At 35.4% G+C, this 60,948-nt stretch overlaps 1 protein-coding gene and 1 long non-coding RNA gene across 3 annotated transcripts in view; one reads left to right on the top strand and one right to left on the bottom strand.

The window, feature by feature from the left end:
- The window catches only part of LOC125268366 (NACHT, LRR and PYD domains-containing protein 3-like), a 21,881-nt gene extending 14,767 nt beyond the window's left edge, over positions 1 to 7,114 (bottom strand). Inside the window, exons 1-3 of one of the 2 annotated variants that reach the window (XM_048190505.1) lie at positions 5,185 to 7,114; positions 4,147 to 4,320; positions 1,514 to 1,687 (exon numbers count right to left, since the gene is read on the bottom strand). In XM_048190505.1, the coding sequence (XP_048046462.1) occupies positions 1,514 to 1,687; positions 4,147 to 4,320; positions 5,185 to 7,091 (2,255 nt within the window). In that variant the 5' untranslated portion in view covers positions 7,092 to 7,114. The remainder of the gene's footprint in view (positions 1 to 1,513; positions 1,688 to 4,146; positions 4,321 to 5,184) is intronic. The other variant, XM_048190503.1, reaches the window with a different exon arrangement.
- A 26,897-nt stretch (positions 7,115 to 34,011) lies between these two features.
- On the top strand, positions 34,012 to 45,088 carry LOC125268193. Its single transcript, XR_007184823.1, has 3 exons — positions 34,012 to 34,123; positions 41,534 to 41,636; positions 44,223 to 45,088. It is a non-coding gene; the product is annotated as an uncharacterized LOC125268193 (long non-coding RNA).
- The last annotated feature ends 15,860 nt before the right edge of the window (positions 45,089 to 60,948 follow it).

Here is a 60,948-nt window from a genome sequence, read left to right on the forward strand (position 1 = left end):
CACTATTTTCACTTAATACTATTATAGTTTTTGTTAATATTTTGAATCCGATTAGATTTTTACATTTTCTGCTTTCATTTTTTAAGTTTTAATTTTTGTTTGTCTTGTTTTTAGTTTTATTTTTTGTTGTTTTTAAACATGTTTTTTTTTTTAGTTTGTCTAGATTTTCATTTTAGTATTAACATTTATTTCAAGCAATAATTTTTTTTAATGGTTTTAGTTGACTATGATATCCCTGATGCTAGTAAAATCTTTATATATGAATATGTGTCAAATAATGTTCTTAGTCCTTCCTCCTTTAAGCTACAACAGTTTACTTTGAATCAAATGATAATAAATATAAATATATGGAAATAAATATATGAATATATTAAATTTGGTTTGTGTAACCAAATAACAAACAGAGGCAATTCATATACAAACTGCTTGACTTTGATTACTTTGAAATACAGCGGGACACTTATTTTGAAATGTCTGTGCTTTACTTTTGCTGCTCATTCAAGTTCAGATAAGGATTAAAAATGTATGTTGCTGCAACCGTTTACAACACAATATAATATAAATAATATAAAGTAAACTTTGTGATAATCGATCAGCATTAGTTCATAAGCAATTGGTTGACAAATGTGCACTAATCATTGAATGCAAGCTGCTCTGAAGAACGTGCAACAGCATCATCTTTTGACTTTAAAACATGCAGCGCTCACATTTATGAAATTAATAATAATCACATTAGGGAGTATCGCGATTTGTTTTTTCATCCACAAAATATAAGACACCTTAAAATGATTGTTTATAATCTTGTTATACTGTTTAAGGCACTGAAGACTTTTAATGACCTTAAATTTATCTGTTGAGCATGAGCGGAGTGGAATGATGAAAGTGATCAGTATGATTTATATTCAAATGGTAAGCATGTGCTGCATTGTGTGTGTATCTGCAGTCTGTAGAGCCCCTTTTGAATGATGAATATAGACTAATTTATATAAAGAAATAGGCAGTTGTCTCCTTTATGCAAGAGCAGAACGGTGTGTTCAAATGTAGCTGTTTTGCACCGATGCAGACAACAAGAGACAACAACACAGTTGGCTTTCATCAGCTCTGGTTCTTTGGCGTCTGTTTGGTGTGTGAAATTTTTTCCTACCTTTCGGCGCTCTAACTCAGTGAAACATTCACACGCAGCATCTCATTTAATTACATCAACACAGCAAATGATGCGATAGGCTACTGGTCACGGAACACGCAAATAACGTGAATTTGTATGGTCGCCAGTGGCGACCTCAGCAAAAATATCACTCGCAAATTATATATATATATATATATATATATATATATATATATATATATTTTAGTCGCAAATGCAAACGTTTTAGGCGTAGTCTGGAGCCCTGATAAGTCTCCTTTAAAAAACACTGGGGTCTGCTGATACATTGTAAAGACCCAAGAGATTGGGAGCAGAGCAGAGGGCATCTTTAGGTTCATAACCAAGCGAATCTTTGTCTGTTTTTCTTACTTCAATATGTTGAGTTGACAGTGTGGACTCTTTATTCCAAGAGAGAGCAGCTTAACTCCTGAATCCCACAGGTCATTGTGACTCAGGTCCAGTTCTCTCAGTGAGGAGTTTGATGATTGTAGACATGAAGACAAACTTTCACAGCACTGATCAGTGAGATTACAGTCAGCAAGTCTATAACACAGGATGAAATATGGTTCAATAAAATCGGGTTACAATATTTCTATCATGATCACAACTTAATTACCTTTAATTTAAACACGTTCATGTGAATATATAGTTCTATTGTGTTTGTTTCATGTTTGAGAATAGACATAACTTTATTTTACTCTCTGGAATTGTTCCTCAACTTGAAATATTTTAAAACAACATTCAGAGGCAATAAAAATTACATTAAGGCAATTCTAAGATAGCTTTCTATGCATGTTTCGTGTGTTGTCAAAAAAAATTAGAGCACCACCCTCAGGCTAAATAATGCAACTCTGCCAAAAGTGTTCTGTGTTCAACAATTACAATATAAAGCTTACAAAATGTTTATCATAAAGACCCAGAATATGTCCTACTTAAATTTACACTCAGTAGATGTTACTGTCTACTACAGGGGTGCCCAATAGGTCGATCGCGATCTACCAGTCGATTGCAAAGACAATGCTGGTAGATCACACACAATTTTAATAAATGCTTTTGTTAAATTTTTTAATAAAAAGAAATATAACAATGTCCTTCTCCTTTTAGTTTCTGTCTGACTTGCATTTGACTAATAAATTTTGATCAGGCGAGATTTTTGTTTATTCAGTTGCCATGACAACTAGACTGCTTTGCGCGAGTTGCGCCTTCCAAGAGCTTCGGAACAAAGAATATACACTAACAAGAAGCGACACTTAATAGAAAGTTCTATTGCAACACCGGCACCCAGCAGCATCCCTGCGTTTCCACCATTTTGGGGTGAAAGCGAGTCGGCAGTCCACTAGTTTCTATAGCAATATAAGCTGCTTTGTTCAAAAAAACATACATTAAAGCTGAAATCCAATCTGAATGATGACAACACAGAATAAAATACTATCACTAGTGATCATCAAATCCTTTTTACAGTTTATTTTACACACTTCCACTTTTTTCACAAAACTTTTAAAGAGTTTTAAAATTCTTTAAAAGGATAATAAACACTGAATTATTACCAACATACGAAATTAAATTAAGGACATGCATCAGAAAAATTGGGAATGTTGGACAATGAAAATATGAATAACAGTTTGATTTTGCAGTGTTGTCTAATGTCCATTGAAGCAAAAGTGTCCAAAAGTGGGAATTATGGAATAACGAACACAGCAATGCATCATGTATTTTAACATCATTTTGTTTGTAGCGTGATCCATTAAAACGTACAATATAGCCTATTTCACTTCAGACCTAGTGATATATTATTACTATTACTCCACTAGGTCTAAATTGTATTGTTTGCTGCAAACATTATGATCTTAAATTTATTAATTATTCATTTACTATTAATGAATGTGTAAAGTTGCATAAAATGGAAATACTCAATAAAGTAGGCTAACTACGTTACCTCAGATGGTTGAATGGTTGGATTCCACAACTGGTAAAATAAAACATATATAAGACAATCCAACATTTACTGTGGGAGCCATACAATTTACTGGTGACTTAATTTAAAAAACTGTTCTATTGCGCTTCTGATTTGTGAAATTTGCCGATTTTGGGTCTGTAATATGTGAAGAATTCTATGGTCCATTTAGTATTTTCAGCCCATAATGGTGTCCGCGCTACTGGAGCACCATCTAGTGGCTGTTACCCAAAAAATATCGCCTCTTGGGTTCTAAGCTCTTTGTTCAGAGTTCGGAGAACAGAGCGTGAAGTCAGCTTTCTCCAATTACGCACGAAACAGCCATCCCTGAAGTGAGCGTGCACGTATTGAGCAGATGATTTTCATGGACACATCCATGATCTTTTTCATGTTCAGCATTTTCGCCCATAGAGCTTGTTGGTGTGTATAATACAATGATAATTAAGGAAGTCGGGGAAAAGCATCCTCCTACTTGTGAATCTGTTTGAATGGCCGACTATCGCAGGTGCTCCATCAGCTGTGATTGACACCAGTTTAGACATTGGCAGCTGTGTTTTGTCGACAAATATTATGCAAACTGTTTGATTCTATTCAGTCATCAAAAAAAGTTAAATGCCCTGGCTATTGTAATCTGTTGTGCTGTATGTTTTTGAGTTTAGTTTTAAAATTGAATATCAACAATGAACATTTTTCTCCTGAATTCCATGTAAAGATACATGCAGCAGTAGCAACAAGCATTTAAAATGTATTTATTTATTTTTATTAAACTGTTTTTTTTTTTTTTTTTTTTTGGTTGGTAGATCTCATTGAGTTAATAATTTTAAAAGTAGATCATCACGCAAAAAAGTATGGGCACCCCTGGTCTACTACATTAATGTATTTTTATAGAATGTTTGATAAAAGTGGTAGAAACTTCATTATTATTTTCTTAATTGTGAACCAAAGCATGATCATACAGTGTAAATGTATATTTTACTGTCTGTACTATATTTTTACTGTATTATATTCCACTTAAAGAACTGTTCAACATGAAAAAGTAACCGCAAACCTCAGAATGTTGAGTTGACAGTGTGAACTCTTCAGTCCATCAAACAGAAGCTTCACACCTGGATCCTCCAGGTCATTGTGACTCAGGTCGAGCTCTCTCAGTGAGGAATTTGAAGATTTTAGACATGAAGACAAACTTTCACAGCACTGATCAGTGAGATTACAGTCAGCAAGTCTATAACACAGGATGAAATATGGTTCAATAAAATCAGGTTACAATATTTCTATCATGATCACAACTTAATTATCTTGTCATCTTGATATAGCAATACTTGTTTGTCTCAAAAATCCCAACTCAAGGTAACAAAAGCCTTATAAGTGCAAGATAGCTTAGAAATATGCAAGCAAAAACAATGCTTGTCCACAAAACATTGCTTGCATATAGACAGCTGGCCAACTCACACTCAACCCTGCAGGTCCATGCTGGTGAACCAGCTAGACCAGCACTATACCAGCATAAACCAGCCTGGACCAGCATGGAATCCATGCTGGTTTATGCTGTATTTTTCAGCAGGAATTGCTGAAATCACATGACAAACACCCTATGATTTATATTGCAAATTCTGATTCTACAAAATAGTGCAGTAAATTGTATAAATGAAATAACAGATCAGCACATATAATTTTAATTTAGTCATTGTTCTTGAACATAATGCAATACATTACTAGCCCTGATCATTCATCTTCCCAGTTTAACATAGGTTCTGTCTTTTGCTGCCATCACACTATTCAAGTTTTCTGGATTACAGACATGGATTTTAATTATTATTATTTTTAAAATCTTTTTTGGGAAGTTGTTGCTGTTTTTTTTCTGCCTGATTACATGATTACTAAATAACATTATTGGATAAGCATTTCTTTTAACATAAAAGAGATTGATGTACTATGAAACAAACTGACTTGCACAACTCAAACTTAATCAGTCCAAAAGGGTGCAAAATAAGCTTGATCTAATGTTGTTGGTTTTGTGAAGGATGCCATTAATAAGGATGAATATATTAACAAATGACTGCACACAGTCACATAAATGAATACTCACAGAGCTTTTCTGCAGTTCAGCACAGCTGGTATCAGTCTCTTTCTACCCTCATCTGATGTGTTGTATTTCTTCAGATCAAACTCATCCAGTACCTCTGATATCTGAAGCATGTAGGCTAATGTTGAGCAGTGAGAAGGAGAAAGTTTGTGATTCTCTGATTTCACAAACTCCTGAATCTCTCTGTACAGAGTCTGATCCTTCATTTCCAGTAGAAAGAGTAACAAACTGATGCATCTGTCAGCTGAGAGATCACCATTGATTTTGTCTTTAATGTGTTGTGTGACTATTTTGATGGTCTTTGAGCTGTTCACTGTGTGTGTCAGTAGATCCTGTAAGAGTCTCTGATTGGACTCCAATGAGATGCCTAGTATGAACCGCAGGAAAAGATTCAGATGTTCATTTCTACTCTGTAAGGATTTATTAACTGCCGCTTTTAGTAGCTCTTGCAGAAGATTGCTTTCCAAGATGTTCCAGTTATATCCATCCAAGAACGAATTCAGTGATGTTGTTGTCTTGACTACATTCAAGTAAAATACAAAGAAAGCAGCTAGAAACTCTTGAAAGCTCAGATGTATGAAGCAGTAGATTTTCCTCTGATGAATCCCAGATTCCTCCTTAAACATCCCAGAATACACTGAGGCATCATTGACGTCTATGCCGCTCTCTCTCAGGTCCTCCTCATAGAATATCACATTTCCCTTCATCAGTTGTTTGAAAGCTAGTTCAGCAAGTTTCACAATCACATCTCTGGAATTTAGGAGTTTCTCTGGATCTCTCTCATCATACTTCTGATTCCTCATGTTGATCTGTGTAAGCAGGAAGTGGATGTACATTTCAGTCAGAGTTTCTGCAGGGATTTCTGCACTGTCATCTTGTTTCAGGAGGTTTTGTAGCACAGTGGCTGAGATCGAGCAGAAGACGGGTATGTGACACATGATGTGGAGACTTTTTGATCTTCTAATGTGTGAGATGATTCTGCTAGCTTGATGCTCATCACTGATTTTCTTTCTGAAATATTCCTCCTTCTGAGGCTCATTGAATCCCTGAATTTCTGTCACACGGTTGATGTATTTTGAGGGTATCTGATTTTCTACTGCTGGTCTGGAGGTGATCCAGATGAGAGCAGAGGGAAGCAGCTCTCCTTTGATGAGGTTTGATATCAACACACCTACGGATGCAGACTCATTCATATCACAAACTTGTCGGTCTGAAATTGAAAACAGTGTAATTCTGCTTTCATCTAGACCATCAAGGATTAACACAATTTTACAATCCTCATAAATCTTTGAGTCCAGATCTTGAAGTTGAGGATGAAAGTCCAGCAGAAGTCTGTGAAGACTGTAGTGGTGATCTTTAATCAAGTTCAGCTCTCGAAATGAAAGCACAAACATGAAATCTATATCCTGATTGGCTTTTCCCTCGGTCCAGTCCAGAATGAATTTTTGCACAGAGACAGTTTTTCCAATTCCAGCGATGCCTTTAGTAAGAACAGTCTTGATTTTGTCTTTCTCCTCAGATCCTGGTTCATGTAAGGGTTTAAAGATGTCATTGCAGTAGATTGGAGTGTCTTGTGTTCTGGCTGTTTTCTCTATCTGTGAATCATGTTCTTTATTTACTACTTTACTCTCTCCCTCTATGATGTAGAGCTGTGTGTAGATACTGTCCAGGAGGGTTTGATTCTCTTCTAGTTTTATTTCTTCAGATAAGCTTTTATACTTGTTCTTCATGCTAGTTTTGTGTTGGTCTTTGACTCTATGCAGGACATCATCTACTGGTTGGTAAGAATCATGCTGCAGGTCTGCAGTCTCCTCCAGCAGTGTGAGTGTAGGGGAGTGTAGGGCTGCTTCTGTGTTGTGCCACCCCATGAGGGTCCAGACGTAGGAGACAAAGTGAGTCAGGTAGTACATCACGAAACTGATCTTGTCATCTCTATTCACTCTGAAGTAACAGTGATATGAACAGAAAAACATTAAAAAACTTTAAAATAGAGAAAATCATTTAAATGTTCCAGCACACCAAACTCTAAACTCTAATGTGAAATGACACAATAATTGCACAGAAGTGTCAGTTCAGGCAGCATCATACTAGCTGTCTAGAAACAATCCTCTATTTTGGTAGAGGATGTCACACATATGACTGTTTTTTATGTACAATGACACCTTTAGATTCTTGAATAACTTTCTATATTATAAATAAATTCAACTGAAAAACCGGCTAGTATGAACTCTGCCAACTTTATATTTTGTATAAAGCATGTCTGTAGTCAAAATCCTTGTGTATTACATTCCGTCTTGTTTATACTGATTCATTGTCAGGGTTCACTGCTCTTTCACTGAGAGCGGGGGAACTGGCAAAGATCTGTCACTTTTCACAGACACACTGGGTTGTGGAGATGCTGCTTTATGTGTGTGAACATCCTCCTTTCTCTTCTCATAGAGACTCATGTTAGTGTCAGTGCTGTAGAAACCAAGGAAGAGTAGAGGAGGACTGTAGACTTGCCACGATATCATAATCTTCACAACAGTGTGGTATCCACATTCAAACCGACTATACCAATAATACTGCTGGGTGGACGCTAGGTGGTGCTATGGGGTAATGTTCCTTGCACAACAGTACACATCACTTCTCAAATCTGGCCGACGTTCCACTTAAATTATTTACACCCTTCCCTTGCTAACATGGACTCAGATGTACATCATTGCTTGGAAGTGCCCACTACTAGCAGAACCTGTTTAAAAGGAATACCTTAGCCCTGGTGTAGACACAGTGATATTAGATGGCACCACAAGATGAAGATGTATTTCATAACCAGCCGCTATCAAAATAATCTATTGCCGACCACTGACTTAAGGGATCCTTAGGAACACCCAAAAATGAAAATTATCCCATGATTTACTCACCCTCAAGCCATCCTAGGTGTATATGACTATCTTCTACACAATCGGTGATATATTTTAAAATATCCTTAGTCCTCCAGGTTTATAATGGTTGTGAATGGGGTGCCACATTTTAAAACAAACAAACAAAAAATAATGCACCCATCCATAATCAAAGTAATCCATATGGCTCCAAAGGGTAAGTAAAGGCCTTTTATAGCAAAGGAATGATTTTTTAAAGAAAACTGTGCATATTTAAAACTTTATAAATTAAAATAACTTCAATTTGCGCCAAATGAGTAATCTGTGATGCAATGTATGACGTGGGATGTAGGAGTAGCATAAGTTTAGACATATCTCATGGTTCAAACAAATAGGGCTGTGCAACAAACTCAAGCTCCTCCTATCTTATATTTAAATCCTCTGATATTTCTCTTTAAAATTTCTCATTTTAGACTTCTAATTCATGACTGGTGTTTTGTTTTGCTCTCTCCTCTGCGCCTCCACATTCGTCATTATGTGTGGTCAAAGGTTGCTCTTCCGCCCAAATCAACTTGCGCAGTATGTGTACAGTCGTCCCCCAGAAGCTAGTAATTTGAATTTATAAAGTTTTAAATATGGATATCTTTCTTACAAAAACACATCCCTACACTCTAAAAGGCCTTTATTAACCCTCTGGAGCCATATGGATGACTTTGATTATGGATGGATGCATTTTTTTTTTGTTTGTTTGTTTTAAAACATGGCCCCCCATTCACAACCATTATAAACCTTAGAGGACTAAGGACATTTTTAAATATATCACCAATTGTGTAGGTCTAAAAGAGGATAGTCATATACGATGGCTTGAGGGTGAGTAAATCATGGGATCATTTTCATTTTTGTGTGAACTATCCCTTTAAACAATTACACAAACAAAACTGATGTTAATACAATTAAATATTAAAAAACAGTTATCTTAATGTAGCTACAATTACTACATGATTAAATCTCAAAATAACTAATATGTCATACACTAGAGTTGTGTTGGTGAGAGTAAATTAAGCAAGATCTTCTGTGACTTCACAATTGTGTTGCATTGTGGTCTATGGAGCTGCCTGAAGTGTACATATGAGTACATGTGAGATTTGCTCCCTGGGTCAAAATCAAGTGGGGTCGAGGGTCTTACCGGTTACTGGTATCACTGTATACTCTAGAAATACTTAAGGAATAATTAAAAAAGAAACATCAAGAAATTGTTCGCTTTGACATCATGTGGTCAACATCCTTGTTTATCATGTTGCTCATACTCACTCAGGGTCAGAGGTCAGTGCTCCATCACTGAGATCAGGAGAGTTCTTCATGGATCTGTCACTCTTCATAGACACACAGCTGGGTTCTGAAGATGCTGCTTTATGTGTGCAAACATCCTCATCCTCCTCTCTTTTCTTACAGAGCATTGTGTTACATGCAGTTCTGTAGAAAATCAAGAAAGAGTAGTACTTATATTATAAGAGTATATATAATAATATATGGTTTACTAACATTTTATGATAACATAATTTTAATTTTTGGGTGAACTATTCCTCCAATGCATGACTTTCTGTAAAGCAATTGATCTCTGTTCTTTTGTCTCTAGTTTCTGCTTATTCCAAATATTCATATATAATGTTCTCTTCTAATATTGTACAATATGAATTTTGCTAAATTCATTTGACTTCTGTCAATAACTGGCTGTACCAATTAATATTATATCTCCATCTAGAAAGGAGCCCCTATAAAATTTTACTGACATTTAACAAGACACTGCATCCCCTGGAGAGCGCTATTGAGAATGCCTCTGGCATGTCTGAAGCATGAGTCTAGGGGAGAGATTCAATTTGTTGAATAAAGTCGTTATTTTGTTTTTGCTTTTGCACACAAAAAGTATTCTCGTCGTGTCATAACATTAAGGTTGAACCACTGTAGTCACGTTAACTGTTTTAACATTTTTTTTAATTTAACCTTTACCGCATAGTGTTGCCATATGGCAACATACACTTTGTGTTCATTTCCTTGCCACTGTCTCTTTAAGACAACATTTTCATTTTTTTTGATGGTAGGAGAAGACCTTAGTTTAGCCAATGCCAATGCAATTTTTTTCTGTGGTGCGATTTCTGACAGACTGCCTTCTCTTGTCGGTAGTTGCTGAATGCAAACTAAAACGTCAGTAACAAACAAGGACCCACCCATGTCACATTCACAAAAAAGTTGTTAACATTGTCTCAGGTAAGTTGTGGCATATTCACCACTCAAAAAAGTTTTTATGAAATTAGTTTTTGGTAAATCGATAAAATATCTGTGTTGCCATATGGCAACACTGTGCAATAATGGAATGACATTATTATAATAGGTTAGCTAGCTAGCAAAGGCCAGCTGCAGTCTGTTAAGCTATAACAATAAAAACATTAATGCTAGTGATATAATGTTGATTAGTCGTATGTTACGGACTACCATGGCACTTGTATTATGGATTAAATCAACATCAGAGACCTGTTACCACAGCCAGTACTACTGGCCCAGACCTACCACTGTCCTACCATGGTGTCTTAAAAAGGCAGGTGCAAGTGGATGTAAGTGTATTGTTAGGGTGAAGTGCACCGAATGTGATGTGTACCTGTGTCTCAGCTCTGAAAAAAAAAATGCTTTTTGAAGTTTCGTACAGAAAAAAGGTGAAGTTTCAAGGATTATGGGGGGTTCATGTTCATAACCTTCCTCTCATAAGACTGCGTAATGTTGAATTTTCATGAACTGCAATGTTTTTGGTTTTATGTCAATGTTTTATGATACATGATGAACAGTATTAGATTTGTTTTTAACTGTCTACATTTGCAATTTAAATAATATTCACGAAAAACGTAATGAAATTGAAAGAATATAAAGCATTATTCAGCAAAAGAGAATGAAATAAATAAAAGCACAAGATGTTGGAAAATAAGTATAAGGTGTTGTTTATATTTACTGCTAAAGCTTATAATAGCACCAATTGATTCAATACAAACAACATTTCTGAGGAAAAATATTAACTATATACACTTACACTTATTCTAAGTTATTTCCACTATTGTACGTTGTTGCCATATGGCAACATATCATAAAGTACCTTAAAATAATATTTTTTTCCATTATTTTTTTTACAGCACTTCAAGTTAAGCCATTCTAAGAAAAGAAAAAGAGTCAAATATTTTTTTCTATAGATTTATCATAATGCGTGCAGTAGAGGGTTAAATGAAATCACTTATCACACTCAGATCAATTATTATATATAGTCCTGGAATATGAAACCAATTTAATATATTTTACAGGATAGTTAAGCCTCTTTTAGTCATTTTTCTGTGTGACTCCAAAAGGCAGATTGTTATCAGTTTTCTCCTTTGATGTAGTCCATGTGCTTCCTTTTACAAACTGAAACAGTTTCACTTGTGTTATAACCTTGATTTTCTCAAGAAAGAGGGGAGCAGAAAAAAACATTGTTGGTCATTTATCAACAATGCACAGTTAAATAAGTTTTCTTCCTTTCCGCATGTCACGCACACAAAGACAAACATCATAGTTCAGGATCACACAAACATTCAGACTATATCTCACAATCTAACACTATTTCTCATTATTACACCTTTATATCTCACCATTTTTGTGCATATGTGCGACCATATATCATAAATATTTATATAAGTAGCATCTTTTTTAATGTTTGGCTTGCCATATTTTTGGTTGCATCCATGGATATAAAATCACAAATAAGTATGAAGTTACAATTTCCTTTTTAAGGAATTTCCATAGTTTAGTGGTAGTTAGAAAATCAAGATTTAGGAACAACACTACACTATCTCTAAAAAGAGATACACTACACTATACTACACTATCACTAAAAAGAGATCTTTGTACGAACATTAGATCTTGAGATTGTGATGTTTACAAGTTCTTAATTTCAAAAAAAAAAAAAAAAAAATCAGTCAGTCTGCTGAAATAGTTTTACTTATGTCATAAACTGGCTGAATTAGTTTTGTTTTCTTAAGAAATAGGTAGGCCAAATTCATGAAAATCATCTTAAGAAAAAAGATAAAGTTCTTAAGATACATTCCAAGAACATAAGAATGTTCCTAAGTGCACTTCTTGAAAAATTCTTAATAAGTTGTCTTCTTTTTTTCCTTAGGAAAACACTGACAGGCTTTGGTGTTATCTCAATGAGACTGTGACAAAATCTGTATTTTATAAGAAATAAATGGCTAGTAAAAGTCATTGTAAAAAAAGTTTAAATTGTTGTCGGTAACGCTTTATGATACAGCTGGCAATGTGTCAAACACTGGTGACTGGTTTAGCTTGGTGTAAAACAAACCCAATAGTAATAAATCAATACCATAGGGTACAAATAACCAGCCTCAAAAGATTACTGAATTTTTTTTTTTAAGAACACTGCATGAAATTCTGCTTTTACAAATGTGTTGTTCAAACTAATTTGTATATCAAATTGCAAACTGGCTCAATAGAATGATAACGTAACAACAACAACAAAAATCCTATGCAAATTAAATCTGCTACAACCATGTTTTTTTTCACTTGGAGTTGTGTTCATGTTTCATATTTCGTTCAATGCATCAAGTAATGTTAACATGCTAAGCTAAATGTATCAATATATTTAATTATATTTATATTTAATTAATAATTATTATTGAACAAGATTAATAAATGATATAATATTGTTAGGTCAGGTTTCCTAATGAATGTTGACAAATTGTAAAGTTATTGTAAAGTGACATTCATATTAGTAATATCCATATTATTATTTTTAATACTAAAATTAATACTAATCTCTTTATACATTTAAAGGGTTAGTTCACCCAAAAATGAAAATGCTGTCATTAATTACTGACCCTCATGTTCTTCCAAACCCGAAAGACTTTTGTTAATCTTCGGAGCACAAGAGAAAATCTTTTTGATGAAATCTTTTGTCCCTCCATAGACAGCTACACAACTACCATTTTGATGCTTCAAAAAGTTCATAAAGAAATTGTAAAACTAATCCATATGAATTGAGTGGATTAGTCCAAATTTTCTGAAGAGAATCAATCACTTTATATGATGAACAGACTGAATTTAGCCTTTTATTCACATATAAACATTGAACAGCGAACATAAACAAAAGCTCAACCGAACCTGATTCACGCACGAGAACAAACCTCTTCCAGAAGCTGAAACGTGCTGCATAACACACAAGAATTCACACAAAGCATTCAGGATTTACCACAGTTTAAGTTGGAAAATGGTACAATCCAAGATGGCGGCATGTCTTTTTGCTGTGTTTGTTGAGCATGTGGTTGTTTAACTTTTGTTTTGTTTTGTTTGTTTCTATTTTTAGATATAAAAAAAGAAAAAAGATTTTTGTCAGGTTTTGGGTTTTCTTGAGCACATCTTCCTCAATTGGATTTATGGATGTGAGGTCTTTTGGTCTTGGCCTACCACACCTTATTGGATTGTCGTTTCAACAGTCTTCAACTCTGGCAATTCATGAGATACAAATTGCCAGTGTTAATGTGATAATTGTGATTAAATCAAAGACGGTCTTTGGATCTTCTAGAGCGTATCTTCCTCAACTGGATCCACGATGTGCAGTATTTTGGCTTTGATGAGTACCACACCTTACTGGATAAAGGAAACTGCTTTTTACTATCATCTCTGCATTAAATAAGTTGACGACATTTGCTTTGGTTGGTTTTCTGAAACTGGTTTATCTGTCTTGCAGTATCAACAGTCTTCAACCCTGGCAATTTCATGACTTACAATTACATTATCATCATTTGAAATTGTTCGGGAGAGTTTTTCTGGGATTATACTAGACTTTTTCACTAATATTTATTTAAAGACATTTAAAATTTCTAAAACAAACAAAAAACACTTTCAGGGATTTAAATTGAATTTTTTTTTTTTTTTTTTTTTTTTTCAGACAGGTATTTTTAGATTGTATATTGTGTTCAGATTAGGAATGTTAAAAATGGCACTATCCTTTTTTTTTTCTTTCTTTCTTTCTTTATGATGAGTTGTGGTGGAACAACACAATGGAACAAAACAATTCCGTGTAAGTTCTACGCGCTCTGTTGATATATGCCCGAAAAAGGGCACACTAGAAAATATAACGAGTGTTACCCCACTATTTTCTTTGTTATTTAGTTGTTTAGATTTTGTGCATTTGACAAGGTTTGCCAGAATTATGGTTGTGCAAGAAAATTTTGTTACTCCAGGTAGTTCTCCTATTTTTTTGAGGGACTTAAAAAATGAGGGAAAATATCCAGGAAATCTAACCTGCAGAGTGCGTTAATTGCAGTACTGTTGCTTTTGATTTCTGGAAATGTTCAACTGAATCCAGGTCCTGATGTTGTCACAAGTTTTAACACACCAGCTGATTTTAAATCTTGGACTGGTCTTAGGATTGTTCATCTAAATGTTCGCAGTACACTTACAAAGTTGGATATGTTACATATCTGGGCAGATACAACTGATGCAGATATTATGGTTTTATCAGAAACATGTTTAAAGAATTCTATTCCAAATAAGGACATAAGCATTGTTGGATATAATGTTTATAGGGCTGACCAATCTCTAATAGAGGAGGAGGAGTTGCAATTTTTATTAAAATGATGATTTAAAAGCATACTGTAATTCGATGAATCTTTTTCAGATAGTAAATAGTCCTACTAGACCAAATTTAAAATGTCCTGAAGATTTATCATTAATTGATTTAATCATAAATAATGTCCCCAATAAATATTCCATGCAGTGTCAGCGCTGTGGTGGGGCATTCGAGGGCCGTGCCCCCCCTAGCGGTCATTGATGCCCCTCCTACCACAGGCCATGGCGTGGCCCAAAAAAAAAAAAAAAGAAAAAAGAAAAACTTTTAGTTATTCTTTTAATATTAAATGTACAAACTGTAACTTAAATGAAATAAAATGAAATCATCGGGGAAAACATTAATTTTGGTTGTTCATGACATGTTACTAGGCTTGGTCATCATAGGTCAGTGCTTATTGGTCGCTGAGTAAACTTGTTACATTTGATTTTCAGCGTGCTGCGCGCATAATCCATTTCAGTTTGTCCATCTTTATCATAGACATTTAACGCTAACTGTTAGCCTAATTATAAAAAAAAAAAATAAATAAAAAAAAGATTTACGAACAACACTCGTCACCTGCAACTCTTCTGAGGGTAAGTCGTTTGATCATTTCACTTATTAAAGCCAGCCCTGGCTTTGATGATAAGGCCTAAGCAGTGGAATTGTTGATGAATGTTTGCTGGGTCTATGTGTTTTATACTTGGCTGCCTGTAAGATAAGCTTATGTCATTTCTGCCTGGTGCGTGGCTTGTCCAATTGGCTACTTGCTGCCCGAATGTGTGCCTCAGTTATGTCAGCGGTCCTGTCCTGTTACTTATATGTTGTCCAGGGGTGTTTTTGATGATGGTGGAGGCTGGTGTTGTCTAATGTTTATAACCAGTGGTAGGCCTACTTAATGGTTTTCTGGAAGTGCATTAAACTGTTGAGAGGTGGATGAACTATTTCTGATATGTCAGAGATGGGTAAACTGCATTTATTTGCGTATAGCCTCCACGACAGCCCTACGCTGTGTGTGACTGAGCTGGATCTCGATTAGAGAGAGGGCATAACTTTACCCCACCCCTTTCTGCCTTTTAATGTGACTCCACTCCAAATGCTGTATTCATTTTGTTTATTAAACGCAACGTTTTTAATTTCAAAAGCATTTCTAAATTCAGTTAATATTTCCAACAAACAAAATTTCAAGCCGAAATAACGAAATGGTTAAAAAAAATCGCAAACGTTTTGTGCAAATCTGTAATGGAAACGCAGCTACATGATATAGAAATTAACAACAAGAATAAACGAAACTCGCAAATAATAATTAATAATAATAATAATAGTAATAATAATAAAACGAGAAATTTCATTTTTGGGTGAACTAACCTTTTAACTGTAAAATATATGAGACATGATTTCACTGTTCATTACTATGATTATTTCTTGTTGTCAGATGTTGTTTTTCATCACTGAAACCACTTAACTTAACTTGCTGACTGTCATGCTTGATTTTCAGTGTCAATTTGTTCAACAAACAATGGCCTTTGGCTGTACCAGTATTTTTCATAAAAAATATAATTATTTACAGAAAAAAAATGAATGTGGAATAAAATGTAATCATCTAGTTTAGTGTAATAACATGATTTTAAACAATTTTAACATAATTTGTCAAAGATTATTTAGAAAACAGATGTGTTTTCAGCATGTGTCCCACCAAATATTGCAAAAACACATTAAAATTTACATTTAGAGATAGCTCTAATAAAATTATTTTTCTTTTGATATTTTAAATTCAAGTATATATTTCTATAAATGAGCTTACATGCCATCTAGGTGGATAAAATATTTAATATTTCTCATTCTTTGGCGGTTACACCATTTGACATTTTTAGGTACATTCATTCTTAACTTTAGTAAAAAATTGTGCAAATGTCATTTTTATCAACATAAAATAAACTTAGACACACTATATACATTTTAACGTAGGCCTACCTGATGCATGCTTTTAAAATAGGTTTTTAAAAGATTTTTTAATTTCTCATCTTGCCGCACCATATTTGTCACTGACCCATTTGCAAATTATATAAGTGACCACTGTGTAGTTGCTACGGTTAGAAATATAAAAATTCCCAAATCTAAACCATGTATTATTACTAAATGTGATAATGAAACATTTCATGGAACAAGCCTTTTTACACAAATTATCTTATTCTGATTGGGGAAAAATTTATCTTATTCCAGAAGTTAAGTCATGTCTTTCTTTTGAAGCAAGAGATTGGTAGCAGCTACTTTTTTGTCAGTGTTGGATTATTGTGATATTATTTATATGTGGGCAACTAAGCATTGTTGACAAGCGTTGGATTTGGTTTATCATGGTGCATTAAGGTTTATCACTAACCTCATTGGTTCTTGCACACATCAAGCAAACCGTTTAACACAACTGATGTGTGAGTTGATGAATGTATTTATGTGAATAAAAGGCTAAATTCAAACTGTTCATCATAGAAAGCGATTGTGTCTCTTCAGAAACTTTGGACTAAACCGCTCAATTCATATGGATTAATTTTACAATCTCTTTATGAACATTTTGAAGCATAAAAAGTGGCAGTTGCATAGCTGTCTATGGAGGGACAGAAAGCTCTCAGATTTCATTAAAAGGATCTTCATTTGTGTTCCAAAGATGAATGCAAGTCTTACAGGTTTGGAACAACATGAGGGTGAGTAATTTTCATTTTTTAATTTTTGGGTGAACTAACCCTTTAAGCAAATAATAAACTGCTTTTGTGAGGAAATAGCTTATCATTTAATGAATACATGTTTCCCCTAAACTTTAGTTTTGGATTGATCTATTTTTAGAGTTTACACTGAAAAAAAATGCAGTTTTATAAGAAAAGTCATGGGCAATTGCATGACAGGTATGTTTCAGTTTACGGCACTTCTCATTCATTTCTATGGAATCTGCAAACAGTGATTGACTGTCACGCAGCGACATTCAATGCTGTCAAGGCTGTAATGTGATTGGTTATCAAAGCACACATGATTCAAGTTAGCCGTTACACTTTCTCCAATGGTAGAGCTATGAACCCTTTTATCTCCCAATAATAAGACCATCTCTGCTATAGGTGTGTTCGACTTTATGTGGCGCTAAGCAGACCGATTGGCGTCTGACTTGAAGCATGTGCATGCCAGTTTGAAATTTTGTCTGATTTGAAAAAGTGCCGACACCACGTCACTGTTATGTATGGCTTCAGAATACAGCGAGAACAATTCAAGAGCAGATGGCTGACTTAGCCGGTGCAGCTTCTCCAGAGTGGCTGCACAAGCTCTGATGACAACAATGACATGTTTTGTGTTTTTTCTGACAGACCTTAAGTTCCGCTAATGCTCATAAATATGTAAAAACAGTAAAAACTCTTTTCATGTAACCATAATGATATATCGTAATGTTTATCAAAATAACACTGATATATATATATATATATATATATATATATATATATATATATATATATATATATATATATATATATATATATATATTAGACCCACTTTATTGGTATAGGCTTATGTTGAACTTTATTTTTGTCCAAATGTCAATGTATTAAGCAGTACATGAAAAGTCTTTCTGTTGCTTCATGAAAACATCTGAAATGTTTGTGTATTTGAGAAATATTGCATCTTATCCACTTCGCCTGTGATAAAGTACGCAAACACCATGCAAGCATCACTATGGGAAACAGAAAGTGCCCAACTTGATGACTCAGTTTTCAATTCCAGTCCCAATTGCAAGCAGAAACCCTCGCTAATTGTCTGTGCAGTGCCACATGACACACTTATTCTAATCTCACAAGCTATTTAGGATGGATAGTATGCACATTTGGATGCAGGGACGGCTAGTCACTTGCTTCGTTCATGGATGAATCATTCCTTGAATGATTGAATGATTCAGTGACTAAGAGAGCACCTACTGGTGGTTTATTTCATTTATTTCAACATCAGGAAAATCAGGCCCTTTCTAACAGAACATGCAACACAACTTCTGGTCCAGGCCCTGGTCATTTCTAGGCTTGATTACTGCAATGCTCTTCTGGCTGGACTGCCATCATGCACAATCAAGCCTCTACAAATGATTCAGAACGCAGCAGCACGTCTCATCTTAAACGAGCCCAAAAGAGCCCACGTCACGCCTCTCTTTATCTCTCTTCACTGGCTACCACTTGCTGCTCGCATCAAATTCAAGGCGTTGACGCTTGCTTACAGATCTGCCACAGGCTCAGCACCCTCCTACTTCTACTCACTCTTACGAGTCTACACTCCTACCAGAAACCTGCGCTCATTAAAGGAGCGAAGGCTTGTGGTACCATCACAGAGAGGCACAAAATCACTTTCCAGAACGTTCTCGTTCACTGTTCCTTGCTGGTGGAACGATCTCCCTGCCTCCATCCGGAATGCGGAATCCCTGGCAATATTCAAAAGACAGCTGAAAACCCATCTCTTTCGTGAGCACTTAACCTCATCTTAAAAAAAAAAAAAAAAAAAAAAAAAAAAAAAAAACTTCTTATTCCTATCCTTTCACTTCCTCTAATCCCTCTCTATTGTATCTTAGGATAATCTGAGCACTGCCTATAACTTGTATTATGAGCACTTCTTGTCTATTTGCCTCGTCATGACGACTCGCTTGTTGTATTCCTCACTTGTAAGTCGCTTTGGATAAAAGCATCTGCCAAATGAATAAATGTAAATGTAAATGTAAATGTATTTCATATTAAGAAACATCATTGCATTTCTTCCATTTCATATTTCTATATTCAAAATTTGATAACATTATTAATGCAGTTGTAATTGCATTGTAAATTGACATCTGAACTGCATTAAACAGTCTGTGTAAACACACAATTCTGTGCCACCTCTGCATTGCAAGAATGGATTTTGTTGATACTGATTTCATTTGATTGGTAACAGCCCTATAGTGTCTTATTATTCTAATTAAATGTTGAAATATTGATATTTTAAATATTAAATATTGGTTAAATTTAAGAATTTGACATAAAAAATGGCACATGCATTTAATAGGGTTAGAAAAAAAAGTCCTTATAAAGCTTAAAAATGGCCCTGTAAATCAATTTAAGGGGGCAAATATTGCCGATAAATAGACATTTTCATTTCATTTAATTGCATCAAGTTTATGTTATTACATGGATCCTATGTGGAGAAATGTGTTTGGACCAAGAGAGGCTTTTTGGTTTTTTGTGCTGAAATCGTTAACCCCTACTGGATTGATTGAAGTGATGGATCTTGCATGTTTCTTGTAATATCTTCTTTTCTTTTTTCTTTATCCTTTTATTTTTCCTTCTTTTTTTATATTAATTTTGGTAATCACTTACCACCTATTGATTAAGCTCAGCTGGTAACAATTTGTAATTGTGCCTATATATAGAAGAGTGTTGTTGCTGTTTGTTCCATGAGCATTGAAGAAAGCATGAGCGTCTGCCATCAATAGCTTTGACAAAATTTAAACACTGTGTTTAGAGAAGCTTTATTCAGTCTCACTTGTCTCACACATTTTCTCTGCTTCATGTGTAGGCCTATGCCACACACCCACAGAGAGAGTAGAGTAGGAAAAGAGATGTGCACACAGAGGTAAGATTCTATGTCCTTCTGCATTTGATAACACTTCAGTATAGGGAACACATATTACCTATTAACTACAACTTATGTCTGTAATTAGACACGCACACACATTATTTTTTCCAGCACTTCAAATGTTATTTTTAATGCGATGACCAAGAACATTACATGTTCATCCTTCTGAGATTGTCCCCATTGTAAAACAGAACGTTTCAAAATGTAGGAAATTCACATTTGATAGAAAACACTTATTAAAAAAAATAAAAAAGACAATAATTACCACTATAACTAGCAGGTGGTGGCAAAGTAGCATTTATTTGCACATATAGCCCATCAGCCATTTCCTCTAACACTTTTGTTTTGTTTTTGACTAAATATTAAACATTATAAAATATGTAGGTTTAAAAATACATTTTGTCAATGTGAAGTATGAAGTACTCACAAAAAAATCTCATGAAAAACAGTAACTTTTCTTGAATTACAGAAAGCGAGCACCACACTTTCCCTTTGAAATCACAGTAACTTTCAGTGCAGAGCAAGTTCAATTATTTTGGCACACTTGTGAAAACTCACATTTTATTCAATTAATCTAACTGAAGTGCACAATAAATATTTAATTTATTTAGTTTTTTACACGAAAGTGTGAACTGATTGTTGAATTGAATTTAGCCGAGGAGGAACACTGGGGTACGTCTTTATTTATTTATTTTTTATGCCGTCTTGCGTTTGAATAACTAAACTAATGCTATGCCTGACTATTTAAGTGACTATATTCTGATCATAAATTAAGTATTACACTACTGATGCTTAAGACATCAGTAAGTGACATCTCACCGGAAGTTTTCGAGCTGGCTTATATTATTGCAGAAGTTTTTTCCAATACTGTAGATAAGCAAATTGCAACCCTACTCTCAACCTGGTCGCTGGTTGAGAGTAGGGTTGCAATTTGCTATCTATGGTAAAATAAATACAGAAAATAATAATGGAAAAAGTAATAATAAAAGGTAAAAAAAAAAAAATAATTAGGACTAAATTGAATTAAAGCAGAATTAATTAAATAAAAAAATGACCTGTATTTATTTTATCGTCATTTATTCCTTTATATATTTTCCTATTATTACATTTATTATGTTTATTATATTACACTTCTCTATTTTTTATTTCTGCAGCAAATATAAAATTAAAAACATCATTCCAATTTGACTTGTTTTTAATCACATCCAATCTATTTTTCACTTCAGATTACATGTGCACATCACTAGTAGTATTAATATGTATTAAATAGTGTTACGTTGTAATGCTTAACATTTGAAACAACCCAAAGAATTCACAAAAAAAATTAAGACAAGTTGGAGGTCCAATTCGCCTATATTGCATGTCTTTGGATTTTGGGGGAACGCGAAGCAACCAGTGGAAACCCACGTTGACACGGGGAGAACATGCAAATTCCACACAGAAAGGCCTCCTGGCTCAGCCAGGATACCCTCTTGCTGTGAGGCAACAGCGCTACATACTGAGCCACAAATTATATTTTATCAGCAGGTATTTGGTATGGAAAGCTATTAAGAAAAACTAACTCGGAGAATAAAGCATCTCAAAATAGACTAACATTACAGTATATATACACATGCTATTTAATAATCAATGATGCATGAGAATGATCCCAGAAATGTGTTTGTTCAAACCTACCTCTGTCTCAACAATAAAGAACATCAAACACAAACTTCATCCAGTTTATAAATCCTGTCTCTTCAAACAGATTTTCTCTTCTGAGGTTGTTCACCTTCTTGCTTTTACAAAATAGTCTGATTAAATAGTTTCACTTATTTAATAAACTGGCTGAACTGGTTTCCATTTTCATAAGAAAAACGGGAGCAAAAAAAAAAAAAAAATGTTGTTTTCTTTTTCTGCATATGTCCATCTGTAATTCAGGCTTGTGACATCATTATATGTTGACTATAGTTAAAGCATATAGGCCTACTAATATAATTAGTGTGTCAACAATGCCCTGTCTAACTGCAGAAGGCATAAGCACCCACTTATACATATTTTTCCAATTTTTCCAAATTTACCACAAAATTCCTTTCAAAATAAGCCGGTGCCAAAGTAGCATGGTACTGTACTTAGATATATTGACCAATTGCACTATATTAGTATTACTATATTAATTTACTTCAAGGTACTTCATAGTATTACCATGGCATTGGCATATGTAATGTCACACCATGGTAGCACGCTACTTTTTTAACTTGTATGGTTAGTCTTTTGATGGTACCTGCAGTGCAGAGTCAGTCACAAGCATGCAGGTGTTAAATCTGATACTTCTGACACTCTCAGTTCAATTCATGGAGCTCTATCCTAACAAACCGATGATCTGAATCAGGATTGAGAACTGCATTACTGGTTTAGTGAGAAACTGCTTCCTAACAACACTTCAGCTGTTTGAATAATTGAATCGCAAACCGATTCAGACAGTTTTTCTTGTTTGACCAATTTCATACAAAGAACCGATTCAAAGAGTGATTCATTTAAGAAACAAATTTACTAATTCTGATTCTTAACAAATCCTGAACACATAATAGAATTTTAGATTATTTTTTTATGCTTAAATTCTGTCAAGCATCTATTACATGAACATTATGTTTTCTTGAGCTCTGACACCTCCAGCATAGGCAAAAATAGTGTGTGTGTGTGTGTGTGTGTGTGTGTGTGTGTGTGTGTGTGTGTGTGTGTGTGTGTGTGTGTGTGTTTTAATTTCTATAATTTTGCCTGCCATCTATGAGTTATGTTTATGGTTGCTGACCATCTGGTCCTGGAGCCAAGCTTTACTGGGACTTGGAATGAATTTCAAACAGTGTTTTGCACCCTGTGGGAAGGGGACACTAATTGTGCCATTCCAAACTGAAGTGAAAATTGTACCTCACGAGGCTGCCATCTGAGAGAACAGTTCCTTTTCGATACTACACTCATACTTGAGTGGGGAAAACTCCTTTTTCTCAGATTTCTGAAGTCTTTTTTAATCACGCAGTGAAACTGCACGGCCATTGGTTTGTGGAGTTGTATGTAAAAGAACCAATGACGGCGTAGTGGAGCCGTGCGAGCCAATGGTGAGCGAGCCCGCTCAAGGCCACCAAAATGGGCGGGGTTTCGGGCTATATAAGCGGCTGTCTCACCTTGGCAGACTGATTCATTCTCCTTCAGCGACACAGATCACATCTCTTCGCTTGATCCCGAGACTTGAAGCCGCCTTCATCTGCAAGCAGCTGGAATTCGCCGCTGATCAACTTGCCGCTCTGCAGCAAGTCAGATCAGCTTGCCTCTCCTCTGCTCGCCGCTCTCAATTCAGCTCGCCGCTCTCTAAGCAGCCCACCGCTCACGAGCAACTCTGATAAGCTCGCCGCTTTGCAGCTCGCTGCTCAGTCCACCGCTCTTGTGCAAGCTCTGATCAACGCGCCGCTTCATCAGCAACCAGATCAGTTCGCCGCTCTCAAGCAGCTCTGTTCTCCACACCACTCTCAAGCAGCCTGGTCAGCGCTGCGCTCCCGAGCCGCCTGCAGCACCTGTTTCAGCTCATCCAACCTGCCGTCTTCGGTCAGGTGAGCATATAGAGTTTATTATGCTCTATATGCTCACCTGATGGATAGTCGATGCTATAGCACTCGCTTACTCCTCTTAAGGCCTACAATGCCCTATAGGTGTTAGAGCACATACCACGAGAGGCATGACCTCTTCTTGGGCATGGTCTAGTGGCGTGTCCATTGCCGAGATCTGTGTGGCAGCTGGCTGGGCCTCGCCGTCCACATTTGTCAGGTTTTATAATCTGGACGTTCCTGCATTACAGACACAGGTCCTTTCTGATTCTGTTTTAAACTGCTCATGTTTGATGATGACATTGCTAACAACTGGCTGAAATACAAAAGGGAATGGGACATTTATACCAAAGCAGCTGCAGCCGCCATCTAGTGGAACTGCTGAAAAAACTACACAGAGTAAATGAAAGTGAGGTCCTCCAAGATTATTTTCATTGTGAAAGTGTGGACCTGCTTTCAAACAAAGGAGAAATATTCACCACTCTCTCAACAAACTGTAACAAGCAGGTCAAGCTGAAAATAGACACTGGAGCTAAATGCAATGCTATGTCTTTATCCACATTGCAGTATGTTGTTAAACCCAATGCCCAAATTGATCAGTCAAACAGAGTAAATCTTATCAAACAATTCAGACACTGGGCACTGCCACCCAAGTTCTTTCAGGGGGAAAACTGCTATTCCACATAGTGGATAGAAATGTTAAGAGCCTGTTAGGCCTTCCAGACAGCATGAGGTTAAATCTCATATAACTTAGCCCAGAAGTACATGCTGTACAACAACAGGCTCCCCAGATGAGTAATTATGGGGACTTGTTTCATACTGACACTGGTAAGCTTCCAGTCATATATCGCATGAGCCTGGATGAATCCTGTACATCATCATAAGGCTCTCCTGGGGCATCATCACCCGTTAAAGACTGTAGATCCAACAGTCTGGCAGAGCGTGGTTTCAGGTTGCAGAGCATCTCCTAGAAAAGGTGATGGTTCTGACATTTAGACATTTATGCAGCCTTGCTCAACCTGCGCAATAAACCCAGGGATGGCATGCCTTCTCCAGCGCAATGTTTACTGTACCATCCCAGCTCTCACTGAGAGTTGAGACTAATGTTCAGGTGGCTTTGTTCGCACTCAGACAAAAAAGAAAGATAAGCCATGACAAATCTGCCAGACACCTTTCGCCTCTGGAACCTGGGCAGACGGTACGGATGGAGACAACCTGTGGGCTTGACAAACTGGCCACAATTTCTGAAAAGGCCCTCCAACCTGACAGTTATATTGTCCAGTCTCATGGTAAGACCTATGTAAGGAACCTCCACCACCTTCTACAAGTAACTGAATCATACTGTCCTACCACTACCACGTCCGTGCCCATGATCTCTCCAGTACCCCAAGCAAGGCCGCGTGCTGCGGTGCCACGTGATACTTCAAAAAATGGATGTGACATGCCGTCACCACAAAAAAAAATAAATAAACACTAACAGTTCCAGGCAAGAGGATCCAGCTCCACTGGTTGTCACTCTGTCAGGAATGGCAGAGCCTAATTCAAGGTTCAAAGACTTTGTCACATACTGGTTGCTTACATGGCACGCCATGTTTAAAATAGATTGAAGCACATGTTATGTGTTATGTGTGTGTTATGTGTGTGTGTGTATTGCACCTATTCATATATGTATGGAAGCTGGATGTTTGGAAATGGACGTGGAGAGAGGGTGGAGACCAGAGAAGGTAGAGCGGGTGTTCTGATTCTGTTGAGGTCACACATTAAATAGGTTCATCATAAACTTGTCACACTCCTCTGTTTTGTGCACATCTACAGACATCATTCTACTACAGATTTATAATAGTGATTGAGAATAATTTATATTACATCTATAGCTCTCCTAGCAACACACTGATGTGAGAATCACCCAAATACATTTTTCTACATACATTTACTATACTCCCTCCATTACTGATTTACATTCATTGGCAAACTTGGTATATGCGCCGATTAATGTTTCTGCCGGTAGGTGCTTCTGGCAACATTAAATCCTGGAGAGAAGACAATTCTAGATTCATGAGTGCACATGCAGGTGGACAAAGTTTGAGTGAGAGAGAGTGCACGTCCAGTTTTGTGCAAGACGGGAATCCGCCAGTGGAGAGATTCCTGCTCGTGCATTTGATAATGTGCTCTCGACATTTGTCATTATATTAATGCCATAGAAACCACCTTAAATTAACTATTAATGTGAGAAGAAAGTCATGTCTGAATGTTGCAATGAATTTTTTTTTTATTGGTTAAAATGAATGGAGAATATCTCGTGTTTTTCTGTAGGTGCTCAACCATTATCGTGGGTTGTGCTTGAGCATCAACGGGATTGTTGAAAATATATTGTGTTCATTGAAAATATTTGCCATTAGGGTGGATGATTACATGCTTTAAATCATCAATTTGGGCAGCTTTGAGCAGCTCTTGAAGTTCTTATCCAGCATGTGAGATGAAATCCTTCCTGGTGTAGTTGTGTTTATTGACTTTGATGAGGTCCGCACTTATTCCTTTGCGCTGTCCACTCAGTTGTCATCAGTGGGAAAACCTCTCTCTGCGATTGCGTTGGTTGGTTATTTTCATAGCTATATATATATATATATATATATATATATATATATATATATATATATATATATATATACACAGTACAGTCCAAAAGTTTGGAACCACTAAGATTTTTAATGTTTTCGTCTGATCACCAAGGCTACATTTATTTAATTAAAAATACAGTAAAAAACAGTAATATTGTGAAATATTATTACAATTTAAAAATACTGTGTACTATTTAAATATATTTGACAAAGTAATTTATTCCTGTGATGCAAAGCTGAATTTTCAGCATCGTTACTCCAGTCTTCAGTGTCACATGATCCTTCAGAAATCATTCTAATATGCTGATTTGCTGCTCAATAAACATTTATGATTATTTTCAATGTTGAAAACAGTTGTGTACTTTTTTTTTCAGGATTCCTTGATGAATAGAAAGTTCAAAAGAACAACATTTATCTGAAATACAAAGCTTCTGTAACATTATACACTACCGTTCAAAAGTTTGGGGTCAGTAAGAATTTTTATTTTTATTTTTTTGAAAAGAAATTAAAGAAATGAATACTTTTATTCAGCAAGGATGCATTAAATCAATCAAAAGTGGCAGTGAAGACATTTATAATGTTACAAAAGATTAGATTTCAGATAAACACTGTTCTTTTGAACTTTCTATTCATCAAATAATCCTGAAAAAAAATATTGTACATAAATATTTTGTACAATTGTACACATTAAATGTTTCTTGAGCAGCAGATCAGCATATTAGAATGATTTCTGAAGGATCATGTGACACTGAAGACTGGAGTAATGATAATTACTGTTTTTACTGTATACACAATATTACTGTTTTTACTGTATTTTTAATTAAATAAATGTAGCCTTGGTGAGCAGACGAAACTTCTTTTAAAAACATTAAAAATCTTAGTGGTTCCAAACTTTTGGACTGTACTGTATATATATATATATATATATATATATATATATATATATATATATATATATATATATATATATATATATATATATATATATATATATATTTCTTACTGTGGTATTGTAATTCCAGGGATGAAAAAAATATTAATAATACAGACATAACTGAAATGCAGGACACTTTACTTCTTGCGGGAGGTGGGACAAGCTCCCAATTGCAGGACTGTCCCACAAAATGAGGGTGGGTGGTCACCTTAGTCCAAAATCAAAATAATCCATTGTGTCGGCTACCTTGGTTCCAGATACTGTAATTTTTGATTACTTTATGCTATCACAACAATTTGATCCAGATGCAGCTCACATGTAGCTAGAGGAACTTCACCAAAAAAGAATTTTCTTCCTACCTTATTTCCTTCCTGAGTTATTGCAAGTCAAATAAGATATGTAAAATTATAATGAATTATTATTATATTATTGTTATAATAATAAATATAATAATAATAATAATAATATATATATATATATATATATATATATATATATATATATATATATATATATATATATATATATATATTGTTTTTTTTATTTTTTTTTATTTTTTTTATTTACTTTACTTTTTCAATTAAAAATGTAAAAAGGTTTTCTATCAGACGATACCTACCTTTTGACTCTCCTTGCTATAGTTTTGGAGTTTAGTCAAATTATGGCTTAATTTTGTGTAAGTGAACGGAGCTCAAGTCTAGCATCAGGCCTTGATCATGTCTTTCCTGCTGAAACACAGTTAAGATTCAGTTATTGTTGTCTTCTCGTGTTTCAAATGCTCCTTCTAATTCAAAGTATATTTAATGTCATTAAAGAGCATGCAGTTCTGTTTATCAGTTTCATAGCTCCAGTAAAAAATGAGGTCATAAGGGGGCTTAGATTCCATGATTAGTGTGAATTTATATTTAGTTTCTGTTTTGCACTCAGCATTCATTTCATGAATCTCTAATAAATGATTCTTTCTCTGTGATTATATTTACACATTATATGATGACACTGGTATCTGCACACCAACGATTGATTGTGTTGTTTTACCAGCATTCTGAGGTGCTCATGTTATTTTGTTGAGAGTTTATTCAATGTCAATCTTATTTTATTAATTATTGTTTTTCCTTCATATTGCGATGATTTACTTCTTGGTGTTTCTGGGAATTATTATATTTTAGTTCACTAATTGACTTTTATCAGTATTTTAATTACACTCTTATTTGTTCAGGCTAGGGGTGTTGCGATATACCAGTATTGATGATAATCATGTAGTGAAAAATCTTATATCGTGACAGCCCTGGTTCTGGTTAACCACACACCAATTCCCCACTTCAGTGGCAGCTACACATTTTGAGGCAATGCTCATGCAAGAGTGGTCTGTCTGCACAAGCATTACAAGGTAAGTTGATTTAACATGTGTGATTTAAACAAAAAACCTCTGCACTGTAACCTGCATCTGTAACGGTTTGTAGTTTGTTTGGTTTATTTCACTGTTTTACTTTCTTTTGAGGGATAACAATTATATTTAGATAGATATACATTTTCTTTTTCAGGTAGACTCCTCATCCCTGTCTTCTCCTGCCAGCAGGATCTGAAGGATCAAGCAGTAATCTGTTGCTGAACTACTGGATGGGGCTTAAGCCAAAGGAAATTTTGCATGCACTACATATTAATCCTTATTCATTTTGAATCTTTATGGTAGAGATGATCTTACTTCAAATTCTCCAGTTTACAGTGAGGATTCTCCAATCCTGCAGATGGCAGCTTCACTCCTGAGTCTCCCAGATTATTCCCAGACAGATCCAGACTCAGACTCAATCACCTCAACCCAAGAACGAGAGATTAAACACTTGAACACAGAAAAATATTATTTGTTCCACTTCATTTGAACAGATGTGATATTAAAATTAATGAATGGTAATCATGTTGATTTACAATTGTTTAAATTAATGTAATAATAGTTTGACTCCTCTATTCCATTTTTTAATGTTACTTTATGAATAAATGAAATTCTAAAATTCACAGTGACAGTTTCATGTGAGAGTCACATATGATCTACATCTGCGACACCACACTTCCTCAACCTGCAGAGAACAATGACACACTCTTCACTCTCTCAGATTAACAGACTTCATTATCAAAGAGAAACCAGTAACATAAGCTCAAATCACCATGTTAGATGGATCTTGGTCTGTGTCACAGAGCACAAAACATTATCATATCATGCCTGCAATCAAACTCAAGCAGGAAAAATATATATTTTTTTAATTGTATGTTCATCATTTGTGCAATATCTTTTTTTAAAATAATTCAATATGTCAGTGAGTTTTACTGTTATTCTAAGAAATTATGTCTCTATGTGGGCATAGGAGAAAGAGGGGGACAAGCAACTGTCATCTGTCAGCGGCCCATGCTGGCTCATAAAAAAATAGTTCTCCTCAGAAAAATGCTTGCTACACACAAACAATTTGATTGTGTTGGTAGTTGATGGCCAACCAACTGCCCACAGCCAGAGTCTAGCCCTGACAGCATCGTGAGGAAACTCTTACACCATGGACACAAATACTTATTACCCATGAACTCCATGCATTTTATTCCATTTTGATGTTATTAATTTTGATCAAAAATATGGGTAACACTTCATAATAAGGTGTCATTTGTTAACATTAAGGCATTAACATAAACTAACAATGAGCAATATTCTCACAGCATTTATTAACCTTTTTTAATGTTAAAAAAAAGGTTGATGAAATGTTGAATGTTCATGTTAGTTCAAATTGCATTAACTAGTGTTAAATGATCAACTTTTGATCTTAATAATGTATTAGTAAATGTTGAGATTAAGAATAATAAATGCTGTAGAAGTATTTTACATTGTTAGTTCTTTAATTAATGTTCACAAATGGAACCTTATTATAAAGTGTTACCAATATATGCAGCCTAAGAGACTTCTTTCAAAAGCATTAAAAATCTTCCATATTCCAAACTTTTGACCAGTGGTGGAAGAAGAATTTATTGTTAAATATCCAGACTTATAATATCTGTATTATAAACTTTTAAATCATTGTATTATTTTTTAATGTTTTTGAGCTCACCACGTGTTTCAGTAAAAACAGTGAAATATTTTTGCAATTTAATATAAATGTATTCTATTTTAATAGATGTTTAAGATGCAATTTATGATAATATCCTTATCATTATCTGATGTTCTATGTTTTAAGGGTGGAAGGTCTGCCGTTCGTCAGAAGTTCGATGGCTCTCTGGGCATGGCGGTGGGCACCAGCACCGGATAGGTCATTAATGTTTTAACCCTCACAATTTAAAGTGTGTCCTGGTGAAATGGATATGTCAGTTCAAAATAGAGCACAACAGTAAACTCTTCAGATTCTAGTGGTGAATGGCGAGCAGTGCTCACTTTTACTTGGAGTTGTGATGCGTTCTCAGTTTCGCGTCTATGATCTTCATTCTTCTCGTCCTCTGCTAGTTCAAAATCATTACTATGGTCTGCAAATCAAATCCCTTCACTTCTGAAAACCGCTGGACCTGGTGCTGTCTGCCGACTCCAAATTCATCAAGATGTGGCACAGAGACAATGTAAGGTCGGATTTGCTGGTGTATTTTATTTTATTTTTTTTTAATCCAGATGTTCAGCATGGATCCTTCATTGGAAAAACATCAAATGCATAACTTTTTTTTTTTTTTTTTTGTCTTGATTTCAGGGAAGAGTATTTTCCTCCATCTAACCGCAGGCCAACATCAATGATGTGTGTCTCTACCCCGGCTCTGGTTAGTTATCACAAATAGAACTGAAGTTTAACCACAATAAGATACTAGTTCATTTCTAACTGACCCCATAAAACCAAAATTGGAGTTTTGTGGCATTTCGTCCTTGTGTGTAAGCTTTAAGATCATTTATACACTGCTGGAGGCTGCCAACATAAACTTTGTAGAGGAAATATATATTTAAAAGTTACAGTTTTTCTCTTACTGGGAAGAAGACCAAAATGATTGATCTTAACTTGCTCACAGGGGTGTGTACAAACTTTTTTTTTTTTTGTCCAATCAGATGTTTTCTATAATAAGTATTTCTCTGTTTGTCTGAAAATTCGGCTCTGATCACTGGAATAAATTACATATTAACAGTGATTCAAATAGAAAACTTATTTTAATTTGTAATAATTATATTCCACAAAATTTTTCACTGTTCTTTTGATCGAATAAATGTAGCCTTGCTCTTGCCAGCCTCAACATTTGAACAACTGCAAATTCTATTAATCATTTATATTTTTTATTGCCATTTTATGTGGCAAAAATAACTAAAATATATATAAAATATAACACATTTAATTTATAAACATCCAACAACATTACAAAAACTCATATATAAATTCTTTCATTATAATAATTATAATAATGTTTCACAATGTGACTTTTTACTGTATTTTTGATAAAATAAATGCGTCGATGTATTTGATAAAAAAAAAAATATGGTGTGCATAAGAGACTTATCCCAAACCTTTCAATGGTACTGATGGTTCATTGTGCTTGCCTTATTGGGTGTGCATTATATTTACACAGCTAGAATGATTAGACCTGCATATACACATCAGGAGATGGTTGACATTGTCATATCTGTGACCATCAGACCATCGACTGACATGTGATGTTGAAGTTGACTCGCATATAGGGGTTTCATATCCCATGAGTGCTGTTTTTGTTTTCTAATTGCTTCTTTGTGACCCAATTTACAGGTACACTCTTCATTGCCAATGAAGATCCCAAAATGAACACATTCCTGTAAGTACCAGATGCCGTTCTATGAAGTATGATGTGAAAATGAGTCAATGCTTTGAGCACATTTTTTCCTCGTACCTTGATTAGTCATGGCACGTTTGTGTACGCCTTACACTTTCTAAGCAAAAGCACGCCCTCCCAGGGGGTTTATAGTGTTTATAGTTAACAGGGCAGTGGTAGTTAAGGGCAACCGAAACATTTCTGAGAAAATGCGCTGTGTTCCAAACCTGCACATTACATAGTTCTGTGTGTTTTGCAATAAGAGAGCGTTTATTCTGTCTGTGCTTTGGTTGAGTACACACACACACACACACACATACTCACACACACAATTACAGAAATAAGAACTACAAACATACTTGAGATCTCAATAAAATCAGATCAGTTGATAAGCCCTTCATGAAATCAACATATTCTGCGTTTCAGGATTTAATACAAATTTTATCATCAAAAATGGTGTCTAATGAAATAAATTCATAAAACTTCAATTGATAAATTTATGAATTATGAAATTCATGAAATAAATTAATTAAATAAATGCATAAAAAATGTATTAATCATTTAAAATGTAATCAAATAAAAATAACAATTTACAATTGTCTAATGAAATAAATTCATAAAACTTTAACAATTTAAATAACTTTTTATGTCAAATAAGGTGCTACACAACAGAACCTGTATACTGTATAAATTAAAACATCTTTAAACCTTGCAACTTTTGGTTGTATGATGTTCTTAATAAAAATAAATAAATCTAATGTTGTTATTAATACTTTGAGAAGTACATTTTACTATACAATAATAATACAATTCTGTCATAATTTTTTCAAGTGAAACCAAAATCTTATCTGTTGATTTAAGAGCAGAGGGTTGTGTCAGTTTTTTTTTTTTTTAATTCAGCATAAATTATTGTCAGTTAAAACAAATATTGACATTATGTATTCTTTTTTTCCACTTCACAGGGAATTCTGGAAGGAAATATGATTTTCATGACAATTAAGTACAATGCAAACTGACACATAAAATAGCTTTTATTCAGGCAACTGTAACAGGAGGGAGTCCACTGGAGGCGAGTGTAGTAGAACCCAAGTGCAGTTTAATGACAATAATCCAAGATACAAACGTGAACAGGAACATGAAAACTGACTTGACTTGACTTGACTTGACTTGACTTGACTTGACTTGACTTGACTTGACTTGACTTGACTTGACTTGACTTGACTTGACTTGACTTGACTTGACTTGACTTGACTTGACTTGACTTGACTTGACTTGACTTGACTTGACGACTCACCGACAGCAGGTTACATTGATAATACATGACAAAGGAACATGGGGAAGACAATGGCTATAAATACAATAACTAATGGAACACATGACTAGGACAACCAATGGGGAAGTGACACAAGGAACAAGAGAACCAATAACAGAACAGAATAGAAAACCACATGACCATAAACAACCAATGAGAACATGACACATAGACTAAGGGAGAACATGAGGAGCAAGGGAAGCATGACAAAAACAAGCAACATGAAACAAACTACAAAATAAAAGACATGAAATCATGAAAAGACATGAACACAAAACCAAAACACCCATGACAGCAACTTCTTTTGATTTGCTGTGAAATCTGACCAATTGATCAACTGTTTTCATTAGATTGATCCTTAATTGTTCAAGGTCATCTCCATAATGTCTGTACCATGTTTTGTGAAGCTATTCATGATCTACCTCAAAAAGATCCTTACTTGCCATTCACTCACATTTTCTCTGTTGTGTGCTGCTGTCTTTCAGGCTCTTGGTCTGGTTCCACGCTGGTGCTCCTTCCTGGATAACCACACCGTGGAGCTTGAGGAGAACCCGAGAGCACCATCAATGATGACTACAAAACCTAGTGAACCTGGGTAAGCTGGAGAATCTGTCCTAAGATTACCAATAAGATACATGATTTTGTCCTGGGTTTTGCTCAGTTTTTCAGGCTTTAATTTGTAATTAATGAAAAATGTTTTTTATGTAGGGGTGTGCGATTGTGTATCGTCTACGATAGTATCAATATAATTGTTGTTCTAATAATGCTAACATTACAATATGTCACACAAGCAAGTGTGCACAATTACAAATGTGATTTTGATTTTACAACAGTTCAATAAACAAGAAGTTAATATTTTGAGTTACGTTTTCGGCAAAATATTGTCAATATTGTGTGTTTTTGCTCTGTTTCACCAATGAAAATAGTTCCAAACAAAGCCAAAGCATAACCTTTGTGCATCTCCGAGCTGTGATTTTTTCCTGAATGGATTTTGAATTTATCAATGATTCAGTGATCTATTCATAAAAAGAGACATAAAGAGACTAACCCATTTCTTCATTTTTTAATGAATCAGCTATTGAACAAATCAGTTGAGTGAATAACTCAGTGACTTATTCATTAATATAGTGATTTGCCACCACCCATTGGCGGTTTTAGTTTTTATATTTGGAGTATCATTTTATTTAAAAAAAATTTCAAAATATTATTTTTAAAACATCTTGTAGCATTATTTATGAAGTTGTAATTGCAGGGTAAATACATTTGAATGCTTTTTATTCAAACTGAATATGATCAAATGGAGGAATTTGACATAAGATGATGCCTACATCTATGTTAATATTTTTTGTTAATATTCTACATCCCTAGTTTTATAAATGTTTTAATTTTAACATAACTCCTTTTGCGTATGACCACATGCACTCATTTCATGCAAGTGAGTGGTAGCCTGTGTGTTTTCAGACGAAGAGGTAATCTGGAATTCTGCAGCTTCAGATTCAGTCAAGACCTGGTTATAGTTTTATCATTGAGGAGCACGTTGTGACACGTTATATGAAAAGTTTGGGTATTTACTATGAGAACATTCCAGTAGTTGCGAAATCAGTCACAGGCTCTGACACTCAAAACTTCGATCTGCTAAAACTCTAACAGAGACAAATATGGCAGATATGTTAGTCGCTACACTGGATGGAGTCAGGCCTACAGCAGTGATAAGATCCAGTTCAGTGGGTCGAAGATGGGAAAACAGCTCAGGAATGCTGCCATCAGCAAAAAGTGGATCATATGATGCGGTGGGGGTGTGTGATGTGGAGGGGCAGCCACTTCAGCATGCTTGCAGAATAGCAGGATTATATAACAGGAGAGTAAGTCTAGTGAGCAATTTTCTGGCCATGACACCACAATATCTCGTGCACCATCACAGGCAATAGTTGTGGGAACTGAAAGTTTCCCTCATTTACCAAATTTAGAAAACATCGATGAAGAAATTCAAATGCTGTTTGACATTTTGACAGATAAAATGACAAGAATCTAACACGTCAAGATGCGCATGAGATCCAATAAAGTTGGTTGCACCTCCTCCTGAAGAAATAATATGGTAATTAATAAGGATGTATACATTGGCATTAGATAATGCAATAGCATTTATTAATCATGTTAAAAGCTTAGTTTTAGGTAACACTGTTCAATAGGGTCCCATTAGTAAACGTAAGTAATGCATTAACTAACATATAATAATGTATTTGTAAATGTTGAAATTATCATTAAGTAAGGCCATGAACAAAATATTCTTGGGGCAACTTTAAAAAAAAAAAAATGGTGGGGAAAGCATTAATGGATGGACAAGAATGATGAGATCTTATTTTGAGTTCTGAAGATGAACGAAAGTCTTATGGGTTTGGGACGATATGAGGGTTACTAAATGATGACAGGATCATCATTTTGGCTGAATTGTCGCTTTAATGTTTCTACAACTCTAGAATACAGATCTATGGTTGGTTTCCTTTTAAAGAAGACACTCAGCAGAAGTAGCTTCAAAAGGAAAGTGTAAAAAAAAAGGTTATAGAAGTTTAAGTTTACTTTAAAGCAAATATACTGAACTAAACTTTTTTTATTATTCTATACAAAGTATATATTTTACAAGATATTTTGAGGGATTGAATGGAATGCAAGATTTTTATTGGAAAAGGGTCTTCAGTTTTGGTTTGTTTCTCACACAAAGCTATATGGCTTCAGAGGACTCAAATAGTGCATGAGTATTTAAATTTTTATGGTGTTTTTTACCCTTGACATCGAGGTTATCTCTTTTGTTGAATGGGGAAAAAGTAGCTCATCAAAAGTGGGTGAAATATGAAGGGCTTTGACATGAAATGGAGATAAAATAGACCATGATGGAAACTTTGCTTCCTGGTTAGAATTCATCAGAGAGACGGATTTGCTGGAGAGGTGCTATGGGTCAGGATTTGTTCAGACACTACATGTGTTTTGTGATTAATTGATGTGTATTTTATCAGTAGTGTAATTGGTGAGCATCAGCCTCTTTGCTGATATCAGTAATTGTTTTTAAAGTGTAATCTATGGAATAGCTCATCCCTGCTCAATACAGACAAAGCTCAGCTGAATTCTTGAAATGCTTTAAAATGTCGTCATTGAACCTTGCAATTTTAAAATCAATGAAAATACAATATAAGCCGCAAAAACTTTGTCCTGCAGACTGTTGTATATGACAGTGGGTTCAGGGTGCTCAAAGTTCAAGAGTGTCTCTTAGGGTTTAGATGGTGGCCATGGTGCAGTAGATTATACTGCATATAAACTTATGTGCATTCTTATGGACTACAGTGGCTCCAAATTGTATTTGCACACTTAAATCCGCCTTTTTTCCTTCCCTTCTGTAACCTGATGAGTTTGGGTTCCTTGCCACTGTTGCCTTTGGCTTTGTTTAGTTGGGGTTTAAACAGTGTTGGGAAGGTTACTTTGGAAATGTAATAAGTTACAGATTACAAGTTACCGGAATGTAATAAGTAACTATTTCAATTACTTTATTAAAGTAATGTAACTGATTACATTTGATTGCTTTTTGATCACATTTCTAAATTTCTAATGAATATTTTCAGCTGTTAATCTTTTTTAAACATTTAAACCAAGCAGTACTGAACACTGTAGTAACACTTATTAGTTAAAAAAAGTGGTAATCAAATTGAGGCATAAAATGATCAGTTTAATAATTTTTTATTCAAATGAAAATGTAACGATTCCTTTTAAATTTGTCTATGTAGATTCATCACTTTCTAAAACATCCAGGTTATAAAATGTTCAAACAAGTAAAACTCACTGGACTAAATGTTTTTTAATGCTTTTTTTTTTTTCTTTGCTGTATTTCACAAAAAGCAAACTCTTACTGATAGAGCTGGGTATCTGGGTATCTTATCTCATGATAAGTTATGCAAAATTATTTTTTTACCTTATTATAACTTACCTGTTCTCATGGATACAGTTTAAAACCATTTATAGCACCAAGCTTTGGAAAATTGAGTGCACCTTGAGCTTGAAGTAGACTTAATATGCTTTTTTCATGTTCATCTTTCTTTAGTGTGTAATGTTGCTGTTTGAGCATAAAAAAGTTATTAAGCACAAAGTCCCTCCAGCAGGAGTTACTCTCTATATCAGTGTCACTGTTTCTGAACTCCCTGAAACCCCTCCATTGTAGTCTTGAGTTTTCTTCTGGTTATGGTAAGGAATGGGACATTTCCCAAACATGCTCTAAGCGCTTGACCAACACAGCACACTGGTCTAACTGACCAATCAGAGCACATTATGTTTTCAGGAGGAGGGGTAGAGCATTACTAACAGACTGGGAAGAGAGGAGCTGCAACAATGTCAAATATGGGAAAAATTAATAGATAGTGTGTTTTTTGAACATTCAAGCATGAAAACCTATTCTAGTAGATTCCAAAAATAAAATCAAGATTTTGTAAAAGGGCATAATAGCTCACCTTCAAAGATGGATTGCTCAAATTGGAGGGACTATTGTTGTCAAGAATATCAATTGTTCGATGCATATCAATTCTGAATTTTGAAAGTTTTTAATTATTTCTTAGGGGTGTAACAACAATACACTAATGTCATGATTCAATTCACAATACAGATCTCACAATACAATACTGTCACAATACTTTAAACAAAGCCAAAACAGAGTTGAAATAGTAAGATTTTCTTTTAGTTATTACTTCTAAGAAATGTGTACATGCTGTAATGAAACTTGGAAGAACTATACTAGCACTCAGTGTCAGTCAGTAATGTCAATCCTAACCTCATTTTACACTCAGTGGGTGGTTTATTGACAGGTAACACATGTTGTCTCTGGGCCACATATAAATGAGCATGCCAAATAAAGCGAGCATGTCCTTCTGAACCTCTTAATGGGTTTTAAAGTGCTAGACAATGCTCCCAGACTTGGTTTTAAGTGGTTAATCATTTACACTTAATAGCGGGGTTTTGACATATTAAAATCAAAATGGAATCTTTTTGCATGATTTATACATGTTTGTGGTCTTTTTGTGACTAATTCTTAAATACACATTTTTATAAAGAAAAAGAGTAGATTGTCTTGAAAGAACTTGACAGAAATCAGAAAGTAATAACTTTTCATTTGACCTCATCTAGGCCGTTTAGCCTCATGTTAACATTAATCCTTTCACCTATTCTTCATTTATTGAAAAACTGACCTTGAACTCAACTGAAAATCATTAACAAGACATCTGTCTCAAAATATATTTGATACATAAATCAATAACATTAAAAAAGAACATTTTTAGAGCTAAATCAACTTTGTTGCTGTGCTGCAGTGAGTTTTTATGAGGTCTAGTCTAGTGGTTTAGAACAGAACAAAATCAAATGTGCCTCTTACACCTTTAGCCCCATTGTGCCCTATTATTTGAGTCCTTCTTTATTTGTTGGTCATTTCTACACTCGCATTTTTTAATGCTGTTGAGTTTATTTAAACAATTTATTTTGATTCAACACCACTGTATCAGGTTTCTGGTTTAAATGTGATTGCTTCATGTTAAATTGACTTGAAACGATTACTCTTTGACTTAACTTACATGTTTCAAGTAACCCAACCAGGAATCAATCAAACAGGACTTTCACTTCCCATCATGCTTTGCAAATGGGCTGGACTGGGAGAGTAAATGTTGAAATAAAGTGTTATTTTAAGCATTTTTTAGCAAGATGAGAAAATGGAGAGACTTTTTAATGTTTACTGTTCTATTATGTTGGTATTTAAAAGTTGAGGACCTGCTAACAAGAATTCAAATCATTTTATTAATAAAGGTAGTTCTCTGGATGAGACCAGTATCACTTCTTGACTGCCCACACAGAACATCACATCACAAAAGTTATGTAAATCACAGAACTAAACAAGAAGCATTAATTGTAAGATTATTTGAAAAATTCAATTTAAATGAAAACATTTATTTAAAGGTGCCCTAGAATTGAAAATTGAATTTACCTTGGCATAGTTAGAGTTCTGTACATGGAAATGACATACAGTGAGTCTCAAACACCATTGTTTCCTCCTTCTTATGTAAATTTGATTTGTGCAAAAGACCACTGAAAAACAGGTGAATCTCAACATAACACCGACTGTGTTAGACAGTCGGGATCATTAATATGTACGCCCTCAACTTTTGCATATGCCAGCCCATGTTCAAGGCATTACACAAGCCAGTATTAACGTCTGGAGCTGCACAGCCGAATCATTAGATGTTCTGCAGGTATTGTGAAACAAGCAAGGACAATAGCGAAAATGGCAGATGGAGTGATAATAACTGACATGATCCATGATATCATGATATTTTTAGAGTTATTTGTAAATTGTCTTTCTAAATGTTTCGTTAGCATGTTGCTAATGTACTGTTAAATGTGGTTAAAGTTACCATTGTTTCTTACTATATTCACGGAGACAAGAGCCATGTCGTTATTTTCATTTTTAAACACTTGCACACTGTAAACCCGGATAAGTAGAATTTATTAAAAAAAAACCGAGTTAACTCGTTGCCTTAAAATTTTTAAGTAATGAAGCATTAGTTGAATAAGTGAAGTGGACTACATTCAATGTACTTAAGCCCATAATGGAATGGAATAGAACATTTAAGTTGAATTTACTTAAAAAATTTGAGGAAACTGGTTGCCCTAAAAAAAATTAAGTAATGTTAACTTAATAATTCGAGTTCATTTAACTTAAAATGTTTTGTAATATTAATTACTTTGTAGTTATTACACCTAGTATATTTAAGTTCAATGTACTAAGCAAGTTAACTTGCCACCAATCAAATTTCATCCATGCCTCCCATCATGCATTGCTGCATGAATAAATTATGAGCTGAATTGTCTTAGTAATTTTCTTTATTCTCACTATTTAAATTTTGCTGTTTTTCTGTGACTTTTTAGTAGCTTGTTTTCTAATGTTCAGAGTTGATCTGTTCATACGCTGATTCTTGATGTCTGTGTGTGCCTAAAATATATATATATATATATATATATATATATATATATATATATATATATTTTATATATATATTTATATATATATATATTTTTTTTTTTTTTTTTTTTTTTTTTTTGATAAGGACAACTTAAAAAAAAAAAAAAAAATTGTATTGTAAAAGTTGATCTTCCGCTGTAGAATCACAGTGCTGCTGTAATCAATAATGTAAATCTAACTCAGAGATTGGGCTCTAAATGAGTTCAGTGATTCAGATCAAAAAATGATTATGTGAAAACATAATCAACGCCACCTGATCATCTTTTAACTTTGATTGTCTGGTTGGTTTTAATGCAGTTAAAACTGCCCAAACAAAATCTAATATTAAAAAGTCAAGGGTCAAGAGCTCAACTAAAACAAACCATTCTGAAGGTTATATTAGCTGTGTGAACTTTGTTTATGCAATGTATTATAGAGATGCGAGCTTGGGGGCGGGGAGCGCGAGCATTTAAAGGGGACACACACTGAATCTGCGCATTTTTAATTACACCCCAAAATAGGCCGTTAAAAAATGTAATAATAAAAAATCTATGGGCTATTTTGAGCTGAAACTTCACAGACACATTCTGGGGACACCTTAGGCTTATATTACATCTTGTGAAAAAGGGTTCTAGGGCACCGTTAAGTTAAATGAACACCATTGATTCTAGTTAGTGGAACATGGTTGATTCTATTGGGTTTTACTTGTTTCAATCATGTGAAACCACTGTCCATGATTGAATTGAGTTGGTTGGACATAACTATTTTACATTGAGTTGTGTTGTCACAACACAAGGACTTTGCATAGATTAAAAATGAACTTTTAATGTTAATAAAAACTAAGTTGGTTATGTGGAAGCACTGTCCATAATTGAATTGAGTTAGATTAAAGTATAATTTTCTTTGAGTGTATGTGTTTTGCTCAATCACTGTGCATTTAGACAAGTTAGATGAAACTTGAACATCATGTTTGACGTCACACAGGACATCTCTGGAGGAGTGACTCGAATGGGAGGAGAGATCAGGGATGCTAAACCTCAGTGACACAGCAGTTGGAAGCAAACAGCTCACTTTCACTCTCAAGAAGGTAAGCATGATGATGGAAACCTATCCCAGCTGCCACCTGTGCAGACTGAAGCTTTATTACACTCATTTGAACTCTACTGTTTCATCCAGATCAGCCAATTTGCAGAATACTAGCTACGTGTACATGAACACCTTTTGTTTCAGTAGGAATGAATTCATTACAATTGATGAATCCGAACATAGGGTTTACATGAACACTAAATAAAGTGACCAGGTTGATGTGCATGTTTATATGTCACAAGCTTCAAATCGGAATTGATTTTTGACATGCGCACACTGCACGAATATAGAGTTTTCCACTGTTTGTGCATACTATTCTCTTAAATTGCTTCTTTTCTTTGTTTTAAAGTGCAGACTAGATATTTATCATAAAAACGCCCCTTCTTGCACACAAAAAAAGGCGTGTCAACAAGGACTGATGGGACGTTGTCCTGTTCCTCTTCACAGACGATAAGGAGAACTTTAGGATGACACTTTATTCAACAATAACAACAGCTTGTTCCATGTTTCATACGTTATTACGCCATTTCTAACTCATTGCACATGTGCCAAATGAAATTTTAATTGGATTTGGCCAATTCATTCCGTTACGTGTGACTTTTTTTATTCCTACTATGCTAGTATTCCAATTACAATCGGATTATTAGGGTCCATGTAAATGTAAATGTGTATGATCATATACATTGAATGTTCTTTAATGAGCTTGCAGTTGTGATGTTGTAATCCTAGAAATTTCTGAATGAGTAAAAACAGATGACTGATTTATGACTGATTTATTCAAACAATTACATAAGCCATCACTTACAGGTTTGCTAAAAACCTTTTCATTTAACCTGGCCCTAGTCATGTTTGTTTCTCACTTTTTCCCCATCTTCACCTCTCCCTCTTTGGTTAAATGAAGATGATAGTGTAGTAAAACTGGGTCAGACACATTCCCAGCTCAGATTTCTGCTGACTCACACCAAAGACTGAAGAATAGCTTCAGTATGCCCTGAAATTCTCACCTTTGTTTTCTGTCCTTTGACCTCTCGCACGCCTATTTAATTCCCATACTCCTCCTGTCTGTTGTACACTTCATTCAGTGAAGTCACTTTGCTGTTATGTTGGATGGTCCTGGAAATATTTTAGTAACTGGATAATTTGAGGTCATCTAATCCTTCCAAAATCTAAACATATACATGAATGTTATTTGCATTAAAGAAATGAATAAATGAAAATTATGTAACTCTTTACTCACAGACCAATAGATTATCCAATGGAACCCCCAAAAAAGTATCTTCACACAGATCTTTTCCATAGAAGGACAGTTATAGTGAGCACAGCCTGTCAAGCACCATTTAAAATAAAGTAGTTCATTTGACTCATGCACTATAATCCAAGTCTTCTGAAGTCATGTAATAGCTTTCTGTAATTGTTCAGTGATTATCTACACCTTCTGCTGTAGCTCTCAAAGTAATATCACACAGTTATACATTACCATTCAAAGTTTGGGGTCAGAGAGATTTTTTTTTTTTTTAAAGAAATATATACTTTCATCCAGCAAAGAAGCTAAAAATGATCAAAAGTGACCACAAAAAATATTTAGAAAAGATTTCTTTTGAACTTCATATTCTTCAAATAATCTTGAGAAAAATATATCATGGTTTCTGCAAAAACATTGAAACACAACTGTTTTCAACATTGATTATGAGAAATGTTTCTTGGGAATGATAGAATGATTTCTGAAGGATCATGTGACACTGAAGACTGGAATAATGATGCTGAAAATTCAGCTTTGATCACAGGAATAAATTACATTTTACAATATATTCACATAGAAAACAGCTATTTTTATATTAGTTTTTACTGTATTTTTGATCAAATAAATGCAGCCTTGGTGAGCAGAAGAGACTTCTTTCAAAAACATTAAAAATCTTTCAAACTTTTGAATGGCATAAAACATCATCTGTTCTTGACCATCTCAACCAAACGACAGTAAAGGAGAGTTAAAGCACTAGACTGTTGTGATTTGTTTGGACTCTAGTTCCACTTCCTATGACAAGTTTAAGTAGTTAGTTGTTTTTCTGTCCATTTTAATTAGGTTTACCTTTAATAAACTTGAATAGATAAATGACACTAAATACAGCTTACATAACTAGAAAAAGAGTAAAATTATACTGATTGACAGCAGCACTTATTTAAAGACTGTGTTTTACTATAAATAATGTAAAATGCCACACAGGGACCTTTCTTTGAACCGTTTCTTTCCATGAACAGTCTGAACAAACCAATGAATGACTAAAGAAAGCTGATGAATCACTAAAATGAATCAAGCTTCCCAGTGCCTCTTAGGAGAGAGAGAACGAATAAGCGCATTTGATTACAGATCTGTTTTGAAAAGGTCGCATGGCTGTTTAAAATAGCTGAGGTATTGTTGTGCTACTGAACACTGGAGTTAAATCTACTGTGTCGCAGATATAGTTCATCACAACCCAACTCTGCTAAGATTCATCAGAGTAGCAACCTTTTGGAACAAATTATAATAAATCCATTTGACATGTTGAGGATCATTTTGGTTTCACCACTAAATCTATCCATACTTGCACAGACAGAGAAGCAGCGATTTCAACTGCAGGCTGAACACGACCATCACGGGGACAGAAGGAAGATCAGACGGGCTGCTGGACACTTGCATTCTCACAGGGGAAGAAGAGGTGGTGGGAGATGAAGAGGAAGGAATAATTGTGGTCACTAGTTGTTGACAAACAGGACTTTTGATACTGCCTTAAAATGTGTCTGATCAGACATCTGCAGAAATCACTTTTGTGTTCAAGGGACAATTCCATTATGCCATCACTGACTCACATTAAGAGACTATATCTGTGTGTCAGTCCTGTCTTTTTCCACAACATCTCTCAGTACAGTCTAAACAGAACCTTGTGTTTTGTGAAGAACCATAAAACATTTTTATCAACATCTGCTCTTTACTGTTCTGTTCTGTTCTCTTACATTTATACACACAAATTAATTCCCATTCAGCATCAATTCACTTTTACTGCGGATCATTGTAAAAGTGAAATGCTTTTGAATCTTTATACTACTTTACATCTAAGTCATGGTTTTACTCCACAAAACTAACCAATGCACAGAGTGGCAGACCAAAACTGAACATGGCTGTGTGCTGTTTCACGTACTTCTACTGTGTAGTGTGTACTAAATATATGCACTTTATGATGGGATGTGGTCTTTTATAGAGAATGTGAAGCTGACGTCAAACCTGTTGAGTTCTGGGTAACTGCCATACTGGAAGGATCGCTTTCTTCTAGTGAGTTCAGGGCAGTATTTAGATTTTCTGTCATGACTGTGAAAAATGTCACCATTGTAGGTCATTCATGCTGCATCATAACTTGCCGTAATAACAATGGAATACATTTTTTCACCTATCCTACGTATAAAAAACACCAAGGCAGCAGGTCGAGGAGGTGACGGGAAGACGCTGCATAGCAAATCTTTAATAATGTCACTGATTAAACCCACTGCCTATCACTCAATAATCACATTGCTGAGTATTTTTGAAAGTTTTAATAATTAGGGATTCAAGATTCAAGGATTTTTCTTGTGCCGTAAAACGAATCAGACCAAACCGTAAGGTCTAGAGACTTGACACTTGGCCAGATTATAGTCATCAATTTGGGGAGAACCTCACAAGAGATGACCCCAATCAGCCAATAGGTAGTGCTACAGCGATCAAAAGTCCACTGCGTTCCAGTTCGTTTTTTAAATGTCCTTCCCTCGCTAACTTCAGTCTCGTTGACTCGGATGTACGTCATTGCTTACATTGCATGAGTGCCCACTTCTGGCGGATCCTTTGCAATTGGCTGAATTGGAACGTCCTAAGCCCTTGATCACTTGGAATCCACAATGGAGCTGATTTATTATTTATTTTTTCCCCTTACAAAATTGTTTAATGCAGTATTCTATATGTATATATGTGTTTTAAATATATAAAAAAATGTATTATTATATCATAGAGTTGATTGTGGTGGGTGAGGTGGTGAGTAAATTAAATGTGATATGCGGTGACGTCACGATCGTGTTGCATTGTGGGTTATGGAGCTGCCTGAAGTGTACATATGAAGTAGACTTGCTCCCTCTGTCAAAATCGAGGGAGCGAGGGTCTGTCCATATAAACTTCCCTCGTCCACTTCACGAAGTGGAACGCACTTCAAAATGGTGGCAGGGATTCCCCGAGGGGAAGTGTTTAGGGAAGTTTGCGAGTGCGTGTCTAAAACTGGAGTGGAACGCAGCCATAGACCATTTGTCGCAGACTCAAGTGTCTTATATCATTGTAATCAGATTTCATTTCCGCCTGGAAAAATCTTCCGCCATTTTGAATTTTGTCCAAAACCTAATTTTGCGAACTAATCCTAGGTTTTTTTTGGCATGCAGTGTTTTGGTCCAAGGGGGCATGATAGTCTATGAGGACATTGGCATATCTCAAAAAACATGTTCGCCATCAGCCAATGAAGTTTGAGCACCTATTAGACAAGGTTAATGGAGGCCGATCGGAACAAAACTCGGTGAGCATGTTCGACTCATGGGCCTAGAGGTCTGTAAGAATTTTGAAAGAAATCAGCCACTAGTTGGTGCTAACGAGTTTTACACCTCAGTAATCACGTGGTGTTTCACAGATCCACACAATATGCATATCATTGGATAGCGCTCTGACAACGGCAGTGATGTCTAGCACTCATTGAAGTATATGTGCGAGACATCACTGCCGCTGTCAGAGCGCGATCAGACCTCACGAATCGAGTGATGAACACAGTTGGACATAGTGGTGTATTAGAGGTAAAAAATGATATAAATACTCTTCGGTTTCTCGCACAAACCGATCGTTTCGTGTCTTAGGACATCAATGTGTCGTCCCGAGCCGCAGGGTTTCATTTGGATTTGTCTGTCTTGTTTTATTTACTCTTATAGTCCAAGTTCGCGCTGACTTGCATTATACCACTGACAGATGGCAGCGGTTGGAGTTAAAAATCAGAATTTGTGTTCTACTGAAGAAACAAAGTCACCTACATCTTGGATGCGCTGGGGGTAAGCAGATAAACATCAAATTTTCATTTTTGGGTGAACTATCCCTTTAAAGTCAAAAATTAAACGTACGTACGATTTTGGCACTCCAACACCCCCAAAACACCCCAGTCTATTTTGGATACATTTCAATCAGGCTTTAGAGCACACAATTCGAAAATGGCTCTTCTTAAAGTACAGTGTTGGTTTCTACAGATTCTGGAATCTCTGTGGTTTTGGACCTAACAGCAGCTTTCGATACAGTTAAAGGTGCTAAAGAGGATGTTTTGTTTTATACATTTTTGCAATATTACTTGAAAATGTCTTTACTAACTGATAAAAGACTATTTATTAGGTGCACTGAAAGGAATAATATTAATATACATCATCTGTGCACAAGGTAGGGCCTTAAAAACATCAGATCATCGCGTAAACGATTGGCCCTCTGGCTTGTCAATCACTGCCGTGACATTCCTTGTGAGAGACGAGTGCGGCTGCGCGCTCCAGTAACTTTCCATACTCCACAGGCGCCGCATGCAATGTTTTTGTCAGGAGACAGGAGTAACAACTGCAGATTATGAGTTACCTGCGGTGAGTCCGACATAATGAATCCACTAACATGACACAGCGAATGCCGGTGGTAAACACTCGTGTTCCAATACTTGTGCACGAGTTTTGGGAGGCGTTCCCTCGAAATGAGCTGTGAAGGTTTCTCAGTCGACGAAAAGATCCTCTTTAGCACCTTTAATCACTCCACTCTTATTTCTCGTTTAGAGCACTATGTGGGCCTACAAGGTAATGTTTTTAATTGTTTTACATCCTATTTGTCTACAAGATGCTATACAATTAATATTGTAAACTGTAACTCATCCGTAGCCAAGCTTACCTGTGGTGTCCCACAAGGCTCCATTCTTGCTCCCATTTTATTTTCCCTCTATATGCTCCTGCTGGGTAATATTTTCAAAAAACATGGAGTTTCATTCCATTGTTTTACAGACGATATCCAAATTTACTTATCATTAAAAAAAAAGAATTTTGAGACATTGGCAAGCCTGTTTGAAAGACCTAACGTATTGGATGTCTCTAAATTTCCTGCATCTTAATGAATCGAAGACTGAGATTATTGTTTTTGCAACATCCACTTCAGCTACTTAAAAAGTCAAGCTCACTTATCTCGAACCCAACATTAAACCATATGTTAAAAACGTGGGTTTTATCATTAATAGTGACCTTAAAATGGACAAGCAAGTCAATTCAATTGTCAGGTCCAGTTTTATCCATCTTTGCCAAATCTCTAAAATTAAGCCTTTTCTCAATTTTAAGGATACACAAAAGGTCATTCATGCCTTTATTTGATCCCTTTTGGACTACTGCAATTCGATCTATTTTGGCCTTAGTCACTCCGTTCTTGCACAGCTACAATTAGTACAGAATTCTGCTGCTAGGATGTTGACGTGTACATGTAAGCGGGAGCATATTACGCCTATACTTGCTTCCCTTTACTGGTTGCCTGTAAAATATAGAATTGAATACAAGGTACTCACACTAGTAAGCTTGCTCCCTCATATCTCTCTGACACATTTCAGTTCATCAGCCCCCTAGATCAATTAGCTCAGGGAATCAAATTCGCCTAAAGTTGCCAAGAACCAGACTGAAACTTAGGGGTGATAGAGCGTTTGAGGCAGCTGGTCCCAATCTTTGGATAGTTTACCACTACACATCAGATCAGCACCTACTCTCTCTATTTATAAGTCATTTACTCTCTCTCTTGCTTTTAAATAATATATTTTTTTTCTTTTCTTTTTTTCTTTTTTGGCTATTTGAACTTTGTTTTATCTCTGTATTTAGTTTTACCTATGACTGTAAAGCGCCTTGGTCAGTGTACATTGTAATTATATGTTGCTGTAAATAAAATGACAAATGACCTTTGTTATATTTTTGCTAATGTACTATGATTTTTGAGACACAGTCCTAATATTGCTTGATATTTAAGCTAGATGCAAATTGGGACACAGACATTCAAGACACAGAGCATCACAGACTTGCAAACATGTAACAGTCCAAGCAAATACGCTCCGTCCTCTGATGTGTCCATTCTCTTGATCTTAACTAACCTCACATTAAATAAACTAGCACCCTCGGTAAAAACTATATTTAGCCATCACTGAGCCTTTTTAGTTTGTTTGAAGAACATCTAAATAATCACAAATTCACAAGGTTTTCTAAACAAATAAGATTTCTGCTCTTTTTTTTTTTTAACCACACTATGGACTTTAATGGAGCATGAAACTACCAGTTGCTAATATTTGAATATTGAGACTAATATAGAGAAGTGAAAGTACCAGAATGCCCATCTGATGTGAGATTTGCTATTAGTTACTTCTTCCTGGCCTCAGTGTCAGATTTCCTTTGACTTCTTGCATTCAGAAACAATGTATTCTGTTAACTATGATACTAGATCACTACCATCTTACCACTCTCACAGTAATATTTTCATTTTGGGGTACTTGAAATAAAATAAACATTATCTGAAATATATATATATATATATATATTTTTTATTTTAAATTTTATTTTCATTTAGTTTAACTTAATAACTTAAACCAAATTAAAAATAAATAAATAAAACTAGACCTATTTAATAAAAATGACAAAAACACAGAAAGACTAAAGCTTTAACTAAATTTAAAATAAAAACGGAATATAATATATAAAATATAAAAATAAAAACTATTTCAAAATATTACTAAAAACTATGATAGTATCTCAATATAATAATAATTTAAAAAAAAACACTGATTCAGATCCTCTTTTCCTCATCAGTTCCTTATAAAACAAGCCACATGAGGTTTTAGTTGGTTTGGGCTCTTTAATCCTGTAAAGCAATAATTAGAAGAGCTTTAGAAATGTGCTCTGGTTCTACTTTCTCTTAGGAAAATGCTTCAGCATGTCTGTTTTAGGAGCAGCGTGACATCATCACTGCACAAACCACATGCTGCAGTTGCCAAAACATTCTCACCCAGCAAATGTTTGTTTTAATACATTTTAACATGAAATCATTCTATATATACATTCTGAGTATAGTTACAGCTAAAGCTATTATTAGGAACTACATCTTTGAATGCCTGTTAACTTAAAAATATTAAGGACACAAAGTTTATTTAAATAATTGTTATATTAATCAAACTACACTGGGGGGGGGGGAATGGTGTAGGAATTACAATTTTCACTTTGAAATAACTAATATTTTGCAAATAAATACAAAGAAAAGAAACTTAAAATAATTACATTTGTTACAGTGTAAACTAAGGTTAGGTCTCTATCTGGGAGCCATGCAGTTACATACATAGTAGTTGCTGAGTAGCCGTTTTACTGACCTCACCAAGTGCTGAGCAGAAATTCTGGGCTTAAATGTTGCAATTATGACATATTTCCCATTTATCTGCAGCGACAGAGCACTTTACAGCTGGAGCTCTTCCATGAGAAGATGCTTTTACAGTAATTGCGACTGATAAGAGGCTTGTGTACAGTGATCATAAAACACAAAGGGCAGCAGGCAATGGAGCCTTTTCACAGGCTGTAATGACTTTTAACGGTCATCAGCATCGTAAATCCTAATCGTAAAGTTTTATATATTTTCTTGTTTTTTTTTTAAATATATGTACATTTATAACACTATACTTTGTATTATATTACCTTTGCATCAAACTACAAAACACTTAACGCTGCTGTGAGGTTGTTTATAATACAGCGGCTGAGGGAGTGTCCATAAAATTGACATAGGCTATTTCTCTCTTCCGACTGCCATTATCAATCTCTCTCTATTTTTTCCTTCTTTTTGAAAGTTGCGAAAACACTATTGTGGAGTTTTCCTTTTGCTATTTTAGCAATGGGAACACACAAAATATATATATATATATATATATATATATATATATATATATATATATATATATATATATATGTAGTCTCATTCACCACTATAGGTCTAGAAGTTTACCCAACTATGATGACTTTCACTTCTGAGAAACACGGAAATGTGAAAAGGGTCGATTAAGCAATCATTTTAGGTTTTGTGCTGCTTAGGTGATCAACAGAGTTTTATGACCCTTATAAAGAGCTAATGCAATGATAGAATGACACTGATGCGCTCAGATTTTCTTTCTAGTAAGACCACTTCCCTCGTGCAAAAGTATATCCAAGATGCCCAGTTGGATGTTTAAAAATGTACCAATATCATTGAATTAAAAAGTGGCGTAAAACAAAACATTACAAAAGATTGTTAGGTTTGACATGGAAGAAGAAGTCCATATTGTGTGACTGTGTTTGTAAAGCATTAGTTCAATATGTTCATATAAACTTAGCAAAAAAGAAACATAATTTCACTTTCAACTGCTTTTATCTCCATCAAATGTCTTAAAGGGGACCTTTAATGCCCCTTTTCTCAAGATGTAAGTCTCTGGTGTCCCCAGAATGTGTCTGTGAAGTTTCAGCTCAAAATACCCCACAGATCATTTATTATAGCTTGTCAAATTTGCCCCTATTTGGGTGTGAGCAAAGACACAGCGTTTTTGTGTGTGTCCCTTTAAATGGAAATGAGCTGCTTCTCCTGGCCGCTTTCCATAAGAGGGCGGAGCTTTAACAGCTCTTGCTTCGGTTGCTCAACAACAACAAAGCTGGAGAATCTCACGCAGTCAAAATGACGATTGTCAGAAACGGTGTTCAGTCTTACATTGTTCAGAGTCAGACACTGATAAAGAGACTCAGGAAGAAGTTACAACTTTTAGAGTGCATCTGGACATTTCTGAAAAGTTAGTGGATGAATTTATGTAGTTGCTGTGGAGTTGATTCAACTCATCGACAAGCATGTGCCGTCATGTTAATCTTTTGTGCAAAACCCGTATGGAAGCCCACTATACATAGCGTACCTGTTTGCCAAACAGAGCCATACACAGCAGGATAATGTTTATGATTGCTATCAAATGCTGTGAATGGTCTAATATCTTTTCCAAAATATCACTCAGACAGAAACGCTCCTTTTTTAGCAATCAAGCTTGGCAGAGTCAACTTGCAGGCTATCCAAGCTAACAAGACTCTAAATAGTTCTCAGTACTCATCTGTGCAGCCAACAACAGAACAGTTAGCATGCTTTGCTCAAACTTTTGCCATGGTGTTAGAACTGGTACACCATTTTCGTTTGCAAAAACAAAATGACGGCACCGTGGGTGGAAACTTGCAGATCAAGGGGCGGTAATATTGAATAAGATCCCCTTCCTACATCATAAGGTGAGTGAAATCTCATTTATTCACATACTTGCAGAGAAAGTCTTGCCAAAACAAAGTTACTGGGTTGTTCTTTTTCACATTTTCTGGATTGGTAGATGGACCAGGGACCCAATTATAGCACTTAAACACAGAAAAAGTCAGACTTTCATGATACCAAGACACCAAGACACTTGCAAGTTCTAGAACACATCTGGTGGTCATATGGTTATGTGGTTTGGCACTGCAAGGACGATCAGCTGTAACACTGTCTTAGGCTTCTTACATACAGACATTGTAGTTTATTGCTCTGTTCACATCTGCAGTCCTCATGTCTCTCTGCAGCAGGACTATGGCATGTTCACGCAGGTGATCAGGGACCCTGGGCGTTTTTCAGAGTCAGTAGAAAGCTCTCTTTAGTGTCCTAAGTTATTGTAACTGTGACCTTAATTGTCTACCGCCTGTAAACTGTTAGTGTCTTAACAACCCTCTATGATGCCAGTAAATCACTCGCACATGCGACCAAATTTCATGAGAGGCGACTAAAAAATGGCATTAATTAGCCAATGGCTAGTAAATTGTACAAAATCAGTTGCCTGTAATAGAGTTAGTTAAAAAAAAAAACCCAGATATAATTTCATTGCCTGCTGAGCTTTATCCACATTTGCTTAGCTGAGAGCGCCCTCTGTCTCTTATTACTCTCACACACGCACACTCAACGAGAGAGATAAACAGAGAGCACATGCAGGGCTCACTGACAGAACTGTCACTGTCGCGAATGGACCAGTGCTGCGTCATCATGAAAGTTTATCATTTGCACACGTTTTTAAGCCTTGCCAATTTAAACATTCATGCGCAAGAAGATGCGAAAGATAACTTGCGCACACCGTGTAAGAAGTTTTGTGTGTGCGTCTGACAGCACGCGAATGCTGAATTGAGCTCTTTCACCTCTTCTTGCGCTTTTTCAATTTCATACAAAATTATGTCAGAACGCCTGTCTTGGTGAGTATCGTAGTAAACATAATCAGTTATGTGTTAAGTGAATGTAAACAGTCGAGAAATAAAATGTGTGTGTACAATATCAGTACACATGCATAAACTCTGCAAATGGTTTTTGGATATTTTAATATAAAAATCTTACATATTGTGCCTTTATTGTTAAAACTCTCTAAAAATCTTCTTTACTGTTCTACTGAAAAAAGACACCATAATGGATTGCCTGAGGGTGAGTAAATTAGCAGCCAATCTTCATTTTTGGTGAACTATCCCTTTAAATGTTTTACTTCAGTGTGAGTTTTCTTTTGTGTCCAGAGGATGGATGAGATGGAAGAAGAAAGGAGATTTGGTTAGGTTTCACACAGCCAGATAAAAGAGGGTGTGCTTATTCAGAGTAATCCACCCCTCAGCGGTCCAGGTCAAAAAGCCGCCCCTCTACACGTCACTGTCTGAGCCCGGGACAGTCTGGGATTTACAGGCTGAATGCTGGAGAGAGGAAGGAATTTCTAGGAAAAGAAATTGTGCACTTCTCTGTCACAGGTTGTGTGCTGACAAATCAAACAATGCCAGAGAACAGTAGCACCTACTAAAGTCTTCATACAATCATACAATCAAAGCTGACCCTATTTACTTTCTTAATGCACACTCCTGGTCTTATTGTGTAAGTATAAGTATAAGGAAACTTTAAAGTGTAAACTTTGAGAACACAACTAGTTTACAACTACGTTCCCTTTCGAGGGAACTCGAGCTGCATTGGAAGTAGTGAAGCTATGGGAACGCCTCTGCACGATTGCGTCTTGAAGCGCAAGTGAAATCTGTCCAATGGCATGGCGGGACGTCAGCCCATGGCATGTAACGTCACGACCAGGAAGTTATAGCACACCCAGACCAAACAATGTCAGCTTCTGTGCCTTCAGTAAGCACTCTCTGTGAACTGTCTGTCTTATTCATTGTTCGTTTGTCCCGTAGTTACAAAGAAACACTTAGTTCATGGCGAGTAAACAGCAATTTAGATCGTGTGTTCCTCGCTGCCCACGCTACATCACGGGTGGGGATACACACAATTTATGTGCTGTTTGTATGGGAGCGGAGCACGCACGGTCATCTCTCGAAGGGGATGACTGTGCTCATTGTGAACATCTGCCGCAGTGGACACTCAGCTCCCACCTGACGCTCTTTGAGGGGGGCGCTCAGGCACGCATTCCTCACGGTTGGGGTCCCACTGCTTCCGAGGGGATTGTGGGGATCGCAGATGAATTTAGTGGAGGTGTTAGAGACAGGCACTGCCTTTTTTCTGCCCTCATCTGCTAGATCCAGTGCCTTCTCTCAGGTGTCAGAAGCACGCTCTGCGGTTTCTCCCGGCCCGAGTTAGGGCCCACCGCTGCTCTGTAGAGGTGCATATGCTCAACATCGAGGCAGGAGAGATTGAGAACTCGCCACCTCACTCTCCTTCTTATGAGGCGCTGGTGGAGGTTGTCACTCGCGCCGTGGTCAAATAAAACATTGATTATCTGGCCGAGAGGCAGGATGCTCATCCTTAAAGCAAACTCGACAAGCTTTTTCTGCCCACCATAGTACAACCTCCACGTCAGAGACTGTTTTTCTACTTTGGAAGAAAAGGTTTTCCACCCATCTCTTCAATCCACAAGTCAACCAAGCAACTATTCATCTATTATGGGATTGAAAGAACATGGATATGGGGAAATGACATGGCATCATCCCTGAAGGCCCCGACACTAACCACCACGCCATGTAGAACAATTTCGGCTTTGGTGAGTAGTGAATTTGGCAGCAGGTTTGAGAGATGAACACATTCCTCAAAAGCCTGATGATCATATTTGATACATTTGGCTTTTGATTGATCAACATCTAAAAAAATTGACAGATAATCAACTAAGTTGCTTCAGTCCAGTAAGTCTTCATCTTGAAATATTACTAACAATATTAAAGTTATTCTATGTTTACTTCATAAAAATCAGCGCATGTCACACCTCTCTTCGTCAGTTTGCATTGGCTGCCAATAGCTGCTCGCATCCAATTCAAGGCTCTGATGTTTGCCTACAGAACAAGCACTGGCTCTGCACCACTATACCTAAACTCACTACACTGTAAAACCGAACAGTGAAATTAATTAAATTAAATGAGTTTGTTTCACTCAAATAAAAATGAAAGTTTATTGTACTTAATAGAAAAAAGTTGCATGAACTCAAAATTTCATTGTAGTAAGCTGAACTTAATATGATTGAGTTGAGCTGCAGCAGATTTCTAATTCCCAGCATGCTTTGCGTCAGACCATATAAATAACTGTTGAGATTAAGTGTTATTTTGTGTGTTTTTGCACAAGATTAACATATGGAGATAAAAGTTAATGTTTAATGTTGTGTTATGTTGGGATTCAGGGGGGTTCTGTTATGTTAGTTTTGTAGGGTTACCACTGTGGTGAAGAGTAGAGCCTGTGGTTAGGTTGAGGATGAGTTGCAAAACATTTAAGACCACATATGTTGCTTGATTACATATATGCAAGTATGTAATGACAGTCTCTCTGATAGTTATAATAGCATGTGTTATTTGCTATGTAACATTTAACCAAGATCTGAATGTGATGTTTATGTAAATTAACTGTATGTAATTATAATTATGATGAGTTGGGAAAGGGATGCTGGTGACGGGATTGTTAGTGAGAGACACCTGTGCACCACACTGGCCTTGATCCGCTTCCATGGCTCTCAGCCCCGCCCCACTTGTCACAAAAATTTTAAGTTCTACCAACTTTAAAAAAATGAGTTCGTTTACTTAAATGTTTTGAGGTAATAAGTTTCCTCAAATGTTTTGAGTATTCTGAACTTATTGGGTTTTACAGTGTACTTCAGACTTATACGCCCTCCAAAAGCTTGCGTTCTGCAAGTGAACAGCACCTTGTGGTGCCATCCCAAAGGGCCACAAAATCACTCTCACGGACCTTCTCCGGGTCTGTTCCTGGCTGGTGGAATGACCTGCCACGCTCTATCCGAACAGCTGAGTCCTTAGCCATTTTCAAAAAACTGCTAAAGACGTATCTTTTTCGTCAACACTTGATCCAGTAATAGTAGCACTTACTTTTTTTTTAATCTTTCTTTTCTTCGATTTCTACTTTTTCTACTCTTTTTCCATCTATGTGTAAATAAAAAAATTCCTTGCTACGAGAACTTTACTGATTAAACTGTGACTTGACACAGCACTTACACACTGTTGTTCTCATGTTGATTTGATTGCTTCTACTATTCTCATTTGTAAGTCGCTTTGGAAAAAAGCGTCTGCTAAATGACTAAATGTAAATGTAAATAAAAATCATTAATGATTTCACAGCAAAAAGACACATGAAGCTGAAGGAGCTGAAGGAGGACTTTGTAAATTTATACTAGAAGGCCTTTTACATGCTAAAAAAGTCTAAACTTTCATCAGATGACAGATGGAGTAAATTGTGTGCGACAGGTTTTTCAACAAAGTTTTGATCATGTTGTTAATTTAGAGGACTTGGAATTATGTGTATCGAATATGATGTATTTGACCTTATAGTTATTGATCCAATCACTTTCCTTAAATGGACATGGTGATGAAAAAAAATATGAGATGGGAAGAAAAAATATATTTCAATGCTTTTGCGTTTGCTCACGAAACGTTTGTGTTCTTTGGGAGCGAGCGCAAAGTTTCTCAGAGGAAAGCAAAACATTTGCGAGAGAATGCAAAAGCATTAACATATAATTTTTCCTACCATCTCTTATTTTTTCTCCCTTTAGGAGCTCTGTACTATTGAAACTTGTATTTTAAAATATTTATAATTACACATTTGTAATAATAAAGTTGTAATTTAGTACATTTAAATGTTGGGTAAATTTAATTTGACATTATTACAAAGTGCACTAAGTGGCGTTTTTTCTTTAATATTATATTATCTTCATTTTTTTTTTTTTTTTTTTTTTTTTTAAATATACTTTTAAGATCTGAAGTACACTACAAGTACACAATGAATAAAGTTAAATACACTTCTTTTTCACAAGGGCATGAGCCCATTTCTGCTGGCACTTTGTCATTCTCTATAAATGTCCATCCATGTGTGTAAAAAAAGTTGCCTCAATCATGGTGAGCTTCCCTTTGACGTCTCTTTTTTGCACTCTGTCTGCCCTCATTTATCCCCTTTTGATCATGCCGTCATTTACGCTTTCCTTCTGATCTCCCTCTTTTGTCTCCCTCATTTTCTGCGGGAGGAATTGAAAAGAGAAATGTGCTGACTCGAGTGCCGCGGCCAGAGAGAGAGACCTCAACACACTGGGTCTTGGCATCTGTCCTGTCCTGTCGGTCTAGCATAGGAGCACCTGACAGTCATAAATGACATTTATTGAGATCGTCGCCATCTATTTGTTGCAAAAGTCATGCGGGGAGCTTTTGAAATAAATGGCCTACTTTGGGGTCAGTGCTCACCTGCTAAAGCCATAGCCCAGATAGCTCAAAAGCAGAGAAATATATCTTTTATGCATTTTGTCTAGAACTGGGGCTTAAATACGACAGCAGAAGAGTGTGGTCACAAACCTCTTGAGACATGATGTAACAGAGAGAAAAGCCATGCAAATCCCTCCACTTTGGTTCTCTTTAACTTAAAAAGCTGATTGTTAAAGTCATTACGCTTTTAACTCATTAAACAAGTTGCCAAAACAGAGCAGGCTAGTCATCAAAGATGGAATTATTTTAGAATAGCCAGTGTTAAATTATATGCTTCTACTTCTTAAATGAGAAGTTAAACAGTAGACGTTATTGTACTTATTAATAGTTTATATAAACACCAACTACCAGAACTCCAGAACAGTTTTAAAATATATCAAATGTATTTTTATCAGGTACATTTTTAAAACATTCAGTACTCATGCTCACCAAAAAGATAATCAAAAACTGGGTTTTGATGACAGAAATCCCGGTTTGTGACTTTCGTTTTAATACATGAGCACTACAAATGAAGTTCAAAATGTATCTGCCCTGATCCATTTAGGGCAACTTTTAGAACAACTTGATGGCAACATCAAGCCAAATAACAACTTCCTCCTTCACATGTCCTAACATGACCTTGAAATATTTTACAGGTTCACATTCCCACAGCCAACAAAAGAAAAAGAAAGAAAGAAAGAAAGAAAGAAAAAGAAAGAAAGCAGTCTGTGAGGAAGATGTGTGATGGTGAACGTGATTTCACCAAGTACAATCAACCTTTGTTGATCCTGGAACAACATTCCATTCAACCAATCAGATTTGAAGGAAAAGTTTACAGTTTGTCAAGCTTTGGCTTTCATCCAGGGTTAGGTGCTTCTACATCAGTGTTATTCACCTATCATTTTAGGGATAAGTTATGCGTAGGGTTAGGTTTAGGGGTAGAGATGGGTTAGGATAACATTTTTGGACAGGAATGTTGTTCCAGAATATGTTGATCCAGAAACATGTCTAACTTGGCAAAATCACAGAGACCCTGCGATGATGTCATCAGCTGAGGTCTGAACAGCCTTCAGCCAGTAAGAAGAGATTTGTGGAAGAGGTTGTTTCCTAAACAACATTCATTCCAAAGCAAACTGTGACTGATTATATCATCTCTACTTTACTGACAGCATGTGATAATGCAAAAAATTATTATTATTATTATTAATGGATTGGTTTTTTTGTTACAAAAGATTTGTTTCAAATAAGTACTGTTTTTTAAACTTTCTATTCAAGAAAGAATCCTGAAAAAATGTATCAGTTTCCACAAAAAAAATATGAAGCAGCACAGCTTTTATCAACATCGATAATAACCATAAATGTTTCTTATGAAGCAAATCATCATATTAGAATGATTTCTGAAGGATCATGTGTCAACGAAGACTGGAGTAATGATTCTGAAAATTCAGCTTTGATCACAGGAATAAAATACATTTTACAATATATTCACATAGAAAACAGTTAATTTTAAACTCTAATAATCTTGCGATGTTACTGTATTTTTGATCAAATAAATGCAGCCCTGAAGATCATGGGAGACTTCTTTCATAGCAACCCCAAACTTTTGAACGGTATGTGTGCCAAAAGATTTTTTTGTTTGTATGATTGTTTGATTGTTTTGAGGAAGGTGGATTCATGTCACTGAGAACGTTTCTTAATTTCAGCATTGAGTGAGTATTGACTCATATCTGTCTGTAAGGCAATATTACCCAGCCTACGCCATACGTGTTTGCACACATCCATGTACGCCTGTTATGTAAACTTGTGACGCTGATGCCTAGGAAGTTTCCTGTTAAGAACGTGTGTTCTTAACAGGAAAAATGTATTTCATGAGAAATAACAGCGCACGTGTATATGAATTTTGTGTTTGTTGTAAACAGGGTTATTATTAATTAAAACTAAAACTATTAAAAGCATTTCTGTTAATTGAAATAAAGCTGAAATGAAATATAAATATTAGTAGAAAAACATAAAATAAGCTAAAATTAGAAATGTTGCCTTGGCAGTTTAGGTTGAAGCACTAAAATTATTAACTGGAAACAAATAAAAAATAATAATAAAACTAACTAAAACTAAAATAAAAAAATAAATAAACCTAGATAGCAATATTTAAAAAAAAAAATAATAATAATAATATAATGACAAAAGCACATAACAAAATTACTAAAAAAGTACTATAAATTAACATAACTAAAAATATAAAAATAAAAGCTAATTCAAAATAATATTAAATATTAATAAAACTAAAATAAAAACTAAAATAACCAACCTGTTCTCATGGGAGAGACATAGCCTACCCGTGGGCACGTTTTCGCGAGACACAAAAGAGGAACCCCCAAAGGAACGCGTTTAGCGCCACTCAGTGGACATTTCGCATCGAAACTGCAGCGATATGTACTCATTGGTACGTATTTCGCAACTCGCGAAAACGTGCCCACGGGTACGTTTTATCATGAGACCAGGTTGCAAGTAACACTAGTTGTAAGTCTAGAGTAATTCCACACTCTCAAGCTGCGTCCCAATTCAGATGCTGCATCCTTTGAAGGATGCGGATGTCAATGGTCTCGCCTTCGAAGTCTGCGAAGGCTGAACCGATCGTTGTTAAATGGGACAGTCTAGCCTATGGAGGATTGCTCTTGTCGCCTAGCAACTGTTACAGCTGTTGTTGCAAGCGTTTTTTTTTTAAGTTATATTCAACTTTCTGAAAACAAAGAGGGTTCACAATTTAATTTTGTTGAAAACAATGTGCAAAACATACAGACAGCTTTGGCTAATCAGTGGATATGTTGATGGATATGCATTCTAGTTTCCCAAAACGTTACAACAGCGATGATCAAAAGAACATGGACAAAACAGGGACAGCAGTCTAATATTCCTGCTCTGTGTTTTAATGTTAATCGAACGACAAAGCACGAAGAAATCACTCTTGACTGAATAGCTTTTGTAACTTCAATAATGTTTCATCTTTATTTAACTCTATTCAAAGAAGTGTATATGCAGAGTTATTTTATATTTGATATTTTTTATACTTGATTTTATATCAGTTTCTGTACCTGAAATATTAGATAACTGAATTAGATACCTGAAAAACCTGTAAAGCATTGTTTATTTTATTTGTATCTTAGCTCTCATGTATTTATTTGTGCTGTTTCTAGTTAGATTAATTGTTTTTATTTACTTTATCTTTATTTGACAATTGTCCTATTTTTTTACTGAACATAGCACATACCGAACTGTACCGAAACCGTGACGCTAAAACTGTGATACAGACCGAACCGTGAGAAAACTGAACTGTCCCACCCCTACTAAATATGTGCACCTTGGTCCATTTATGTGCATAATAAAGAGTACAAAGCATTTAAAATTGCATCTTAGTAAGATGTCAACATTTGAATTTAATCGTTAAATATTTGAGTAAGTTGAAACCCAAAACTTACATTTAAAAATGAAAAAATCCTGTCGTCACCGGTGCTCAATAAATCTTGGGATAGGCTGGGCTATAAAGG

The sequence above is a fragment of the Megalobrama amblycephala genome, linkage group LG5 (assembly GCF_018812025.1).
Source record: "Megalobrama amblycephala isolate DHTTF-2021 linkage group LG5, ASM1881202v1, whole genome shotgun sequence".
Lineage (NCBI taxonomy): Eukaryota > Metazoa > Chordata > Actinopteri > Cypriniformes > Xenocyprididae > Megalobrama > Megalobrama amblycephala.